Source organism: Nicotiana tomentosiformis, chromosome 7 (genome assembly GCF_000390325.3).
Source record: "Nicotiana tomentosiformis chromosome 7, ASM39032v3, whole genome shotgun sequence".
NCBI lineage: Eukaryota > Viridiplantae > Streptophyta > Magnoliopsida > Solanales > Solanaceae > Nicotiana > Nicotiana tomentosiformis.
Window position 1 is genome coordinate 123,935,450 of NC_090818.1, and position 64,506 is coordinate 123,999,955.

Genomic DNA, 64,506 nt, shown 5'->3' on the forward strand with positions numbered 1-64,506 from the left:
CTGCGAAAAGGGTGTCTAGGAAATCTGTTGAGAAAGAAAAGAGTGCTCGCACATCAGTAAAAAGGAAGGGTGATGCTAGCGAGGAACCTGGTTCCTCCAAAAAGATCAAGATTGATGATACCTAGGATGCTAGCAAGGAAAAATTAAAAAATCAAAAGGTGTTGTGGGACCTTACATTTGCCCCTAATATTCTGGATATGGATGGCATGCACCAATTGGTGAATATCTGCGACTTCCAACAGTAGACACACCTGTTAACAGGTGACTGTCCCAAAGTTATGAGGACGAAGTGCGTAGTCTTTATGCCGACGTCTTTACAATTGAGGATGATCATATTTGTGTGATGGTGAATGGTGTTGATCTTGTGATGGACTCTGCTGTTCTAGGAACTATCTTGGGAGCGCCTGCTAAGGGTTTGTCTTCTGTTCAGGGAACCTGCTCTTCGAACTTTCGAAATTCTATCTTGAAGGATAAGGCAGTCCAGCAAAGGGAATAGGTACACTAGAAGGTCCTCCTTCCAGTGTGCCAACTGTTGTTTGAATTGGTGAACAAGGTTTTACTCCCTCGTGCAGAATGAAGATCCATTACATCTCGGTCAGACTTGGTTCTCATGGAAGCACTAGATGGATACACAACTATCAACCTGCCTGGCATCATGATAGAACACATGCAGAAGGCGGCAGAGTTCAAGGATGGTAATCATGAACTGCCTTGCAGGTTCCTCCTCACTAAAGTTTTTGAGTTCTTCAAAGTCCCTTTGGGAAAAGCCAAAGTGGGTACTTATAAGCAAACCTTCTTCAAGACCACCCTCGAGGAATGTGAGTGCATTGATAAGGTTGGAGGGGTTGGCAGCACTTCTACTATCTCCCAGTTGATCAACGCCCAAAATAGTGCCACTGATGAGATAAGGAAGTAGAAGGCAAGGAATGCCATTCTTGAGGGTCAGCTAAGTCAGCTTCAGGAGGCACCTGGTTCCCACATCTCTCACAGTACAGAGGTTTCCCGTCAGACCAAAGAAAATGCCGACCTCAGGAAACAGGCTGAGGACCTAAAGGAGAAACTGCTCAATGAGCAGATGTCAGCTAATGCTCGTATGGACATACTTCTTAAAACCCTTGCCTCTTCATATAAGCCTTCCCCCTCCAGTGCTCCCTAAAATGTTATCCCTTTCCAATATCAAATCCTAGTGTCTGTCCTTTGTTTTAGTCCGGATGATGTTTATGGCTGGTACTTCTGTTTTTGCTGTTTTTATTTTATGGATGTGTTGGTAACAATGGAACTGCTCCCTACTTAATTTCCAAAAATTAATAGAAGTTTTATCCTTTTGTTGTGTATGTCTTGCTCTTTTGCTTTGTTTTTAGTCATGATTGTGTGCACACATGTGGCATGAGTTAACCAAGATAGATTTCTTTTTGCTTATTTCCCGCTACTGATCTTTTTATGATGCTGGGAGGGGGGGGGTAATTGAGGGGGAACAAGCTGGGGAACAGATTAAGGGGGAATACATGTTATGTGATTCAGGGGGAATACAGGTTATGTGTATGTCATTTTGGTTCTTAGGGGGAACTTCAATTATAAGTTTGTCATCATCAAAAAGGGAAAAATTGATAGGTTATATGTACCTTGTAATGTTTTGATGATCTAACAAACTTAATGACAAGAACCAGATAAGGAACCTGATACACACCCTCAAGTACGTGGGAATAACAAGTCTTAAGCTGGAGATGTACATCAACTCTTCAGACGACAGAGAAACAACGAGGGGAATAGATGAACATCAGCTCCCCTGGTGACCGTACCCAGTCAACTCCCTACAACTGTAAAGTTGCTGCCTTCACATGCAACAGTGCAAAAATAGTGCATCAGTCAACTTTATGGGGAATGCCCTTTACCTAACTTGCTTACATCATTCAAGTGATATCACAAATGAGTTATTTACATCAAGCAAAGGTAAATCAAAACACGTGCATATTCAAGAATCGATCAAGCATTTCTCTCAAGTCTGTGTCAATCTTGCAAGTGATTCTCAAGGGCATCAAGAACAAAGAACAACATAACAAAGGACCAGTTTCATGTATTGAGTCATTACATGTCCTTAGTTTTGTGTTGCACCTTTGTTAAAGCACTTTACTTGTAAATCCTACTTATCTTAGTTAGAAGCATTGTATAGGAAATCTTTGTAAAATCATAAGCATTGTGTTTGTATCTTGGTTAGAGTTAGTCGAGTTATAAATATTTGTAATAGAGTTATTACAAAGTTGCTTGTAATAGAGTTGTTACAAGTTAGTGAGTGATTAAGAGGTTAATTCCTAGGTTACAATAGGTTGTAATCTAAAGTTTGCTCAGTAGTGAAGTTGAAATCCTACAAGGGTAGGTCGTGGTTTTTAATCCCGTGAGATGGGAGTTTTCCACATAAAATTTCATTGTGTCATTTACTTACTGTTGTGTGCGTGCGTTCTGTAAGAACTTATAGAGAACCTGGTTCTTTACATAGTTTGGTGGACCCTTAGTTTCTATCACATAGATTCCTTTGAGATGCTCGCAGATTCTTTTATTAAGGCTCATGCCGGGGCCAGAAAAGTGCAGGCCTAAAAGGCCGACATATTCAGAATTTCACAAGGAGAATCCGAGTTGCTGGGAGAATTCGTTACCTGGTTCCAAAAGGAGAGAATGTTGCTTTCGGCTGTTCCGAATGAATGGCCTGCTGAAACATTCACCAAGGGTCTGAATCCGAGAAGTTCAGATGCTTCCCGTAAACTGAAGGAAAGCTTAGTTGAATTTCAAGCAACGACTTGGGTAGATGTCCGCAACCGGTACGAGTCAAAGATAAGGATCGAATATGAACAGGTTGGCTTCTCGTCGTTGGCAAAAGAACGGGAGAAGAACAGAGAAAAATTAAAAGACGATTTCGAACGGACCGAAGTCCGCGACAGCGACTTCCAGTTAGCAGACAGGTTCGCCACCGACAGAAGGACTGATCGCAGTCGGAACAATAGATCATTGTAGGACAAAGAAGCGTTAGGTACACGGGATCCTTCCTACCTCAGGCTGTTAGAATACAATTTCAACGTCAGTGTAGTAGAGTTGGTGTCAACCATAAGAAACATCAAAGAAGCAAGGTTCACGAAGCAGATGAGATCTGATCTTAGCCAGAGGGATCCCAACTTGTGGTGTGAATATCACGGGATGAATGGCCATCGGATTGGGGACTGCCGACATCTCCGGGAAGAAGAGGCGACATTGTTGAAGAATGGGCACCTCAGAAAATTCTTAAGTGACTGGGCCACGAACAACTATGGTCGCAACCGGGATAACGCAGAACCCTCGAAAGCAGGAGAAGATCCTGCACACCATACGATCAACATGATCTTCGGGGGAATGAAATCAACAGGGTCACCTTCTCTGTAGCAAAAACACGAAATTATCGATAACCCATAGCAAAAGACTCCAGAAAGTTGTTGAAGACGATATCACTTTCACGGAGAAAGACACAGACGGATTGTTTCTACCGCACAACGACATATTGGTAATTTCTTTAAATGTGCTAGACTTAAAAATTAAACTCCAGGAAGTTCGGCCAATATCATACAATGGAGAGTATTGGAGCAAGCTAAACTCACCGGAAGCATCATTCCGGCCACAAAACTCCTCGCCAGATTCAACTTTGCGAGCATGACAACCCGATGAGAGATTTTGTTGCCCACGAACGCTGAAGGGGTAATGAAAACAACTCTTTTTTAAGTGGTGGATGGTGACATGGGATATAATATTATTCTGGGAAGACCGTGGTTACACGAGATGAGAGCTGTACCGTCAACATATCATCAGCTACTGAAATTCCCAATGCCCGAAGGAATTAAATAGGTAAGGGGAGACCAACCGACGGCGAGGGAGATGAATGCGATTTTGATTTCCAGTAGCCAAGGGAAGGAACACGCGGCATAGCAACTACAAGATCTGGCGCCCGCTCCCGAATCGAATGAAGATAGCCCGGAGGTAGAGGTGTCAGAATCTTATCAGGTGCCAAGGTATTTCCAGGCACCAGAAGAGATGATTGCAAAACAACCACAGCGGAAGAGCTCAAGCAAGTTGCATTGTTTGGAGAGTTCTTAGAAAGGAAGTTCCACTTGGGGACATGACTGCACCCCGAGTTCAGGTCTGGCTTTACTGAATTTCTTAAATTTAATGCCGATTATTTTGCTTGATCGCATGCGGACATGACAAGTATCTCAACAGAGGTGACCGTGCACAAGCTAAGTCTGGATCCCAACATCCCCCCGGTAAGACAAAAGAAACGCCCAATAACAGAGGCCAGAAACAATTTCGTCAAAGAAGAGGTAACTCGCTTACTCGATATCGGTTCGATCCGAGAGGTAAAGTATCCATAAAACTCTATAAATTTAGGCCTTATATGAGAAGTGGCTACATTAAGTTGCAGTATATAGTGGTTTTGTATATATGAATATAAGACAATAGTATTCTAGAAAATTAAAGGACGGACTCTTTAAGGACATTGATTTTCATGTTTCAAAATCCTTTCTTTTTAATTACCTTCTTTATTCAATTTTCTAACATTTATAATTTTGTGACTATAAAATCCCATGCAACTATAATTAAGTGTCTAGTTGGCTATTCGGGAAGATTCCCTAAAAATATGGAATCTTGCTCTCCTTCTCGTGCAGCTTCAAGTGTCTTTTTCAGTATGAGTCTGATCCTTTGCTTTTTGTGTACACATCTTGTGGTGCTTCTATTATAAGATGACTATTCATAATGGCCTACCTTAAGGTATTTCCAGGCAAACAAAGAAGCAAACAATGAAGCGATGCTGGTCAACTTAGATTTACTTGATGAGCGCAGGGACTTGGCACATGTAAGGATGGCGGCACAAAGGCAGAGAATGGAAAGATATTACAGTTGAAGAGCCAACCCGCGTTACTTTAAAGTGGGAGATTTGGTTTTAAGGAAAGTAACCCAAAATACTCGGGAACTCAACGTAGGGAAGTTAGGCCCAACCTGGGAAGACCCCTACCGGGTCTCAGCTGTCATCAGGAAAGGTTCGTACACGTTAGAGAATCAAAATGGAGAAAAGTTGCTAAGTAATTGGAATATGGCACACCTCAAGAGATATTATTGCTGACAAACATCGTTTGCACTGGAAGCATATGTTGCACTCTTTTTTCCTTCGTCCAGTTTTTGTCCCAATTGGGCTTTTCTGGCAAGGTTTTTTGACGAGGCAACAATGGTAAGTATACTAGGAAGAAAGTTTCAACGACAGTAATAAGACCTTTAACAGCAAGGCACACAAGCAAAAAACCACTCTGGGGTGGTTAGATAATCTTTGGCTCTATAGCAAATTTTAACCGGGAATAAGTTTGCTATAAAGCAAAGGTTACCCGACCGCTCGCAAGCCCAAACCATTAAAGGATTGTTAGATAGTCCTTTGCTTGATAGCATAAATTCCTAAGGGGAAGCAAAGTTTGTTACCGAGTGGAGGATTGTCTAGCAATTCATTAGTGGGATCCTCGAAGTTGCTGATTCGAGTGTTCCAATTCGCATTTTTTGTATTTGAACACTAGGGAGGGGATGATATGAGAATGCAGCAACAATGACTGCCACGTCGACCGAAGCACGAAAACCGAGAACATAATTATGTCATCGGGACCAGGGACTGCACAGTCAAACCCGTAGAAACAACTTGTATAAATTAGCCATAAGAAATGACAATTTCTCTTTAACATAACAAATGCTTATGTATTTTTTGAAAACGAAAGGAATAAAGTAAAGTCCTTTTATTTTCCAACTTGTTTCTTGTCTAATCGATGAATTGATTTTACCATTTGAAAGTTAAACAAGTACTTCAAAGGCTAGTGTGGTAAAGAACAGTAGACATCCTCTTCAAGAGCACCGTAAACATAAGAGGGCCCTCTCTTATAAAAACCCTCATGTTAAAGGTTGATTTCGGTAGAACTTATGCCTGAAATCAAAATGCTTTTGGGGAAAAATACACCTAAGGCTTCACATAATAAGACGAAAACAGAACCAGTTTGGCCTTCAACATCTTCGCTTCCTGCTTCTTTTTCAGTTCCCGAAGTTTCAGAACCGGAACCGGAAGAACCGGAAGAATCAGGCTCTATCGGGAGACCACTTTTAGCAGCCAACTCAAGCTCACGGGCCTTAGCAATTTCAGCATCAAAATCAATGATACCAGCTTTGGCCTCTTCCAAGGTTTTTCTCCTCGTGATGTATACAACGTAAGTTTTCTCAATAATGAGGGAAGTCGCTCGACGCTTAAGTTCTTCTTTGAGTTGGGTTATCTCGGCAGAAAGATTTTCTTGGGCGGATATAACGGATCTGAAGCTAACATCAAAGTCACGGATAGTTGAACTAAAGAGCCTATTATGCTCGATAGTTTTCCTATACTTCTCCTCCAACTGGGCATGTTTCATCCCCGCAGCATCAAGTTCTTCAGTTTTGGAGTTCAAGACAATCTTTCAGCGGAGGCAGCCTCGCGGTCGGTTGCAGCAAGAATAGCACTATGGACTTCAGCTTATTTGGCCCTGGATTCTTCAAATTTAACCATCAGCATGCCAATCTCTTGGCTAAGGGTTACCACTTCTTTCTCGCTTTGTTGTAAATGAGCCTCCAATACAACGACCTCGGTAGCTTTGGCTTCCAATTCTGATAGGCGAGCGGTAGTTTGCTCCCGCTCGGCCAAAAGTTGATCCCGTGCGGAGGTAAGTTCTTCCTTTTCCCGAATCAACCTTTGGAGGCCCTCAGAAGCAAGAAAGTTGGCCTACAAAGAAACAAAGGCAAACTTAGGATATTTTCAGACAAAAGCAAAAGGAATAACAAAGGAAGTTAGAAACTTACCGTTACGGCATTGTGCATGGCATTGTTCAACAAGCACTCTCCCGAGAGAGCCTGTATCTTTTCCCAATATTTATCTGAAGCCAAATGCTTCAGAGAGTTAGCAAGTTCCATCGGCCGGGATAACAAATTGCATCCGGTAGAGACCGAAAGAGTAATGCTCCTCCTCCTTTGCGGATCTTCTGAGGGGGAGAATAGTTTTTCCCCAAATTCCCATGAACTTGGGACTAGGGGAGGAGGACACCCTCTTCTTGGGCAAATGCAGCCGGTGGAGATGATGTAGTAGTTGCTGGTGGAAGAGTTGATGAAGGTGGAAATGATGTAGCAATTGCTGGTGTTGGTGAAGATGGAGATGAAGCTGATGGAGTTGAAGAGTGAGAAGCAGTTGCAACAAATATAGTGCTGCTTGTTGGTTGCTCGTCAGCCGAGGACGAAAGGGGCCTGGTACTCAGCACCAAAATACCGGTTGCGGTGACTGGGACACGGAAGTGGGAGTTGGATTTTTCCACCATTTCATACTCCCCCCAGAGAGCCGAGATGTTTTCCTCAGCTGGTGTAACTAACTCAACAGATTGAGCGGTATGTTGAGTTGAGGAAGGTCGTCGTCTTTTATGTAGAAAAGCTTCTTCCTCGCTAGCTTCTCCATCATCGTCAATCATCAGGTATCAATGGTCGGCCCGGGTGGAGGGGTCGTTACCACGACTTCCGGAGATGACTTGGGGGCACCATTATTTGCCCTCTTATTTTCACCTCCGGTCGTAGAGGAACACCTTCTTTTTGGTTGCTTGTTCTTCGGCCGGGGACTCCGTGAAGAAACACTTGTGCCCGAAGCAGGCCTGGAGACACCTATTCGAGTAAGCGCCTCCTGAAGCAGCCTCGCCGCATCAGTAGGATCAGTCGAAATGTCCACATCGGGGACGAAAGCCGAGCCCACAGGTAGACCTCATTTCAGGAAAAATGGAGAAAGAGTCAATTAATTTCCTAGCGTGAAAAGCAAAAACGAAACGAGTTTGAGTTACCATGATTTTCGGCCTTCCACCCGTATTTAAGGGCCAGTTATTTCCATGTGCGGGTCTCGGGCATAGTCACGTCCAAGATTTTCTGAACCCACAGGACCAAGCCTTTAACCCTAGGTGGAACCCACCGAGTTGTTGAAACATGCGAAAGGTGGAGGATCAATACAAATATAAAGAAATTTCTAGTAAAAGGGGTATTAAACAAGGAGCTTACGAGTGCGGTTTCATGATTCCGGAAAGGATGAAGCCATTTTCGTAATGATATCATTGGTGGCAACAACAACGAACCATTTCATCTACCCACAGTCGTTGTCGTCATCCATGGTAGATAGCAAAGCATGGTGGGCACGTTGCTGAAGTTTATCATTCCCCCGTGGAAGATATTGGGGGAATAGAGATTCATCACATGAGCTAAGGATAGCTCCTCTCCCGTCTCTTGGCACAAACACCGAAGACAAGAATCATCCTCCACACATAAGGACTTACTTGTGCCAAACACACTTGGTAGCGGAGGCAGAACTCCGCAATAACGGAGTCAAGTTCTCCATTCAAGGAAAACGCACCTAAAGTAAAGGGATACGTGTAAAAGTATGTAAAACCCTCCTTGGGTAGGGTTACCAAATGGTTAGGTCCTGGCAACTACAATCTTCCTTCACAACAGGAATGCTAGAAGGACGGATGGAAAATGGATACCTACTAACGGCCCATGTACGAGAGATAGCAGAAGGAAATTTCTTTTCGAAGTCTTTTGTTGTAACAAGACTTCTAGGGATGATGGTGTCTACTATTGGAGGAGCTGAGTCCTCGGCTTTGTTCTTGTTCTTTAAAGAACTGGTGTTCTTTGAAGAAAAAGCCATTATATGGAAGGAGAAAAAGTTTTTTTGTTTGAAGAGAGTTGAAGAAAGGTTGAAGAACATGATGCAAGTCGAATAAAGAGAGTTTGAAGAGTTATGGAGTATGAATAAAAGAGGTTGATGCATATAAGTAAAGGTTTAGGCGGCTAAATTCGTGGCCATGATTGCCTCGATAACCGGCAAAGGTTATGCTGAATTGTGGAATGACGCGTGTTCGGAATATTAAATGCGGAGAGACGTGCGTCTAATCAACCGTCAGAAGCTTTTTAGAACGAGTCATTGTAATTCCCGCCAAAAAGAGTGCTTCTACCAATTTTCTGGTGACATAAAGTTATGTCACCGAAAAACAGGGGGACTATCTGTATAGGGTAAAATATGTTATTCTACGTGGGCGTCTAAAAGAGAGACATGTGGAACCTAAAATGGGGGATAGCTAAAACCAAAGGCAATTGTCCCGTCTGTCACCCGGAAAGAATAACACTCATAAAGATGCAATAAATATCTTTCGCCTGGTAGCATTTAACGGAGAATATTCTACAGCATTTAGTGAGCTGCCCGTTACAGAGAATTTATGCTCACCGTCACACCTTCTTCGATGGCCCTCATAATTGACATTAAAGAAGGGCATGATCCTATGACCTTATTCCCTAGGTGCAACTATAAATAGTGATCTTTGTGATCATTGTATATGACATGATTTTCCTGGCAAACTTACGCTATAATCAATAAAAAACTTTATACAATTTTACTTTCTTGTTTCTTGGTGTCATCATTGTTGTGCCCGGAAGCTCTGCTCCCAAATCATTGTTCTTCAGGATTTTATCATCATTTCAAGGTTAAGTATTGTGCATTTCTTTAATTACTTCATTATTTCAGGATCAAATTAATTTACTTGTCTAGAAACCACGTATAAATTCAACTGCACCGTTTTACGGGTAAACAGTTATATCTTCTGTTTCAATAGAAGCTATGACTGCCGAAAGAAAAGGGAGAATGAATTCACATCTGCAAGCTCTTTTGTAAGGGAGTAAATGCCAAGTTTAAAAAGTTATGTAACACCTCTTAACTGTTGTTTTGTATGAAACTTGGCTTCACATAATAGATTCAAATCCTGAATCCTTGTAATTTTCAGTCAAATACTTCCTTTGTTCTCAAAGGTTCTCTTTCTCCGGCGAATGATCTCATCTTTTCGAGACGACGTCTTCTAAATCAGCTGCTTTACGATTATGTCACGTAAAACAACATTAATGGACAAGGAAAGGGGGAAATCCCTGTTAGTAAACCAGATAACATAGTTAGTTTATTGTATAAGATATGAAGTGTTTGCACTAATTAATCCAAGAGATATCTCTTGTTACTCATCTTGATTTAGTTGATTCTCACCAGGTAACGTCCAACAAGTTTGGTATGCCTTCTGTTTGTACTGGGCACAAGAAGGAATCTCAAATATGTGTCACAAATTTTGTGAAACTACTAACAACATAACCAGAAAGTCTAGAGGGGCTTTAAGCACAAAATGCAATAAAGAAACAAACTGAAAAATACACATGTGATGTAAAAAGAATAACAATAACTATATCCGCATAAAATAATTTTATGGCCAAGGATTAAAATAACTACAAATTAAGTGAAATTTAATGGAGTACAAACTATGTGAACTAAGTTAAACCATCTTATAGTTTTTTATTCAAAAGAAAAATATGAAGTTCTAAGTTTCAAATTAATTGACTAGTTTAATTATACTAAATTTCTAACCTATTGATACAAATGACTAACAAATTCATCAACAACCATTCCTTAACATTGACACATCGTTTTGCCAACTGTATTTATGTCTAGTGCTATCCTCTTTAAACCAGAGCCCCTTGGCATTGAAGACAGTGGCGGACCCAGAATTTTGTGCAAGCGGGTTCAATTTTAGAAGTGCATAACTTTAATCGTAAAATAGTTGTCAAGTGGGTTCAAATAAAATATTTATACAAAATTTACGCAGCTTTAATCGTAATTTATACAAATACACAGTATTATTTTTTGACGAAGCGTTGTGCGTCCGCTGAGAGCATGCCTCAGTTCCTGCTAATGTAACACGGATGGAAACCACTCCCATGAATTCCTTTGACTAGTGTGTCCTCCAAATCTCATGCTGCACCTATATTAATGAATTCAGCGCGGGTGTCTACACACTAGATTTGGTCAATTCACCTAGGGTGCATCGACTAAAACTTTGAAATAGTATGGTTAGGTCCACACCCGCATCGAATAGCTGCACTTGAGTCCATGTAACATAGATGCATGCACAAATGCGCTGCCTAAGCAAAGGGGAAATGCCCGGCCTATTCTGCACCTAATTTTAGGGTGTAAACACTCTTCAAGTGGGTCTTTAACAAAATTGAACAAAAGCATAGGAAGTTGGCATGACAAGCAAAGATAAGTCAATTGCTTGAGTTGTAGTGCAGTATCAAATCCATATCTAGGGCAATGCCTAAACCAAATAAATGACCACAGAATAGTACTCTTGGAGTAATTTGACAATCAAGAGAAAGAAAATTTGTTGATGTTGCAAAGGTTAATGCTCAACTAAGTAATGAAGAAAATATGAGCTAGAGCACTGCATTTTATCTGCACTAACTGACATTTTGCAAGTGATTCATGAAAGTGCAGGGGCTGAATTGTGATTTTTCTTTTCTTTTTCGCAGGAGTCGACTAATTTGAGTTCTAGTCGACTGGCTTTTCAGGAATCGAATGAAAAAGATAAATTGCAGAACGTAAATGACACAGTATGTTTTTATACTGGTTCGGATTCAGAGTGAATCCTACGTTTAAACCCCTTGGGTTTCAAGGGTGATCTCTTTCAAGTATGAAGTGACTTAGTACAGATAAGTTGATGTTGTTATACACCAACAATTTTTGTCACTCATTGTTCTTTCTATAATTGATACCAGTGTTCTTTTCTCTCTCTCTTCTCTTCTTTGTTACACAAGAAATTTAGAGCAGACTACAATGTTTTGTTTGAAGTAGAACAAAGAGATTGAAGTTGGTTTGATCAAAGTATATTCACTTCAAGTCTGGAACATATGTATATATATACTTCGTGAGGCCTTCTTGACTTTTGAATGACGTGAATCTTGAGAGATTACAAATCCAAGGGAGTTGATCTTTGAACAGAATCATAGATTGATTCTTTCCAAGAATAAAGTCAAGTTTCCGTTGATCTTCCTTGATTTGTGGTCTTGACAAGCTTTTCATCCGCCAGGCATATCTTTTCGTTACTTGAGTGATTTGCGATAGATCCCTTGATTTCTGGCTTCAATAATCTCCAGTGCAGTCCTTTGCGATCTTGTTTGCCTTTGATTTGGGACCTTTCTGTATTAGCTTCCGTCAATCATTTATCGAATCATTGATTGATTCTTCTTCCGTATCTCCGCTGCTTCTCTAATTATTGATTATTCCCTTGCATTGCTCCGGTAATAGATTATTTCCTTAATCTATTCTTGAATGGTATTGCTTCTTGATTCCTTTGTTTTATTCCTTGTACTCCTGCACCACATGTGATATATTATTTTTTTATCATTGAAACTCATAATTAGCAATTCATATGCACTCTCTACAAATATGTTGCAATATCTCAATGCGGTTAAGAATTACAGTGGCTTCCCATAGGCAACGAAACTACATTTTCCTGATTCTTCAACCACGATAGATGTTCATATTAACTCTATTAGCACATATATTAAAGGGCAACCCGATGCACTAAGCTTCCGCTATGTGCGGGTTCGGGGAAGGGCCGGACCATAAAAGTCTATTGTACGCAACCTTACCCTGCATTGAAGCAAGAGATTATTTTCACTGCTCGAACCCGTAACCTACTGGTCACACGGCAGCAACCTTGACCCAGAATAGTCTGAAATATGAACATCGCAACTTGTCCGAGGAGGCAGGACCACTGCATCTGAAAAATTTCAGCTCAACAGTAAGATTCTTTTAGTTTACACCCAAAAAACCAGTTCAGAAAAAACAAATCATTTCTAGGAGTAATATTCTTCTATTACATAACGATTCCCCCTTAATTGTAGCCTGCAGTTTGTACGGAAACATATTTTGAGTCAACCTCAAAGCGGAAAATAATCTTGTCCACCACAGCAGGACCACATCTTAGAAAGTATTTATATATAAGCCATCATAATAACACACGGCCTTTGAATTATATGAATTATGAAATACAAAATGATAGGACTATAATAAAATCTAATCAGACAATCGATAAAATTCAATCAGACAATTCGTCACATGTAATGTGCACCACATAAATACAGCAATACCCCACATTCAGATGTATAGAAACAAATACAATATAGAGGGAAGCCAATCTTTCGATGTCATTACTGGAAACAAATATAATCTCACTAGTGGGGTGTGGGGAGAGTAGTGTGTATGCATACCTTACCCCTACCCCAGGGTAGAGAGGCTGTTTCCAATAGACCCTTGACTCTTTCCCTCCAAGAACTCTCCACCTTGCTTTTGGAGTGACTCGAGCTCACAACCTCTTGGTTGGAAGTGAATATTATTCTTGCAGATGTTGGTCAGGGTGGGTAAAACTTGCATCAGTCCAAGAACATACCTCTCTAAGCTTCTCCAAATGTTAGGACCACCTCTATTATATATGCTATTTAGTACATCCCAAATGATATGTTAAACTAGCATTTCAGCATCAGTAATGTCTCATGCCATTGGCTTCACCTGAAACAAATCTGCTGAAGACATAAACACAGGAAGCCACATGACAAGATAAGTGCATTGCCTGAGTGTAGTTGAGTAAACAAGTCATATTGATTAGAAAATGCCAAACACAACTACAGGACCACCGGCGCTAGTTCTACTCTTGAAGTAATCTGAACAATCAAGAGAAACAACATTTGGCATCATTGTTGAGATTAGTTCTCAAATAAGCATATGAAGAAAATATCAGCTGAAGAACTACAGTTTTATCTGCACTAAGATAAAAATTGCAAGTGATCGATATGCACTTGGCTCTAGATTACTTTTTTTTTAATATTGTAAACTCCACCCCTGCCCAGGATTCAAAAGGTTGCGATTGCCACTTTGCTTCCTTAATGACTCAAAGACCCGAGCTCATGGTTGGAGGTGGAGGGCCTATTTCCACTATGTTATCTTCCTTGTTGGCTCTACTTATAAATGTCTTATCGTGTTTCAATTCTGCAGTTAAGAATTAGGTTCCCTCCCATAAATAACGAATCTTGATTTTGGCGATTGTTCAAGATAACCAGATGATTTTCTCAACTCCAACAGCACAAGCATCATTTTCAAGATACACACCATCCCACAAAAGTTTTAAAGATGAACAATCCCAGCAACGTCCAAGGAGGCAGGACCACCGAGTTCATAATACTTCAACAGTAAGGTCCTATTAGTTTACATCCAAAACACCAGTGCAACAACAACAGCATACCCATATTATCCCAAATTGTTGGGTCTTGAGAGAGTAGTGTATACGCAAACCTTGTGAGGATAGAGAGACTATTTCCAATAAACCCTTGGCTCAGGACAAAACACCAGTGCAAGAAAAAACAAAATATTTTGAGCCTAGCATCCTCTTCTATTACACATTCCTTCCAGCTTAAGTCTAGCCTGCAGCTCGTACGGAAACATATTTTCAATCAACCACAAGACACAAGTCAATCTTGCAACCCCCCCCCCCCCCCCAACCTCACACCGTCACAATAATACATGATATTTGAATTTACTATAGAACTATAATAGTATTCAATCGAACAATCATTACATGACATGTGCACCACAAAAAACAACATATACCCTACGTTAAAACACACAATGAGACAATAAAAAAAACCTAGTGAAGCCGACATTTCACGCATATTACTGGAAGCTTATAATCCAGTCAATGCTTTCTCATATAGGTCAGCAAATCATAACCTTTGAACACATCATTTCAAAACTTCCACACGTATTGGGACCATACCATAGTGAACAGAGGATTTGAACTTAATGGATTCAAACTTTGAAAGTGCTCGACTCCAAGAGACAAGAAATACTTTATGATTTGTTTCCATCAACCTAACAGTTTGTTTGGATGGTTGTTATCCATTGTATCTTATTGTATTGTTATCTCAAAATAAATAATGTTTGTTTTGATTGTTTCCAACATCACCGTCATTAAAAAAAAAAAAATTGTATAGTGGGTTCAATTGAACCTTCCTAAAGCTATACGTCCGTTCCTGACTAGGACCACTTATTTTATATCTGCCATTTTATTTTTCATATTTTTGGGCCATCTAATACTTCCTCTTTTTATTATGATAGATAAACTATACCACACTAATAAGATAAATTTCACAAATGATCATATAACTATGATTGTTTTTTCACTGAAGTCATATAACTTTGTTTTCTCACACAAAAATTATATAACTATGACTTTTTTTCACCAAAGTCATATAACTATGTTTTCTCACACAAATATCATAAAAATTTTACTAACTCACACAAAAATCATAGTGATTGAAAAATATATTTTTTCAGTAATATTTTCTTATTTTGTGGTTATTTATTTTCTTATTTTCAGTCTAATAAATAATAATCCAATTAAAATGGGGATGAATAGTAAATCCTTCAAAACATGATACTTCTATATTTTATTTTTCTTTTCAAGATTTTTATTCAAATTGATAACATTTTTATTTCAAGTGCTCTCTAATTATACCTTTTATTTCCTTATACTTTTGTCGGAATGCCTTTGTCATTCCGAACTAAGTTTCTTATGGGGGAAGAATTCACTTTTAGTATTATATTAACTTACATATATGGATATTGAGTCGGGCTGGGTTGGATCATTCCTATTTTAAGAGAAAAATATAAAATTAATTGACCGGCCGAAACTAATTACATTTGCTATATATATATATATATATATATTTAATCGGCTATTATTTTTGGGAACGACTAAAAATATACTCATATTTCTCCTATTTTAATTGGATAATTATTTATTATATTGAAAAAAAATAAAAAAATGCAAAATAAGAAAATACTACCGAAAAATTTATTTTTCGACTACTATGATTTTTGTGTGAGTTAGTAAAAATTTTATGATTTTTGTGTGAGAAAACAAAGTTATACGACTTTGATGAAAAAAATTATAGTACTATGATTTTTGTGCGAGAAAATAAAGTTATATGATTTTGATAAAAAAAATCATAGTTAGTTATGTGAGCACCTAATTTTTGACTATATTTAAAATTTTATCAGCTTCTACTATATAAATATTTTCAGAATTTAATATATATGTTTTTAGCTTTCTTACACTTATACATATATATATAGAAAAATTATTAATAATTTAAAAGGTCAATTATTACTATTAGTATTATTTTTATTATTATTTTTATCTTTATTTTTAAATAAAATGAATTAAAAACCAAAAATAAATAAAAATTAATTATTATTTATTTTAAAAAATACAAATTTCGAATGGGAATTAAAAAATAGGAAAAGTAAAAATATAAAATTAAAAACTAAAAGTAAAAGTAGGTAGAAATTATTTAATAAAAAAAGTAAAAGAAAGTGAAAAATTAAAAAAAATAAAAGTAAAAGAATGTGCAAATTTAAAAAATGAAAAGTAAAATAAAGTTGGAATTAAAAAATAAAAGTAAGGGTATCTGATTGTTTTTTAAAAAAAAAAGTAAAAGTAAGTGAAAAATAAAAAAAGAAAAGTAAAATAAGTGGGAAATAAAAAAAAAGTAAAAAAAAGTGGGATTTTAAATATATTAAAAATAAAAAAAGTGAAAAATTAAAAAATAAAAGTAAAGGAAAGTGGGGAACTATTTCTTTTTAAAAAAATAAGAAAAATGGCTAGAAATAGTTTTGCAGCAACTACTGCAAAAGGGAAGTCTTCTCCAAACTCTTTCCCGCATTTTACTCATTATCTTAAAAAAATATATGAAATTAAAAAGAAAGAAAAAAAATCATAGTAGTATAGGGTCTCCAATCCCTACCTGCGTTTTCCAACATAAGGGTCTTCACTCCCTAGTTGATAAGTTTTAGACATAGGGTCTCCACTCCCTAGTCTCTTTTCCAACATAGGGTCTCCACTCCCTAGTTGATGGTTTTAGACATAGGGTCTCCATTCCCTAGTTTGCTTTTCCAACATAGGGTATCCACTCCCTAGTTGATGTTTTTAGATATAGAGTCTCCACTCCCTAGTCATTTTTCCAACATAGGATCTCCACTCCCTAGTTGATAATTTTTAGACATAGGGTCTCCACTCCCTAGTCACTTTTCCAACATAGGGTCTCCACTCCCTAGTTGATTTTATTTTAGACATAGGATCTCCACTCCCTACTCGCCTTTTCCAACATAGGGTCTTCACTCCCTAGTTGATTGATATTTTAGACATAGGGTCTCCACTCCCTAGTTGATGATTTTTCAACATAGGGTATCCACTCCCTAGTTGATGTTTTTAGACATAGGGTCTCCATTCCCTAGTCTGTTTTTCCAACATAGGGTCTCCACTCCCTAGTTGATGTTTTTAGACATAGAGTCTCCACTCCCTAGTCTGCTTTTCTAACATAGGGTCTCCACTCCCTAGTTGATATTTTTAGACATAGGGTTTTCACTCCCTAGTCACTTTTCCAACATAGGATCTCCACTCCCTAGTTGAAGTTATTTTGGACATAGGGTCTCCACTCCCTAGTCGCTTTTCCAACATAGGGTCTCCACTCCCTAGTTGATGATTTTTAGACATATGGTCTCCATTCCATAATCGCTTTTCCAACATAGGGTCTCCACTCCCTAGTTGATGATTTTTAGATATAGGGTCTCCACTCCCTAGTTGATTTTTATTTTAGACATATGGTCTCCACTCCCTAGTCGCTTTTCCAACATAGTGTATCTACTCCCTAGTTGATTGATATTTTAGACATAGGGTCTCCACTCCCTAGTTGATGATTTTTTAACATAGGGTATCCACTCCCTAGTTGATGATATTTTAGACATAGGGTCTCCACTCCCTAGTCTCTTTTCAAACATAGGGTCTCCACTCCCTAGTTGATGATTTTCCAATATAGGGTCCTCACTCCCTAGTTGATGATTTTTAGACATAGGGTCTCCACTCCCTAGTTTATTTTCCAACATAGGGTCTCCACTCCCTAGTTGATGTTTTTAGACATAGGGCCTCCACTCCCTAGTCGCTTTTGCAACATAGGGTCTCCACCCCCTAGTTGATGTTATTGTAGACATAGGGTCTCCACTCCCTAGTTAATTTTATTTTTGACATAGGGTCTCCACTACCTAGTCGTTTTTTTCAATATAGGGTCTTCACTCCCTAGTTGATTTGATCTTAAATGTAGGGTATACCATTCCCCCGATATCTTTGCCAATATAGGGTATCCCATTCCCTGGCCATATTTTTCCAACATAAGGTACACCAATCCTTAGTTGAGACATCCTTTTTATAATAAAAGAACACAATCCAAAAAAAAAAATGACATTTTCAGGATACACCACTCCCGACCTTTTATTGCTTTCAATAAAGAAGTAGTTTAGAATTTTGTTACAATAACTCACGAAATTTTTCTAGTGCAAACTGGGGCAAAAATAAATTCGTTCGATTGTTTGTTTTGGTGTCTGAGTAGGTTTTACCTCGAGGCACAAGGTTCGAGATGACCAAAATAAGAAGTCTCAATTCAGAATAAAAGAAAAGAAAAAAAATAAGTGAATCCAAAATGCAAAAGCAATTGAAAAGATGTGGAATGCTAAGACATGACTGAAACCACGAGCATTGGAGTCCCGTTTTGATTAGAAGAAGCTATAGAACAATGAACTAGAACCTACAACTAGCGAGCATCAAGGTTTAGATCATAGTCTGCATGAAGAACCATTCAAGACTCAAGATCAAGTTTCTCATGACTCATAGATAGGAATCTTATAACTCATAATTGATAGGCTTGTTTAGTTTCTTTTTTTATTTTATATAATAGCAGGACCGTGAACCGGAGCCTCGATGGAACCTCACTCGACTCCTCAACTTATCATTCCACCATTCTCCTTGAACTACACGCGACCTGATTCCCCTATAACCCAGGATATGTAGGCTGTCCAAAACCAGGACTCGGTTGCACCCTATCTTTTATTTCTTTTCCTTTTGAATAATGGTTTGGTCAAAAATTAGTCACGTGGCTCACCTAATCTTTGCCTAAAAACTCTTCATGTTTCCAAGCAAAGAGGGGCAGCTGTGAGCGCCTAATTTTTTACTATATTTAAAATTTTATCACCTTCTACTATGTAAATATTTTTAGAATTTAATATATATATTTTTAGCTTTGTTACACTTATATACACACACACACACACACACACACACACACACACATATATATATATATATATATATATATATATATATATATATAGAAAAATTATTAATAATTTAAAAGGTCAATTATTACTGTAATATATTTTTATTATTATTTTTATCTTTATTTTTAAATAAAATGAATTAAAAACCAAAAATAAATAAAAATTAATTATTATTTAAAAAAAATCGGATGGGAATTAAAAAATAGGAAAAGTAGAAATATAAAATTAAAAAGTAAAAGTAAAAGTAGGTAAAAATTATTTAATAAAAAAAGTAAAAGAAAGTGGAAAATTAAAAAAAATAAAAGTAAAAGAATGTGGAAATTTAAAAAATAAAAAGTAAAATAAAGTTGGAATTAAAAAATAAAAGTAAGGGTATCTGATTTTTTTTTTAAAAAGTAAAAGTAAAAGTAAGTGGAAAATAAAAAAAGAAAAGTAAAATAAGTGGAAAATAAAAAAAAAGTAAAAAAAGTGGGATTTTAAATATATTAAAAGTAAAAAAAGTGAAAAATTAAAAAATAAAAGTAAAGGAAAGTGGAAAATTATTTTTTTTAAAAAAATAAGAAAAATGGGATATGAAAATTATTTTTAATTAAAAATAAAAAAATAAAAAAATAATAAAAAATAAAAATCTGAAAATTCCGAATTTTTTTCTATAAATAAAAGAGAAATGTGATGGAAAAAACAGGGAGAGAGAAAGGAAAAAATGGGGAGGAAGGAATTGAGAAAAATTTATTTTTCTTCTTCTAGGATAAGAAAATTTCTACTCGTGTCATTCTTTCTTCGGTTTTCTTTCGAAAAATCCAGCAGCTTCACCACCCCGAAACCACCAGCCCTTGACCACTTTTGAGCCATCATTAACCCACCAATCCGAAGGGTCCAGTTGAGAGCTATCCGATCATTGAGTGGTTGTAATTTAAATCCACAATCATCAATACAAAGGTTCACTTCTCTTTCTATTTTTTTTTCTCATTAATATTTTGGGTCACTTTGTTTTAATTTAACTTTGAGTATGATATGATCGAGTTCGCATATGAGTATGCTAAGATTAATTTTTTCTCATGTTGAGTATTTGTTAAGATTAATTGATTGTTCTTTTTAGTAGTTCATATGGTTAATTTTATTGATGAATATGTATTAATTCGTTACTTTTCTTGTTTATTCAATGAAGTAATGACTTTCCATTTTAGCATGCTTTAGTTTCATTTTGATATCCTATCTTAGTGACTAAATTGATCCTGCCAGTATCTATCTTTTTCTGCCATAAATTTAGTCTAATTTCAAATATTGGTTAGCAGTAAAATTATAAGAGATTAGGTTGGGCCATGATTGATGTAAGACATTAATTGAACTTCCCTAGCGTATTTATGGGCTAATTATTGCACATGACCAAAAACAAATAAACATTCACAAGCTAGCCAACTTTTTTCATAATTAATTTACTTCATTTCCTCCATAACAATATACATACCTCATGACCTTACAATAATGTCAAAATTAGTAATTGAATAATATTTGAACACCATAGCTTGATTTAGGCGCGATTAATAATAAATTATCATGACTATGGGTACGGTTCATGTGGCATAGTCATGATATGTAAACCCCAATTCAAGTACGCGTTTCACGCGACTTGACCATAACTTCAAATAATAATAAAAATAAACATGTTGTAAATCGCGGGTGCGTTTCACGTGCCGCATTTTGCAATGTGTACCAAAACGACAAGTGTGCGACATCGCGACTTGTTCAAATAAATTTTATAAATATTAAAAAGCGGTAAAAGATAAAAATGCACAATGGTTTAAAACATGTAATAAATCAGATAATTACGCCAAGTATTAATTGGTAAGCGACCGTGCTAAAATCACAGAACTCGGGAGTGCCTCACACCTTCTCCCAGGTTAACAGAATTCCTTACCCGGTCTTCTGTATTCGCGGACCAAAAATAAGAGTCAAATTTTTTCGATTTGGGATTCTAAAATAAATCGGTGACTTGGGACACCATAAATTATTCCAATTGGCGACTCTGAATAAATAAATAATCTCATTTCGAATAATGTTAATTAAATTGAAAAAATTCCCTATCCCTTATCCCCTCGGGAAAAAGGAGGTGTGACAAGTTATATGACCATTTGTGAAATTTATCCCACAATAATACCGACAAATTCTGGATAATAATTATCAGGAGAGAAGATCCATAGTACCAATAATATATTAGAGTGTAATTTTCATTAGGTAGGCCATTAATAAATGAGAAAGCAACAAATTAAAACGATCACCCATTATCAATTTTGATTTCAAATTGTCCTTATGCTGTGGTAGTCGTCATGAAGACAGTTGCATCAGACGTCATTTGATTGAAAAACCAGCGAAATATTTCTAAAAATTTCACTCAATAGATGCATTATCTAATACACATAAAACATCAAAATTTCGGACTAAAAATTCGCAAATTCAGTCAACACATATAATGTATGGAAAAAATAAAGGAGAAAGTTAATGACCTTAGGGAGACAGCTAGCGCCACCTCAGAGGTGTCCGACGCTGCGGAATTTCAGCCACCGTAGATGGAGGTGAATCGCGAACATTACTGTTAGCAATTTTAGATTTTAAAATAAAGAAGTTAAACATATGAATGTTACGATAAAAAAGAAAATGAAAATGTAAAAGGGTAAGGACAAACGGGCTGCTTTTGGTGGGTCGGGTTTAGGCGGCAACAACCCGGACAAATGGTAAAATTTGAAAAACGAGCCTAAATAGTCGTTTATCCAACCGTTTAAACTAAAAATAATTACAGATATATAATATATGTATCATCTATGTATAATAATCATTATATAATTTATGTAAAATAAACAGTCAATACGACCAGTTATTATGTAAAATTTTTTATTTATTTCTTTTTGTCCAAATTCGAAAGAGTGGAGTATATTGTAAGATGGTATGCAATTCGATATTGGAATTTAAAACTCATGAAAGGGCATCTATGGTACAAATCAAAGGCCAATACAAATAATTAGGATGGAGGCATTGATGAAGTGCGAAGTTTTGAGTTTTTAATAAAATATTATAGAATTGATATAAACACCTTAATGATAAATAAATACTGTGCATAATTTCTTTAACAAATTAACTTGTCTTAATTTTTAATATTTTCTTAATTTGTTAAGTAAAAATATTATTTGATTTGTCATAAATCTTGCTGCAACAAATATAACTAGGTAAATATTTATCAAAAGATAATTTTGACAGTTTTCTTTAATAAAGATTTACATGAAATTCTTTTCCTCTTAAAAAGCGTAGGAAAATAAAATGGATATAAAGCGTAAATTTATAGTTTTGTTTTCTTTCCTACAACCAATGAACGAGTACACATCAAGCTCAGGGTCCCCCACCTTCTCCTGCCTTACCCCACTTAGTGGGGATATTTTTTCTAAAACTTATTCTTTTATATTTTAATTATTTAAAAAAAGCTTAAAATTTTTAAAAAATGAAAAAATGATAAACGAGTAGAAAAAAAATAAAATACAAAGGATAAACAAAAAAACAAAAAAGAGAAAAAAAAGAACAAGATCATGAACAATTATATTGTCATTTTTCCTGAACCCGGGTCAAACATATCACAATCTTTGAGAATATCATTTCTTTAATTTTCTATGATCATCCTTTTGGTGTATTATGCTCAATCCTATATATGCAATTTTTGTTTCATTGTGCACTGATTTTTTTAAATATATATTTCCTTTCTTTTGAGGAAATTGGTTAATCATTAGATTATAATTAGTATATTATAAGGTGACGATGATATCGTGGTCCAGGCTAATAAGTCCTCATCTCCTTCGTTGGGTACTTAAAAAAGAAAACAGCAATTTAGTTTGATTATGATCTATTAAACCTATATTTATATATATTATATTAAAAGTACGAATACTCTTAGCGAAATGTCGTTCGTCTTTTTTACCCTTTAAAAATATATTTCATGCTAGATACAATAGTCATTTTATTATTTTTCCTAATATAAGGAATAATCATTTAATTATTTTCCTTATATTTAGGAATTCAAAATTTAACTAAATTTTTTGTATTGAATTCTCCATTGTTTAAACTAGGTAAGACAATATAGTTGTAAAATAAAAGTAACACCCAAAAAAATTGAAGTAGGAAAGTTTCGTCCACTTGAACTCTTTTTAGATTTAGGAGTCATTATTCTTTGTATAGAATTATAACCAATTACTTATTAATAATTTTAGTAAAATAAAAGTTAATTAAAAGAGAATAAAAAACTACAAATGAAGTCTCGTGCACATGGAACTCCCTTATAGGTTTAGGAATTCTAATATTATAAAATAGTACTCTTTTAGCGTGAATATTTCAAAGGGTATTCACAATACACCTTACAACAAGTACCTTTAAAAAATAATTATAGGCTAAAAGTTTCTACTTTTCAATTTATGTAGTATACATTTGAAAAATATATCCGTAATTAATTACGAAAAACAATAATATCTACAAATAAGCTTACAAATGACAAGACTGCCTTTTGAACTATAATTCGTTATAGTGAATAATATAATGTACATCAATTTCTTTTGTAAACTTATACATGTTAGACCACAAAACCAATTAGATAAATGAAATAAAGATAAGATACTAAAATATATATATCGAAATTATTAGTAAATAATTGTACGTATTTCTTTAAGGTAATTATAAGTTTATTGACTTTTAGCACAAATAATATTATTTAGGTCTGTAATTTAGATACTAAAAATCAATATGTTATGCTATTTTAGATCAATATCATTACATAAAATATACAGGTTTGGTGGGTTCAGGGTCCAACGACCGGATCGATTACGAGTTATCTCCTACCCCGATTTTTCTTTGTCGATACATTTATTATTTTCTTTCAAGTACCTATACTTATTATTATTATTATATATTTATAGATCTTATTATATTATAATTATAAAAGCGGGAAACTCTAATACAAAATATTGATAATCTTTTCACCTTTAAAAACTAATTTCACATTAAGTAAAATTATCATTTAATTAGATTTTTAATATTTAAGACTTTAAAAGTAGCTGTTGTATTATGCTTTTATAATAGTAATTTATTCTTTTCTAATTTGTCGGAAGCAATTCATATAGAAAAACTTGCATGTTTTTCTTGGGAGAAAGAAAAAACCCGTCTTATGTCAGCTACCTGACCATGTTTGTATTTTCTAGAATGAACTTAAAAAAACAAAAATTAAAAAGAATGAACTTGAAAATGACTTTCCAGAAAAAAAAATCAAAAATATGTTTACATCTTCAAAGGCTATGTGTTTTTGCTCTTAATATTTACGTAAAATTTTAAAAACATTATCATCGAGATAGGTACAAGATTAGTACTTTAAAAAATGGGTATAAAAAATTTTGCCGAATTAATTACATAATGATATCTCAAACAAATTTATAATGAGGTAATCTATAGCAAAAGTAATTAACCAAAAGACACGATTGGCTACTTTGCATGCTAAAGTAAATTGTTGAAGTGATTAGCCATTGTGTGTAAGTCATCCGCAGCAAAGGCGGGCCTATGCTCGGAGAAGAGGGGTCACCGGGTGCGGTTAACTTCGACAAAAATTCTAAATATATAAGTGTATATATGTTGAAAACGGTCATATATTTTGCTTGGAACTCTTAAAATCAAAAGTTCAAGGGACCACTGGTTGAGCAGTTCGCTCATTTACTCTCGCCACCTTCAAATCCTGAGACCGCCTCTAAATTACATAGAGTTATTACTTAACTATATATGGTATTTCTTTTATAAAAAATTAGGTAAAAAATAAGTACATAAATTATAAAAGTAGATATTGAACTAAAGAATGAAGATGCCATGCTTGTCTTCATTACAATGGACAAACTTCATAGTTAATTGATTACTGGGATTGCAACTGTAGTTTAATTGTCTTTATAAATACTCCCATTGGCTAAACACAGAATTGCAGATCACTCAAATAGATTCCTCAATCTTTGCCCTTTAGGATCTCAAAAAATACGCCACATTTAATTACTATTTGAGAAAAACTCTCCACATCAGATTTCAGAATTAATTCTTCTTTCTTCACCTTTGTTTAATCAACAATCTTTTCTGGAAGTTCAAATTCATTCTGGAATTGCCAGGTAGTCAGCTCTTTGGAGGAAAGCTCAAGGTGGTTGGTTATTCAAGAAGAGGTATTAAAGCATAATTGAATTAGTATAGTAGGAATTAAAATTCTTTGATGTTCTTAATTTTCTATATGAATGGAAGCAACGGTAAAAGTTGCCGCCATGTGACCCGTGGCGGAGCCACCTTATAGGAAGGGATGTCATACTATGTATTGACTTCCCTTAATTTCTTGGTATGTTTACTTTTATATATTTTGACACCCCTTAATGAAAATTCTGGTTCCACCACTGCATGTGACCTATATGTCTCGGGTTCGGACCGTAAAATTAACCATTGATACTTGCATCAGGGTAGGCTGCATATATCATAATCGTCAAAGTGCGTTCTTTTCCCGAACCCTGCATGAACGCGGAATGCTTTGCCCTTTTAATTTTCTGTGTGAACTTTTATTTGTGTTTCTCGTAAATTACAAGATTTCCTCTTCTATTCATCTAGAAAAGGTAAAATCAAAATCACATCTTCTTGAAGAAGTTTGGTAATAGCACTACATGAAATTAGCGTCTATCATTCCATTTGAATTCAAGAAATTATTTTACTCACTTCACCTAAATTCGTGCAGTTTTTTGTTAGAAGAATTAATTAACGATTCTCCCATGCTATAGCTTCAAGATTTTTTAGTTTTTCGTTCTATGTTCGGTGCTCGTATATCTGGTGACTACTCCATATTCGCATTACGTAAGCCTTATTAGCAACCTACTACCAAGATCTTTTCAATTTTTAGTGAACTCAAAATGTATATTTCTTATTAAGGATAGAGGATATTACACATCCCGCCCTCTTTTATATGCAATTCTTGCACTCGTTTTCCTTTGCTTTCAAAGAAACTGACCTAGGTTTTGTCGTTTGTCACCAAGTGGCAGTATCCATTTTGCTTTCTCAATCACTTTATTCATTTAAATTTCACCAACTTGATTCTAAAAATCTTTAATTAACCGCCTGTTGACGAAACTAGATCTTGTGGATTCTTGCTTCCATTTACGTGTCAAAGTTGGAAACTTTTCTCCAAATAATTTTTTTTATATTAAATAGTGGCTATTTTTCTATTACATTTTAAATAGGGGCTAAATTTTAATAGTCAACATAAAAAGTGTTCATTCCAACTAATTTTTTATGTTAAAATAGCACGGACTAACCAGTTTTCGGATTGGTAATTGAAAAATAGCTAGCGTTTGCAAAGTCATTTAAAAATAGTCACTATTTTGCTGCAACACGGAAAGTCTCATCATAATATACTAGAGATTGGTGCACATGTGTATGAAATTCCAGCATATTATGTTGGAACTCCATCACACGGAAAGTTCCAGCATAATATACTAGAGATTGAAGCACCTGTGTATGAACTTCCAGCATATTATGCTGGACCAGTATATTATGCTGGAAGTCCAGTATATTATACTGGAACTCCAGTATATTGTGCTGGAATATTTTTCGAATTTTGAATAGTGTTTTCGTTCAAATTTATCTTTACATGAAAAGTAGCTAAATTTCGATTATTTTTAAAACTGTGACTATTTTTCAATTATCACTTGTAAATCTCGATATTTTTGAATTTCACCCATTTTTTCTCCCTTCATCCCACAAGCCCAAAAACCAAGTCCCCAATCCAAACCAACAAAAAAAAAGGAAGAAAGAAAGGAAAAGAAAAGACTTTATTTTTTACTGTATCATTTTATGTGACACTCTTTAAAAAATATATATTTTTTCATATTAAACAAAAAATTTAACTATAAATATCATATTTTATCCTTCATGTTATGATTTTATAGCCATAAGATTTCATTACTTATTTAAAATCACAAGTTCCAAACTATTTCTTCTTTCCTTTAATGAGGGAGTATTCTTTTTTTCTTTAACCGTGATCTTACTTCCTTTGATATGCAGGTTGTTGAAAAAAAGTTAAGGAGACCTTTTTTGTGCTAAACAACCATTTTGATTCTTGTCAAAACAAACAAAAGCAATGGAGTGTGAAATTTTAGGGTTGATCCTACTCTTACTTGTATGGATTGCATGGGCAATGGTGACTGAGAGAAGACAACGGCGGTTGGAAGAATTAGGGCAGTTGCCACCAGGACCAAGGTGGTGGCAGCTAGTGACAAACATTTTTCAATCAGGTTTTGCACCTCATGTCTCATTTGCAAAATTAGCCACCAAATATGGTCCTATAATGACACTTTGGTTAGGTTCAATGAGCACAGTCGTAATTTCTTCCAATGATGTTGCACGTGAAATGTTCAAGAACCATGACATGGTGCTTGCAGGTAGGAATTTATTTTTTAAGTGCCAGCATATTTTATATACTTAGACACTCGAATTAAGGGTCTATTCTAACTCAGCACAACACATGATGAGGTATTCCTATTAGATATTTGATTTCTTTTTTTGAGGACATTTTGGAAAAATAGCTCTTGATCTTTTTCCGAATGGAGCAAGTCTTTTGTTTAACGGAGCGGGTCTTGTTTTTAATTAATTGGGTTCTTTTTCAGAGTCTTACTTTTGTTTGTTATAACAAGTCAAAATGCATAGTTTACCCATCAATCTTGAAGCGAAATCCCTGTTACATACCTCTCTTTCACGGGAACATTTTACACTCAACCTTTCAAAAGTGTGTCTAAGACACTACTTTTGACCAGATAGCACTTGCGTGTTTACACACAAAAAAAGTACGTGAAGTCCGTAAAAAATCTCATTTTTTGTCTTCTCTCCCCACAGGAACCCCTCCCCTTCCCCCTGGCCTTCTTCCTCAGACCACCCTCCCCCTTATCTTCTTCCCCAAATAGAATTTTTGAAAGAACATAAATTTTTAGATCTAAAATTGAGCGATTTTGGTTGGTTTATTGTCCAAATTTTGTGAAAATTATTTATTTATGATAGATTTAAAAGTTTTAACAGTAGTATTGATGGTTTGGTGAAAACATCTAAAATCCACCATTGTTGGGGGTCGAAAAAAGCTTGAAAATTCAATTGAGTCTTGTTGATTATTGGGTTGTTGTATTCAATTTGTTGCTCGATTATTTTCGACTAGTTATTTAGATAGTATGGTTGAATTTTGGTGTTGTTGAAAACTTTCTTACAAACACCTATGGTAGAAGCAACAATGGTGCTTAAGATAGAAAATGGGAAGATGAAGAAGATGGGTTTTAATTGTAATTTCTAATTTTTTTTTTTCCTTTTTAAAGTCATTGACACGTGTCACGACCCTATTAGGGTGTGACTTTTATGTTATCTGAAAAATTGGTCAAGCACAAAAGTGGTGTGTCTTAAACACACTTTTGAAAGGTTGAATGTATAAAAGGTTTTTCGGGAACATGAGGTGTGTAACAGGAATTTTGATGCAGATGGGTAAATTATGTATTTAGAGTTATAACAAAGGCTTATGTATGATGTATATATAAAGGAGGTGACATATTTTAAACGGTTAATTTATTTACGTAATAGGCGCTTGAGAACACGCGCAGAAGCTTTTCAAAGGTTTGATCCCTGAAAATGTTTAACAGGGACAGATTGTCATGTATTCAAGTGCTCAACTTGAACAAGCTTAGGTTCAAGTGTCTAAATAAATATACTAACAAGTTTAAGAAGTAGTTGTTCATGTATTCGCCTTTTTAAAATAACGGTGATGACAACTTGTACATCTCTTTTTTTGCTTAAATTTGAACACTAGTCTCCTATATATTGTCTCCACCCGCTTCATTAACCGCTACACCATACTCTTCGGTACTGCAGGTAGGAAAATTTATGAAGCCATGAAAGGAGATTTTGGCAATGAGGGTTCACTCATCACTAATCAATACGGACCACATTGGCGTATGTTAAGAAGATTAAGCACGAAAGAGTTCTTTGTTACGAGTCGTCTCGACGTAATGAGAGGTACACGTACAAAATGCATTGATCAAATGGTGAAATTCATTGGAGATGCAGGAAACTCTGGTACTACTTCCATTGATGTGGGGAGGTTTTTCTTTTTAATGGCTTTTAACCTAATTGGAAACCTCATGTTTTCAAAAGATTTATTGGATCCAAAATCAAATAGAGGTGCAAAGTTCTTTTACCATGCAGGGAAAGTTATGGAATTTGCAGGAAAACCTAATATGGCTGATTTTTTCCCTATTTTGAGATCCATTGATCCACAAGGTATTAGGAGAAAGACACAGTTTCATGTGAAAATGGCATTTGATATAGCTGGTGGATTTCTTAAAGAAAGAATGGAAGATATGAAAAATGATGAAGAAATGAAGAAGGATTATTTAGACGTGCTTCTTCAATATCGTGGTGATGGTGTGGAGGGTCCTTCGAAGTTTTCCTCTCGAACAATAAATGTCATTCTTTTCGTAAGTGTTCTCTATCCCTCTATATGCTTAATATTTGTTGAATTTAAAGTATATATACTGATAATGCAAAGATTTTTACTTTATTAGCCAGGGTTAGATATATCTTACGGCAAGTGGTATCATGCACGTCACATCGTTTCGTCAATTTATTTTTATTAAATATGTATATATAAATATTATACAAAAGGTATAAATATAGAAAATGACATCGCTTGTTATTATAGTGGTTTATTCATTAGTCTATTTCTTCAAATTGATACATACCACTAACCAAAAAATTTGCGCACGCTACTGCTATCAGTGTATTTAGTGGGCGTTTGGAAATAAGAAATGTAAAATTCCAAAAAAAAGTGAAAAACAAATTTCAAGTAAAAATGGTATTTGAAAATTAGAATTGTGTTTGGACATGAATATAATTTTGGGTTGCTTTTGAAATTTTGTGAGTGATATGAGTGAAAATTTTGAAAACAGCTTTTTGGAGTTTTTCATTTTCGAAAAATTCCAAAATTCATCTTCAAGTAAAATTTGAAAATTTTATGGCCAAAACATTGATTTCGAAAATAAGTGAAAAGTTTTTGGAAAAAAGTGAATTTTTTTTATGTCCAAACGGGCTCTTAATATGTTATAACAAGAAGTCCTTTTTTCAAGTTACCGTTCCTACTTATTTATGAACGGGTAGCTCTAGTCATGTTTTAAATGACTTGATAGTGTAAAATATTCTACGGTATCAAAGTATTTAAGTTAAACTCAATTTTTTTATGAAGCTCTTTACTTTTATTTCTTTGAATAATTAGAGTAACCTAACCAGCAATATGGTAGTTTGGTCGTTAATTACAAAATGGAGTTCTTTTTCATGATCAATGATTTAAATATAGTTGACAATATACCGCAATTGATCTTTTCAAAGATTTGGTGAAAAGCACATTTTGCCTACGGTTTGGTTGTTTTAGATTTCTACAGATCACACCAAAATGGTTGTTTGAAATATTTCCTTGATCTTTATATTGTTGGTGTCCAACCACCAAATCGTACGGCAAATCAATATTGTTCATTAAACTATACTTCCTATGGTGATTCTATTAAAGTTGGATTGAAAAACAAACGGTTCCAATCAACTAATTGACTAAATTGGAATGGAACTCACAGACAAAATAAAATTGAATTTAAACCTATCTTGGACTAAGTAATGATAACCTCAGCGGATAATTCTTGGTTCATGACCAAAAAAAAAAAAGAAAAGAAAAGAAAAAGTTTGATGTAATCTAACTTTGTACAAAAAGTATAATACATTATAGGTGTACGTAACAACAACAACAACAACAACCCAGTATAATCGCACTAGTGGAGTCTGGAGAGATAGTTTGTACGCAGACCTTACCCCTACCCTGGGGTAGAGAGGCTGTTTTCGATAGACTCTCGCTTCCCTCCCTCCAAGAACTCCCCACCTTACTCTTGGGGTGACTCGAACTCACAACCTCTTGGTTGGAAGCGGAGGGTGCTCACCACTAGAGTAACTCACTCTTGTCTATGGGTACAGAAATTAAAGTAAAATAGAAAATAATGCTTGAAAAAACTCAAGAAACTTAAAACGGCAAAGAGCCAAATATACCCCTCTACTTTCGAAAATGGTCTAAGAATACCCCTCGTTATACTATTGGGTTATCTATACCCCTACAGTCATACTTTGGGTTCAAATATACCCCTCATTTAAACGAAGGGACACGTGTCATCATCCTGTTGGTCAATTCTAAATATCTCCTAATTAATTAAAAAGACCCATTACTCATACCCGAAAAGCAATTTTTTAAAGCAATTATTTTTTGTAAAAACTGGAAAAAAACTGAAATTATTTTTACTAAAAACTGAAAAAAAACGAAAATTTTTTTTTCCAGTTTTTACAAAAAAACTGCTTTAGAAAAAATTGAAAAATATTTTCTAAAATAATATTTTTGTAAAAACTGAAAAAGAAAAACTGAAAATCAATTTTCTAAAGCAATTGTTTTTGTAAAAACTGAAAAAAACTGAAATATTTTTTACTAAAAACTGAAAAAAATGAAAATATTTTTTTTCTAGTTTTTACACAAAACTGCTTTAAAAAAAGCTGAAAATATTTTCTAAAACAATATTTTTATAAAAACTGAAAAAAACTAAAAAGCAATTTTCTAAAGCAATATTTTTTCAGTTTTTAGTTAAAAATATTTCAGTTTTTTCCAGTTTTTAATTGCTTTGGAAAATTGCTTTTCAGTTTTTTTTTCAAGTTTTTACAAAATTATTGTTTTAGAAAATATTTTTCAGTTTTTTAAAGCATTTATTTTTTGTAAAAACTGGAAAAAAATATATTTCGTTGTTATCAGTTTTTAGTAAAAAATATAATTTAGTTTTTTCCAGTTTTTACAAAAAAAATTATTTTTCGGGTATGAGTAATGAGTCTTTTTAATTAATTAGGAGATATTTAGAATTGACCAACAGGATGATGACACGTGTCCCTCCGTTTAAATAAGGGGTATATTTGAACCCAAAATATGAATGCAGGGGTATAAATAACCTAATAGTATAACAAGGGGTATTCTTAGACCATTTCTGAAAGTAGAGGGGTATATTTGGCCCTTTGCCGATCTTAAAATAGTTGGCTTACTGGTCTATTTAAAGGAGATGTTCACAAATAAACTTATTTTTTATGCTTTATTTACTGGTGTTCCCTAAGAAGTTCCAAATTCTCTTAATTGGCGGTATAAAATTTTTCGTAAATATTACACGCTCTTCATGTTGAAAACATAATTGAATAAATAAAAACGTGTTCTCTCTAACTCTTACTGGTCTATCGTTATCAGGAGATGTTCACAGCAGGGACAGATACAACAACAAGCACGTTAGAATGGGCAATGGCGGAGCTTCTCCACAACCCTAACACTCTCCAAAAAGTCCAAGTTGAGCTAAGAAGAGTCATCAATCCCACAAGGAAGTTAGAAGAAGAAGACTTGGACAAACTCCCATACTTAAAAGCAGTGATCAAAGAAACCCTAAGGTTACACCCTCCACTTCCATTCTTAGTTCCACACATGGCAATGGATTCTTGTACCATGTTAGGGTATTACATACCAAAAGAAACCCAAGTTCTTGTTAATGTTTGGGCTATTGGTAGGGATCCAACGACTTGGAAAAACCCTTTAAAGTTCAAGCCAGAGAGATTTTTGAAACCTAACATGGTTGATTATAAGGGTCAGCATTTTGAGTTTATACCATTTGGTTCTGGTCGAAGAATGTGCCCTGCAATTCCACTCGCTTCTCGTGTGTTGCCATTGGCTTTAGGGTCAGTTTTGCAAAAGTTTGATTGGGTTTTAGCTGATGGAGTTAAGCCAGAAGATTTGGACATGAATGAAAGAATGGGAATTACTTTAAAGAAAGCTATTCCATTGAAGGCTATACCTATTGCATACAAAGGGTAACAAGGAATACTCACTTGAATTAAAGAAAACACTTCAATGTGTAGATAAGGCTAATGCTAAGATACTATATTGTGATGAGAAAAAAGCCTGTGTAAAAAGAACCCACCCCCCCCCGCCCCCACCCCAAAAAAAATAAAATAAAGAGAAGTTGCAGCGTAAATTGTAAATGTCTTTCTTTGAGCACGAAATGCAGTGTTTTTGGCTTAATTTTGGGATGTCGTTATATACATTTATATGCATATACCAGATGCCCATGTTGTCAAACAAAGAGAGTTATGTATAAGGGTAGCCCGATGTACAAGGTATTTTGTGTTCTTGCGGTTCGGGGAAAGGCCGTACCCCAGGGATATGATGTAGACATTCTACTCTAATGCAAGCATTAGTAGTTGCATTTACGGCGAACTCGTGAGTTATAGGTCACACGGAAACAATTTTACCATTGCTCCAAGCCTCCCCTCAAAGAGAGCTATGTATATGTATTGTAAATATCTAATTTTTGCTCTTTTCATTTCTCCTACATTATATTATTTTTAGGTTTATTGTGTGTGTTTATAGAATTTAGCATTAGATTATTAATTAATTTATTAAGGGGTTTAAAGGTTTGGATTAATGCCATTTTTAGTTGAGTTATACACAAATCAGGCCTAATTCTTTTAGCCCAATTCGACCGATCCAGTCCAATTGTTGGCTTGCCATGACCCGGATCAAAACAACGTAGTTTCATAATAAAATTACGTTGTATTGTTTAATGAATAGGCAAATTTTAGGGATTTGAAAGGCAATTTGAGGTCGGATTTGAGTAATTCTTGTATGATTGAACTCGTCATCAAATGGGTGTTCAGATTATGTTATTTTGGTTGGGTTCCGAGATGTGAGCCTGAGGTTGACTTTTTGAGTTGACTTTTTATTTCTCTTTAAAGATCGTAACTTTATTGTTCAGAATAGCTTCCTATAGTTTATATTTATGGTATGAAGTTGTTTTGGCTAGATTCGAGCCGTTCGGAATTGGATAATCGAGGAAAAGGCCGACTAGTGGATTGAGTTAGCGTGTTTTGAGGTAAGTATCTTGGCTAACTTTGTGTGGAGGAAATACCCCTTAGGATTGGTGTTGGTTTGTGTTAATTGTGATATGTAAAAGACGTGTACATGAGGTGACGAGTGTGTACATGGGCTAAATGTGAAAATTGATTGATTTTAGCTATGTAGATTCCTTTCATGCCTTAATTGAGTTACCTTAACATGTTATATTCATCATCATTAGTCTATATTCACATGCTCTACTTGTCTTATGTCTTACTTGTTAATTGTCTTTACATGTTTAGTTGAAGTATTGTTTCCTCTATTCTTTATTCATTATTTAACCGTTGAGTTCTTCAATTGAAGTTGTTATTCTTGGAATATCTTTTTGTTGAAATTGGTATAGAGTTATGAAGGACATGATTTACATTGAGGCAAAGTTGTAAAGTTGTGAAATACTATTTTGTTGAGTTATTCACATTCGGTTGTTATTGTTGAGACTTTTTGCATATTGTGGTTGAGCCATGGGCTATTTATTGTGAAAACACTATTGTTGTTGGTTTCTTAGCAAGTTGTGATATTGGGCACTTGAGGTGCGATTTGTGATACATTGTGATATTAATACGCATATTATAACGACCCATTCGGTCGTTTCGATCATATGCATTATGTTCAGCTATTTAAAGTCTTGAGCAGCATTGTACGATGTATTATGACTTATGTGAATCGTCGGTTTTGGTTTTCAGGTTATTCAGAATTTATTTGGAAGAATGAATTTCATGATTGAAACTTTAGAGTTGGAAGAGTTGACCAAGTTTGACTTTTTAGTATTTGACCTCATATTGGAGTTTTGATGGTTCCGTTAGGTGCGGATGGTAATTTTGGACTCGGGCGTATGCCTGGATTTGCATTTGAATATTTCTAGAAGGTTTCAACGCTAATTGGCGAAAGTTAAAAATTTAAAGATTTGGAAAGTGCATAAATTTGACCGAGAGTTGACTTTGAGGATATCGGATTCGTATTTTAGTTCTAGGAATTGGAATCGATTCATTATTTGATTTGGGACTTGTGTGCAAAATTTGAGTTCATTCCGAGTTGATTTGATATGTTTCGGCGCGAGTTTTGGAAGTTGAAAGTTCAAAAGTTCATTAAGTTTAATTTGAGGTGTGATTCGTCATTTCGATGTTGTTATGCCTAATTCGAGGACTCGAGTAGGTCCATGTTATGATATTGGGCTTATTGGAATGTTCGTACGTGGTCCCGAGTTGCTCGGATGAGTTTCGTACGAGGTTCAGATCATTTATCCTCTAGTTGCATTTCTGAAGATTTCTGGTGTTGGTGTAGCCGCTTCTATAGAGTATTGGTCGCAGAAGCAAAATCTTGCGCAGGAGCGAAGAGGAGCTCGCACCTGCGATGTCGCAGAAGTGGAAAAATGTTCCACAGGTGCGAGGGGTCGGCTGGTTAGTTGTGGTCACAGAAGAGTAAATGTTGTCTCAGAAGCGACGCCGCAAAAGAGGCTATTTTCTTCGTAGATGCGAACAGTGCTGGGCAGAACCTTTAATATCGAGGGTTGGTCGTTTTATTCACATTCTTGAAACTTGGAGCTCGGTTCTGGGCAATTTTGGAGAGGAAATTCTCCACACAGATTGGGGTAAGCATTCTTGGCTTGCTTGTGATTATATTTCATGAATTAATCTTCATTTTTGGCGTATGATTATTGATTTTAAAGAGAAAATTGGTGTTTATTTTTGTAAAGTTTCATAGAGTGAAGTTTTGAGTTTTGAACATCGATTCAGAGTCGGATTTGAGTGAAACTAGTATGGTTGGGCTCGTAATTGGATGGATTGTCAGATTTTGTGAGCTTCATCGGGTTTCAAGGTGCGGGATCGGATTTGACTTTTGGTTGACTTTGCGATTTTGATTAAAGATTCGACCTTTATTATTTGGAATTGTTTCCTTAGGCATTATTTGATGAATTTGAGTTACTTTTGGATAGTTTCGAGCGGTTCGGAAGTCGGTACACGCGGGATGGCATTTTGGAGTATCATTTGGCTTGCTTGGTATTAGATTTGGCTTGTTCAAGGTAAGTAACACTTATAAACTTGGTGCTGAGGGTATGAATCCATGAATTTACATGATATGTGTTTGGTGTTGAGGTGACGCACATGTTAGGTGACGGGCGTGTGGGAGTGCACTGTGTGAATTATGACTTGATTGATTCTGTGGTACTGTGTAGTGACCTAATCTTGTTTCTATTCATGAAATCTCTACGTGCTAGAGTAATTGAGCTGTGATTTATGTTAGAAACCATGCCTAGGCTATATGCTTATCCTGTTGAGACCCACTGAGGTCATTCCTGCTGTTGAGTTATTTTCTTACATTGCAATTACATACTCAATCATACTCATTCATTTGCATATCATATCTCATTCTGTGTTGCCATTTATTGATATATGATATCATCACTGCACGCCGCAACATGATTTATTGATTCATGCCATGATTGGCTTGTTATAGCGGTTGGGTTGGATCTACCCCTCCGGAGTCTGCACACCCATAGTAAGCGCAGTTGCTATTGATTCATTTGGGTTGGATCTTCCATGTACAGCGCTGAGTGACTAAGAATGTTGAGGGTTGGATTTGCCATGTTCACTGTTGAGTGACTGAGTATGTCTAGTGATTGAGCGTGATGAGTGGAAAGTGTGAGACAATGAGATTGAGTACTCTAAGAGTGTGAGTACATGAGTTCACCATTGTGATGCATTGCATTTGATATGCATACTTGATATACATGCATAGAGATGCATTTCCCCATGCTACGCGATTTTGGTGACATTCATGATTTCACGTGCACACTGATATGTAGGCATAGAGAAGTAATTTCCTCATGCTATATGATAATGAAACATCTTATTTATTGTTGAAAGGTTTCGGGAAAATCACAGTTTTTCTGACTCACTCATATTTTGGTGATTTCGGTGAAGGATTTAGGTTTTACTGTTATACCTGAAAAGCAGGACTATTTTTTCGTAACTATTAACGAGCTGAGCTGAGAATCTCTTAGTTATTTCTTTTATCACTTTTATTATATTGTTATGAACTATTGTTGGCTATTGGTGTTGGAATCCGGCCTTTGTCCCAGCTCATTACTACTTTCAACCTAAGGTTAGGTTTGTTACTTATTGAGTATATAGAGTCGGTTATACTCATACTACACTTCTGCACCTTGCGTGCAGATTTTTGATGTTGATGTTGATGTGCATGGTGGGACATGGCATTGAAGACGTACCTGCATTCTGGTCATAGCTACCTCTTGATCTTGGTAGCTTTAGAATTTTAATTTGTTCATGTATATTTCAGACAGATGATGTATTTATTTCATATCAGCTTTGTAAACTCTAAATCTTAGAAGCTCATGATTTGTACTACCAGTTCTTGGAATTTTGTACAAAAGCTTAGTTATTTCATCATTATTGTCTCATCAAATTTCATTGGAATTGGTTTATTGTTAATTCGCTTACCTAGTGGGTTGGGTTAGGTGCCATCACAGCTAGTTGGATTTTTGGGTTGTGACACATGCAGTGGTATAAGGATTTGGGGTTGAAACACATGCAATGAGATAAGGTGGGCTTGATATGCATGTTTCTAGTAGGGGAACTACTTGAAGCTAGGTGATGTGATAAGGTGGGCTAAAATGCGGGAAGTTATTTCGGAAAAAATGATTTTCAAAACTAAATGCAAGGCTCCCACGGTGATATAAGGAAAGATTGTGAATTGTTTTATGATTTAAGACCACGAGGCGGTACCTCGGTAGTGACTCTTGTTGGTACTTTTCTATTACTTCACTTGTGTTTTGGTTGCTTTGTTTCCTTGGCATAACATTTCTTGTTTTCTTCTGTGATGCATTATTTGCCTTAGCTCAGTGTAGCCAATCTTGGTATATTTCTTACTTAATTCATTTCCATTGTTATTATTATTACATTGTTAATTACTCATTCAGTTTCTTACTTATTCCAGTAGGGCCTTGACCTGACCTCGTCACTACTCTACCGAGGTTAGGCTTGGCACTTACTGGGTACCGTTGTGGTGTACTCTTTCTACAGTTTTATACATCGTTTTGTGCAGATCCAGGTACCTCCTACCAGTATAGGAACCAATGAGACGAGCCCGGTTCAACGACTTAAAAGTATATCTGCCAGCGTCCGTAGGCCACGGAGTCACCCTCTATCTAGTCTATTTTCTTTTTTTATCCCTTTATAGACACTGATGTATAGGGATATTCAGTACCATCTTATAGATTTTATGACTTGTATTTGCCGGATTTTGGGAAGTTGTGTTCTGTCAAGTTACGGGGTTTTTATATGATAGTGGTTGAGTTATTTGAAGGTTCTTTATAAATTCTCAGTTTATATTGCATGTATGTTAGGCTTACCCAGTCTTAGAGACTAGCTGCGATCACGGCATCCTAGAGAGGGAAATTGGGGTCGTGACAAGTTGGTATCAGAGCTCTAGGTTCATAAGTGTTATGAATCACAAACAGGTTTAGTTGCGTCTTGCAGATCGGTACGGAGACGTCTGTACTTATCTTCGGGAGGCTATGGAACTATTTGGAAAAGCTTCACTTCTTTGATTCCTTTTCGTGCGAATTTGTTGACTTCGAAATTCTAAATCTCTGTCTTTCTATTCTCTCACAAATGGTGAGGACACGCACAATTGGATCTAATGATTAGACACTCACTCCCCCTGTTAGAGTCGTGAGAGGCCGAGGACAGGCACATGGTGCAGCCAGAACACCTGCCCGAGCTACTACAGAGGAGCTAGCGGTAGCTCTAATTGGGAGGCACGCACCTGAGACACCTATTGCTACCCCGCACTTCAGGAGACCTTCACCCAGTTTTTGAGCATGTTTGGGACTCTAGCTCAGGAAGCGTTGATTCCACTTGCTCCGGCCACATCTTAGGCTGGGGGAGGAGCACAGACTCTCGCCGCATGTACCCCAGAGCAGCAGGTCCATGTTGACCAGGTCTCGGAGGTCATATCAGTGCAGCCTGTTGTCCTAGTTCAGCCCGAGGTTAGGGCAGCAGCATCTTAGGGGGAGCAGCTCAGGCTTGAAAGGTACAAGTAGCACCGCCCTCCTACTTTCAGCGATTTAGCTTCAGAGGATGCACAGGGTTTTCTTGAGGAATTCCACTGTATCCTCCATGCTATGGGTATTGTGGAGTCGAGTGGGGTAGCTTAAGGGAGCGGCTTATCAGTGGTGGCGAGCGTACGAGTTGGGTAACTCGGCCGAGGCAGCTTCACTCACCTGAGCTCGGTTCAAAGAGGTTCCTGAGATAGTTTGTTCCCTAGAGCCTTCAGGATACATGGAGCGCGGAGTTTGAGCAGTTGCGCCAGGGTGCTATGACCACATTCAGAGTATGCTGCCAGTTTCATCGAGTTGTCCAGACATGCACCAGCCTTAGTCTCCACAGTTAGGGAGCGAGTGTGTCGATTTATCGAGGGGCTCAACCACGACATTAGATTCAGCATGGCTTGAGAGTTGGAGACTGATACCTCATACTAGCAATTGGTGGATATCACTCGGAGATGCCGGGAGAGAGAGGAGAGGGAGGTCAAGAGGCCTCGAGATTCTGACACATATAGTGGTGCCTGTGCCCCAGTTGCAGCCTGTCATGGTAGAAGCTATGTGAGTCGTCCTGTTCATTCAGCACTCCCAGCTTCCATCGGTATTCCGGCCACTCCCAGATCTCAGGTTGCCTATTATGCACCGCCATTGTCTAATGCACCTCCTAATCGGGGTGATTTTAGTGGTCAGTCTAGCCAACCAGGCCCGAGCCAGTTTGTCACGCCCCTAAACTAGGGTGGGACGTGATTGGCACTCAACCCTTACCACTCCTTGAGTGAACCCTATACTATTTGTATCAAACTTCAAGTTCAATAGCAACAAAACTATCATGCTTAAATATTAATTCTAATCAAATTGCAGTTCTTATGATGACTGATAAAATATAATAAATAAAGGATAAATCCCAAAATATTTTAATACTGACCCACTAACAAGTCATGACCCTCTAGAATCTGAAAAACAACATTTAAAATACATAGCCTATGGGGGTATCCCCCGGAAATAACATAAACGTTAAAACAAAGTTATAAATAATAGTCTGAAAAGGGTCCACTACCGCTGAGATGAATCAACAGAGTCTGTAAACTAAATCTAGAATATCTCCTCTAGCCATGTGCCTCGTTACCTGTGTCCCCAATACCTGCCATACGACGTAGCAGGCCTAAACGGGCTAAGTACCACCAAAGGATACCCAGTAAGTCTCATAGGCTACCTCCTAAAAAGGCAGAGCGAGACCTTCTGGAAAATATAAGAAAGAAAAGGGATATACAGAAAATCATATAAATCATATAAAATTTTACAAACAAATAATAATATGGAAACTGAAACTGTAAGCTAAATTGTAAGCTAAAACTGAAACTTAACGTACAAATTGAGCCCATAACTGATATCTGAAATAGAAACTGAGTTATATATATTTTAAGATATAACTTTGCAAAGTTAATTGTTACGCATAACGACCCTGTGTATGTGAGCATCTGGGAACACGTATGAGGGAGTGTCGGCCTATCTCCCCAACAAATAATTGGCACCTGCGAGCTTGGGGTAGGTAACCCTAACATCATGGCACTTACGCTGGGGGAGGTTGGCCACTTCTCCCTACTGCATTTGAATATCACAATTAATGGCACATAACAATTGGTAATACACATAAGCATGTATTCATGTCACATATAATGTCGTACTGAATAAGAGTAAGTGAACTGAGCATTGGATCACGAGAAGACATGACTTAGCTTTATCTAACATATGGAGCACAAGAGTTATAATGGAATTTCCTACTAGGAAAGTAAACCTCAACTCACCTTAAAACTTTAGCTGCAATTCGTCTCTTCAAGTTTTTCGAGTATTTGACAACGCGAAATCTACAATAATAGGCTTAACCATGTCAATTCATAAACTATTTAAGTCTTACTTGTTGTTACTTAGCTATAAATTTAGAAACTCTCACCTCACTGATTCAAGTAAAGTTTTTAACTAAATATTTTCATTCTTCCACAAAGGTATATAGATGACGAGGCCATGAATTCAAGTAAACTGATTTTACAAAAAGATAAAGTGACCTCATTATAAATCCTTGGTTCTAGACCCATAACATCAATTATGTTTTCTACAATTAAATACTAGATATGGAAGAATCTCTCGCTTAACTTTGGCACTAACTAAAAGATAAAATTTTATCATAAGGGAATTCAAAGAAAACTTCTCTGCCGTGACTAGAAAATATGAACCTCAAAAGCTCTATCAATTTATTTCAATGAATACTTAAACTTACGTATAAAAATAATTTCATAGAATGAGAACTTAAGAGTTTTTACTAAATTTTCACCTAGCGATAATAACCATAGGAAATTTGGAAGAATTGAATACCTGGGTTTCGAGAATGGCAAATTGCAAAACCTTGAAATGTTTATATGGCTTTCTACGTTCTCTGTGTTGCCTAACTCCTAAAGCAATTAAATTTCTTTGGTTTTCTTGCTAAAACCTCATTTTTTCCTCTTTATTTTTTCAGACAAAGACCTTTACCAACCCTTCTCACCGAAAAAAACTTTTACCCCTCTAATTCCCTTAGGCTTCGGTCCTACTAAGCCTCTTTTTCTTTTTTTTTTCTTTTTAATCATTGTAGTTGCTACTTGCTATTATTAAGCAATATGTATTTAAAAGCTAGCGAAATGAGGCATTATTGTAACGTCCCGGCCGGTCATTTTGAGTATTACAACCCCGTTCCCCCATTTACTACTCAATTTGTGCCTTACAGTTGTTATGTGTCTTGCCGAGATAATTGGTGTGGGTCCGGTGAAGTTTTGGAATGAATTGGAACACTTAGTTCCAAGGTTTAAAGCTTAGGTTAAGATAGTGACCGGATGTCGACTAATATGAAAACGATCCCGGAATAGAGTTTTGATGATTCCAATCGCTCCGTATGGTGATTTTGGATTTAGGAGGGTGTCCATAAAATTATTTGGAAGCCCGTAGCTAAATTAAGCTTGAAATGGAGAAAATAGAAATTTAAGTTTGGAAGTTTGACCGGGGAGTTGAATTTTTGATTTCAGGACCGAAATCTGATTTTGAAAATTTGAATAGGTCCGTTATGTCATTTATGACTTGTGTGCAAAATTTGAGGTTAATCGGATTTGATTTGATAGGTTTCGGTATTGAATGTAGAAGTTGAAAATTCTTAGTTTCATTATACTTAAATTGAGGTAGGATTTGTGGTTTTAGCGTCGTTTGATGTGATTTGAGGTTTCGACCAAGTTCGTATAATGTTTTAGGACTTGTTTGTATATTTGGTTGAGGTCCCGGTGGCCTCGGGTGAGTTTCGGAGAGTTAACGGATCAATTCTTGGATTTTGAATTTTGCTAGAATTTTCTGATGCCTGTATCTGGTTTCCTTATACGCGATTGCATGAACATGCCCGCGATCGCATAGGCTTAGCTGGATAGTAGAGGTTTTGTTCTATGCGATCACGTGGGTATATCCGCGATCACGTAGGGTTAATTGGGGGTTGCTGAGTTTTGTTCTATGCGATCGCGTGAAGAGGGATGCGAGCGCGTATCTCTGGGATTATGTGATTCGTGAACGCGTGGCTAAGGTCGCGTTTGCGTAGAGGAAATGGAGCAGAAGTGAAGGTCACGCTTTTGTGCTTCATGATCGCGTGGGCGAGTCCGCGATCGCGTAGGTCTGTGAAGTTGTGCATCGCGATCGTGTGGACAGGTTCGCGATCGAATAAGGTTAAAACTGGTCAGGGGAAAACTTTGCTTCGCAATCGCATAGAGCAAATGACAAGGCAGAGAGTTTAAGTTCTAAAAATGGGACTTTGTCCCATTTTCCATTTTTGACGAATTGGAGTTCGGAAAGAGGCGATTGTTGGGAGATTTTCAAGAAAAACAACTGGGTAAGTGTTCTTAACTCAATATTGGTCAAATTACCCGAATCCATGGTTGTTTTTAACATTTAATGGGTGAAATAAGTTGGAAAATTTAGAAAATTCTCTTGGTTTAATTTGAAGATTTGAGGGCCGAGTTGATGTCGGAATTTGGTAAAATTTGTATGGTTAGACTCGTGGTTGAATGGGCTTTTGGATTTTGTAACTTTTGTCGGGTTCTGAGATATGGGCCCCACGGGCGATTTTTGAGTGCAGTTTCGAATTTTGTTGGAAATTTAGTATTTTCATATGGAATTAATTTCCATAATTTATATTGACTGAATCGAATTATTTATGACTAGATTCGAGGCATTTGGAGGCCGATTCACGAGGCAAAGGCATTGCAAAATAAAGAATTACACGATTTGAGGTAAGTAACAGTTCTAAATTTGGTCCTGAGGGTATGAAACCCCGGATTATGTGTTATGTGATTTATTAATTTATGCCATGATTGGCTTGTTATAGCGCTTGGGCTGTACACACCCTAGTGAGCACAGGTATCTACTGAGTATGAGTGCCGAGTGTTGAGTGATTGAGAGGAATGAGTGACTGTGAAGAAAGAGTGATTGTGAGGTTGGAGTGAATGGGCGGACTGAGTGACTGTTGCTCTAAGAGGATGCATGGATTTCATTATTGTTGCACTTCGACTGTCATATATCACTATTTTTGAAAATTCCGAAAGACATTATCTTCTATTCCAGTCAAATTTGATATGAAATTACTATTTGAGTTTTAAGTGTTGAACTTGAAAGCATGCCTACCTTATTATATTGGAAATTACTATAATTAGACTTAGCCGTGAAGCTCGTCACTATCTTCAACTCTTTATTTAGTATTGTTACTTGCTTAGTTGGTTGTACTCATACTACACCCCACACCTCGTGTGCAGATCCAGGTGCTTCCGTATACGGCGACTGTTAGATCTTAGAGTGTTATCAATTGGAGACTATCAAGGTAGCTGCTTGGCGTCCGCTGACCTTGACTTTTTTCCTTTCAGTTATTGTATTATTTTATATTTTTTATACAGTGTTGTTATCAGTCAGACTTTGTTATTATTTAGATGCTCATGCACTCAGTGACACCATGTTTTGGGAATGTATTTTATGCCAGTAGTTTGTGAGATTTTCTATGGAATTCAAATATTATGTTTTCAAACATAAAGGAAAGTGTTATTTATTGAGGTTGATGGCTTGCCTAGTTTTAAGATAGGCGCCATCACGACATGTTAGGATTTTGGGTCGTGACAAGTTTGTATCAGAGCCTAGGTTACATAGGTCTCATGAGTCATGAGCAAGTTTAGTAGAGTCTTGCAGATCGGTATAGAGACGTCTGTACTTAACTTCGAGAGTCTGTCAAACCCTTAGGAAAAATTTACTTGTATTCTGTCGTGCGAATTTATTGATTCCGGAAACTAAATTTCTATTATTTTATTCTCTCACAGATGGTGAGGACACGTACTACCAGATCAGACAATCAGCCTCCAGTTCCACCAGTTAGGGCCGCAAGAGGCCGGTGCCATGGTAGAGGTCGAGGTGTAGCTCGCACAGCAGTTGGAGAAGCACCTGTAGCACCACCAGTTGCTCCAGCTCAGGAGCAGATTCCAGAGATAGTTGAGCCGGCGGGGTCAGCTCAGGCACCAGCTGTGCCTTTTGTGATTCCAGGTCTTCAGAAGGCTTTAGCACAGATATTGACTGTTTGCACAAGCCTTGCTTAGGTGGTTTCGGCTCAGGCCGTACCAACCACTTCTCAGGATGGGGGAGGTACTCATACCTCTATTTCCCGTACTCCAGAGCAGGTAGTGCAGGGACTTCAAATACCGAGGGAACTACCAACCCAGTCGGCTGTAGCTGCTTAGGCCCCGGTAGTCCCCGTTATGGCTGATGATGAGCAGAGGAGACTTGAGAGATTTGTGAGGCTTTGACCTCCATCATTTAGCAGTGCTGAGTTAGAGGATGCTCAGGGTTTCCTGTATAAGTGCCAGCGGATGCTTCGGACAGTGGGTATTCTGGAGACCAGCGGGGTTTCATTCACTACTTTTCAGTTTTTTGGGGATGCCTTTATATGGTGGGAGGCTTATGAGAGGCGCAGGCCGGTTGGTGCAGTGCCACTTACATGGTAGGAGTTCTCTATTCTCTTTTTGGAGACGTTTGCACCGCAGTCTTGTAGGGAGGAGCTGCACAGATAGTTTGAGCAGCTTCGGTAGAATGGCATGTCTGTGACCCAGTACAAGATGAGGTTTTCTGAGTTGGATCGTCACGCAGTTTGGTTGGTTCCCACTGATAGGGAGAAAATTAGGAGGTTCATTTATGGCCTTACATATCAGCTGCGGTTACTTATGACTCGGGAGAGGGTATCTAGTGCTACTTTTGATGAGGTAGTTGACATTTCTCGACAAATACAGATGGTCCGTAGCCAGGAGCGTAGTGAGAGGAAGGCCAAGAGGCCTCGTGGATCGAGCAGTTTTAGCGGTGTTCCTTCATGGGGTCAGTTCTACCACGACAGGAGTCGTCCTTACAGACACGCTCAGACGGGTCATCCAGTTCACCGTGGTGCATCATCCAGCCATGGTTCATACAGTTCTCATCAGGTTCAGTCATCTCCCAATGCCTTTCCAGCCCAGAGTTCTTCCCGTTCTCCTTCAGTTCAGGGTTTATTTGCACCGGGTGCTTCTAGCGGTTATTCTGGTTCTCGGTGCCCGATTCAGTCCTCACCACCACCAGTACTAGGGAGTTTCTTTGAGTGCGGGGAGTTTGGGCATATGTGGAGGTGGTGTCCTCGTCGCCCAGGAGGTCCAATGCAATAGAGGAGTCAGACTACGACTTCAGCACCAGTTACTTCGCCACCCACCCAGCCAGCTTGGGGTGGGGCTCAATCAACTAGGGATCGCCCAAGAGGGGGAGGCCGATCAGATGGCAGTCAGGCCAGATTCTATGTTTTTCCTGCCAGACGAGATATTGTTGCTTCAGATGCAGTGATCACATGTATTGTCTCAGTGTGCCACAGGGAAGCTTCTATATTATTTGACCCTGGTTCCACTTATTCGTATGTATCATCGTACTTTACTCATTATCTGGATATGTCCCGTGAGTCCTTAGTTTCACCTGTTCATGTATCTACGCCGATGGGCGATACTATTATTATGGATCGTGTGTATCGGTCGTGTGTGGTAACTATTGGGGGGCTGAAGACTAGAGTTGATCTCTTATTGCTCAGTATGGTTGATTTCGATGTAATATTGGGTATGGAGTGGTTGTCTCTATGTCATGCTATTCTGGACCGTCACGTAAAAACCGTGACGTTGGCGATGCTAGGGTTGCCGAAGGTCGAATGGAGGGGTTCTCTAGATTATGTTCCCAGTAGGGTAATTTCTTATTTGAAGGCCCAACGTATGGTTTGGAAGGGGTGTTTGTCATATTTAGCCTTTGTGAGAGATGTTGATGCACATACTCCTACTATTGATTTAGTACCGGTAGTGCGAGACGTTTTGGATGTATTTCTTGCAGACCTGTCGGGTATGCCACCTGACAGGGATATTGATTTCGCTATTGACTTGGTGCCGGGCACGCAACTCATTTCTATCCCTCCATATTGTATGGCACTATCTGAGTTGAAAGAATTAAAAGAGCAACTTCAGGAACTTCTTGATAAGGAGTTTATTCGGCCTAGTGTGTCGCCTTGGGGTGCATCGGTTCTGTTTGTGAAAAAGAAAGATGGTACTATATGTATGTGCATTGACTATAGGCAATTGAACAAAGTTACGATCAAGAATAAGTATCCTTTGCCGCGTATTGATGATTTATTTGACCAGCTTAAGGGAGCAAGGGTATTCTCCAAAATTAATTTGAGATCCGGGTATCACCAGTTAAAAATTCGGGATTTGGATATTCTAAAGACGACATTCAGGACTCGTTATGGTCACTATGAATTTCTCGTGATGTCGTTTGGGCTGACCAACGCCCCAACAACATTTATGCACTTGATGAATAGTGTATTCCAGCCATATCTTGATTCATTTGTCATAATATTTACTGATGATATCCTGGTGCACTCACGTAGCCAGAAGGAGCATGCACAACACTTGGGTATTGTATTACAGAGGCAGAGAGAGGAGAGACTTTATGCCAAATTCTCCAATTGTGAGTTCTGGTTTAGTTCGGTGGCATTCTTGGGACACATAGTGTCCAGTGAAGGAATTAAGGTGGATTCGAAGAAGATAAAGGCGGTTCAGAGTTGGCCCAAGCCATCTTCAGCTACTGAGATTCAGAGTTTTCTTGGCTTGGACAGTTATTATCGTCGCTTTGTGGAGGGTTTCTCGTCTATTGCATCGCCTTTGACTACATTGACCCAGAAAGGTGCTCTATTCAGGTGGTCAAATGAGTGTGAAGAGAGCTTTCAGAACCTCAAGACTGCCTTGACCACATCTCCAGTTCTAGTTTTGCCTTCAGCTTCAGGCTCTTATACAATGTATTGTGATGCTTCTCGGATTGGTATGGGGTGTGTCTTAATGCAGGAGGGTAGAGTGATTGCTTATGCTTCGCTCCAGTTGAAGCCATATGAAAAGAACTACCCTGTTCATGATTTACAATTGGCATCCATTGTTCATGCATTGAAGATTTGGAGACACTATCTCTATGGTGTATCTTGTGAGGTATTTACAGATCACCAGAGCCTTCAACACCTATTCAAATAGAAGGATCTAAATTTGAGGCAGCGGAGATGGTTGGAGCTGCTAAAGGACAATGATATCACTATTCTGTATCATCCCGGGAAGGCCAATGCATTGGTCGATGCCTTGAGTAGAAAGGTGGTGAGCATGGGTAGCCTTGCATTCATTCATGTCGGTGAAAGTCCTTTTGCAGTTGATGTTCATACCCTGGCCAATCAGTTCGTGAGATTAGATGTTTCGGAGCCCAGTCGGGTTCTAGCTTGTGTGGTTTCTAGGTCTTCTTTATATGATCGCATCAGACAACGCTAGTATAATGATCACCATTTGCTTGTCCTTAAGGACACGGTTCAGCACAGCGATGCCAGAGAAGTTACTATTGGGGATGATGGGGGTATTGAGGATGCAAGGTCGGATTTGTGTGCCAAATGTATATGGGCTGCGTGAACTAATTCTTGAAGAAGCCCACAGTTCGCAGTATTTTATTCATCCGGGTACCGCAAAGATGTATCAGGACTTGAGACAACACTATTGGTGAAGAAAAATGAAGAAAGATATAATGGGTTTTGTAACTTGGTGTTTAAATTGTCAGCAGGTGAAGTACGAGCATCAAATATTGGGCAGGTTGGTTCAAAGACTTGAAATTCCATAATGGAAATAGGAGCGTATTACCATGGACTTCGTAGTTGGACTCCTACGTACTTTGAGAAAGTTTGATGTTGTTTGAGTGATTGTAGATCGGTTTACCAAGTCCACAGATTTTATTCCAGTCGGTACTACTTATTCTTCGGAGAGGTTGGCTGAGATTTATATCCGTGAGATTGTTCGCCTTCACGGTGTGCCAGTGTCCATCATTTCAGATCGGGGCACGCAATTTACCTTACAGTTTTGGAGTGCAGTACAACGCGAATTAGGTACACACGTTTAGCTGAGTACAACATTTCACCCTCAGACGGACGGACAATCCGAACGCACTATTCAGATATTAAAGGATATCCTACGCGCTCCTGTCATTGATTTTGGGGGTTCTTAGGATCAATTTCTGCCACTGGTAGAGTTTGCTTACAATAGCAGCTACCAATCGAGCATTCAAATGGCTCCGTATGAGGCTTTACATGGGAGACGGTGTCGGTCTTTGGTGGGTTGGTTTGAGCCGGGTGAGACTAGGCTATTGGGTACTGATTTGGTTCAGGATGCTTTGGAGAAGGTTAAATTGATTTAGGAATGGCTTTGCACGGCGCAGTCTAGACAGAAGAGTTATGCCAACCGGAAGGTCCGTGATGTTGCTTACATGGTTGGGGAGAAGGTTCTGCTCAATATTTCACCCATGAAAGGTGTGTTGAGGTTCGGGAAGAAGGGCAAGTTAAGCCCTCGGTATATTGGGTCGTTTGAGGTGCTTAAGAAGATTGGAGAGGTGGCTTATGAACTTGCATTGCCGCCTAGTCTATCGAGTGTTCATCCAGTATTTCATGTATCTATGCTCCGGAAGTATGTCGGGGATCCGTCTTATGTTTTGGATTTCAGCACAGTGTAGTTGGACGGTAATTTGACTTATGATGTGGAGCCGGTGGACATTTTAGACCGGCAGATTTGAAAGTTGAGGTCAAAGAACATAGCTTCAGTGAAAGTGCAATGGAGAGGCCAGCTAGTCAGAGAAGCTACTTGGGAGATTGAGCGGGAGATGCGGAGCAAATATCCACACCTATTTGAGGCTACAGATATGATTCTAAACTCGTTCGAGGACGAACGTTTATTTAAGAAGGGGAGAATATAACTACCCGGCCGGTCGTTTGGGGTATTACAATCCCGTTCCCACATTTACTGCTCAAATATATGCCTTACACTTGTTATGTAACTTGCCGGGGTAATTGGTGCGGGTCCGGTGAGGTTTTGAAATGAATTGGAATACTTAGTTCCAAGGTTTAAAGCTTAAGTTAAAATAGTGACCGGATGTCGACTTATGTGTAAACGACCCCGGAATAGAGTTTTGATAAATCCAATAGCTCCGTATGGTGATTTTGGACTTAGGAGCGTGTCCGAAAAATTATTTGAAAGCTCATAGCTAAATTAGGCTTGAAAATAGAAATTTAAGTTTGAAAGTTTGACCGGGGAGTTGACTTTTTTATATCGAGACCAGAATCTGATTCTGAAAAATTGAATAAGTATGTTATGTCATTTATGACTTGTGTGTAAAATTTGAGGTCAATCGGACTTGATTTGATAGGTTTCGGCGTTGAATGTAGAAGTTGAAAATTCTTAGTTTCATTAGGCTTGAATTGGGGTATGATTCGTGGTTTTAGCGTTGTTTGATGTGATTTGAGGTTACGACCAAATTCATATAATGTTTTAGGACTTGTTGGTGTATTTGGTTAAGGTCCCGTGGGCCTTGGGTGAGTTTCAGAGGGTTAACGGATCAATTCTTGAACTTGGAATTTTGCTGAAATTGTCTGATGTCTGTATCTGGTTTCCTTATACGCGATCGTATGAACTTGTCCGTGATCGCGTAGGCTTAGTTGGACAGTGGAGGTTTTGTTCTATGCGATCATGTGGGTATATCCGCGATCGCGTAAGGTTAATTGGGGGTTGCTGAGTTTTGTTCTATGCGATCGTGTGAAGAGGGATGCGATCGCGGATCTCTGGGATTTTGTGATTCGCGAATGCGTGGCTAAGGCCGCATTCGCGTAGAGGAAATGGAGCATAAGTGGAGGTCACGCATTCGTGCTTCGTGATCGCATGGGCGAGTCCGCGATAGCGTAGGTCTGTGAAGTTGTGACTCGCGATCGCGTCGATAGGTCCGCGATCGAATAAGGTTAAAACTGGTCAATGGAAAACTGTGCTTCGCGATCGCGTGAGATTGTCTACGATCGCATAGAGCAAATGACTGCGCAGAGAGTTTAAGTTCTGAAAATGGGACTTCGTCCCATTTTCCATTTTTGACGAATTAGAGCTCGGGAAGAGGCGATGTTTGGGAGATTTTGAAGGAAAACAACGGGGTAAGTATTCTTAACTCAATATTGGTCAAATTACCCGAATCAATAGTTTTTTTTAATATTTAATGGGTGAATTAAGTTGGAAAATCTAGAAAACCCTCTTGGTTTAGTTTGAAGATTTGAGGGTCGAGTTGATGTTGGAATTTGGTAAAATTTGTATGTTTAGACTCGTGGTTGAATGGGCTTTCGAATTTTGTAACTTTTGTTAGGTTCCGAGACGTGGGCCCCACGGGCGATTTTGGAGTGCAATTTTTAATTTTGTTAGAAATTTAGTATTTTCATATGAAATTAATTTCCATAATTTGTATTGACTGAATCAAATTATTTATGACTAGATTCGAGGCGTTTGGAGGCCGATTCGCGAGGCAAAGGCATTGCAGAATAAAGAATTGCACGGTTTGAGGTAAGCAACGGTTCTAAATTTGGTCCTGAGGGTATGAAACCCCGGATTATGTGTTATGTGATTGGTTTTGAGGTGATGCACATGCTAGGTGACGGGCGTGTGGGCGTGCACCGTAGGAATTGTGACTTGGTCAATTCCATGGATCCGTGTAGTTGAATAATCTGTTGTTACCGTACATTTTTTCACGTATTAGAGAAATTGAGCTATAAATCATGTTTAAACCATGTGTTGACACTGTTGGGACCCACATAGGTCGTGTACATGTTGAATTATCATATTACATCTCAGTCTCTCTTGTTCATTATTGATGCATCATATGATTACTATTGGGCTGCTTATCATGATTTCTGAGAGCCCGAGAGACTGGAGAGGTTGATGACTGAGTGAGGTCGGGGGCCTAATTGTGAGGATATTTATAGGATCGGGCTGCACGCCGCAGCATGTTTTATTGATTTATGCCATGATTGGCTTGTTATAGCGCTTGGGCTGAAGGAGCCCCCCCGGAGTCTGTACACACCCCCAGTGAGCGCAGGTACCTATTGAGTGCCGAGTACCGAGTGTGGAGTGCTGAGTGATTGAGCGGAATGAGTGGCTGTGAGGTTGGAGTGAATGGGAGGACTGAGTGACTGTTGCTCTGAGAGGATGCATTGATTTCATTATTGTTGCACTTCGGCTGTCATATATCACTATTTTGGAAAATTCCGAAAGACATTATCTTTTATTTTAGTCGAATTTGATTTGAAATTACTGTTTGAGTTTTAAATGTTGAACTTGAAAACATACCTACCTTCTTATGTTGGAAATTACTGTAATTGGACTTAGTTGTGAAGCTCGTCACTATCTTCAGCTCTTTATTTAGTATTGTTACTTGCTTAGTTGGTTGTACTCATACTACACCCCACACCTCGTGTGCAGATCCAGGTGCTTCCGTATACGGCGACTGTTAGATCTTAGAGTGTTATCAGTTGGAGACTATCAAGGTAGTTGCTTGGCATCCGCTGACCTTGACTCTCTTCCTTTCAGTTATTGTACTGTTCTATTTTTTTAGATAATGTTTTTATCAGTCAAACTTTGTTATCATTTAGATGCTCATGTACTTAGTGACACCGTATTTTGGGAATGTATTTTATGCTAGTAGTTTGTGATATTTTCTATGGAATTCAAATATTATGTTTTCAAACTTAAAGGAAAGTGTGATTTATTGAGGTTGACGACTTGCCTAGTGTTGAGATAGGCGCCATCATGACATGTTAGAATTTTGGGTCATGACAATTACATTCTCCCCCTAGAAATATTTGTCCTCGAATGTCATATCATAGTTATTCTTGAGTATAAAGAAAGATCTTAGGCCTTATGTCACTCTCACTATCTCTTAGGACCTCAAAATTTTGCTAACTCCTAAAATTTTCAAAAATTTCGGCAGAGTTTCCTTTGTAACTGAAGTTATCCCAAAATTTTCAACCTGTCAAAACCAATCGAATAATAACACTTTGCACCTCCAGCTACTTAATCCAATAATATACAACATCTAGGCATACCCGTATACCCGCCAAAGCCATTTTACATCGTTATAAGTAAAAATATCACATAACTTGACAATCTAAAAATTTTAATGCTTAAATTGAATTATGTACCTGAAATTGTCACGACCCAAAATCCTAACCTGTCGTGAAGACGCCTAACGTGGTACTAGGAAAGCCGATTTCTCCCAAATATTTCCAACACTTTTAGCAAGAATGAATTTAAAGAAATTTTAGTAGTAAAAGTTCGCATAACCTGGATAAAAAAACCAAAATATAATGCAGAATTCCCAACTATCGGGGTGTCACAGAGTACATGAGCATATTTACATCACAAGTCTGGAAAACACAGTCCATAATAGTTTAAGACCAAATACAGTAATCAAGAAGATAAGGAAAGAGAGACATGGTCTGTGAAACACCGACAACTATCTCGAAATCTCCAGATAATCAACTGTGCGAAGAAATCAACACCCACTGTGTCCGGGAATACCTGGATCTGCACACGAATTACAGGGTATAGTATGAGTACAACCAACTCAGTAAGTAACGATACTAAATAAAGAACTGAAAGTAGTGACGAGCTTCACAGCTAAGTCCAATTACAGTAATTTCCAACATAACTAGGTAGGCATGCTTTCAAGTTCAAGATTTAATGCCAAAACAGTAATTTCATGTCAAGTTCAACTAAAACATAAGATAACGTCTCTCAAAAATTTTCAAAATAGTGGTATAAGACAACTGAAGTGCAACAATAATGAAGATCAAATGCATCCTCTCAGGACCACAGTCACTCAGCCATTCCATTCACTCAACACTCAACACTCGCACTCAGTAGGTACCTGCGCTCACTGGGGGTGTGTACAGACTTCAGAGGGGCTCCTTCAGCCCAAGCGCTATAATCCCCATGGATAACTCACGTGCTATAGTATCAATATCTAGATCTACATGGACAACTCACGTGTTGCACATACAACTCACATACTATAGTATCAATATCTGGATCCGCACGGACAACTCACGTGCTGCACGGACAATTCACGTGCTATAGTATAATATATGGATCCGCACGGACAACTCACGTGCTGCACGGACAACTCACGTGCTATAGTATAATATATGGATCCGCAAAGACAACTCACGTGCTATAGTATAATATTTCACAATCAGGCCCTCGGCCTCACTCAGTCATAAATCTCTCCAATCTCTCGGGCTCTCAATAATTATGAAAATCAGCCCAAACAACAATGATATGGTGCATCAATAATGAACAATAAAGACTGAGATAAAATAAATATGTAAATTGTGACTGAGTACAAAACAATAATTTAGTAGATAATTCAACATGTACATGACCGTTGTGGGTCCCTGCAATGCCAATACATAATCTAAACATGATTTATGGTTCAATTTCTCTAATATATGGAGAATATACAGGTAGCAACAGATTATTCAACTACAAAGTTCCATGGAATTTGACCAAGTCACAATTTCTACGATGCACGCCCACACGCCCATCACTAGCATGTGCGTCACCTCAAAACCGATCACATAACACATAACACATAATCCAGTATTTCATACCCTCAGTGCCAAATTTAAAACTTTTACTTACCTCAAACCGTGTAATTCTTTATTCTGCTATGCCTTTGCCTCGTGAATCGGTCTCCAAATGTCTCGAATCTAGTCATAAATAATTTGATTCAGTCAATACAAATTATAGAAATTAATTCCAAATAAAAATACTAATTTTCCAACAAAATACAAAATTGCACTCAACAATCACCCGTGGGGACCACGTCTCGGAACCCGACAAAAGTTATAAAATATGAACGCTCATTCAACCATGAGTTCAACCATACCAATTTTACCAAATTCCGACATCAACTCGACCTCCAAATCTTAATTTCTTATTTTGAAATACCTAGGCCCAATTCCTCTAATTTCATCTTGAAAACACGTAATCTAGTCGAAATACTCAAGGATAATCCAATATTATTGACTAACAATGATCACAAGTGACTTACCTCAAGTTGCCCGTAAATTCCCTCTGAAAATCTCCCCAAAATCGTGCTTGAAAGTCCAAAAATGAGAAAAACTCTCAGACCCTTCGTTTATATTCTGCCCAGGCATTTTTCGCATCTGCGATGCACTTAGCCTCATCTGTGGTCTCACAAATAGGAGGGCATTCACGCTTCTATGGTCTGGGGTGCTTCTGTGGATAGCAGTCCGCTTCTACGGACTCGTTTCTGCGAAGAAGCTGTCCGCTTCTGCGATGAGGCTTGGCCCTTCCCTTTACCTCTTCTGCGATCGCGAAGCTGCAGGTGCGACTCTGCTTCTGCGGTAAGGAGTGCACATCTACGGCCACTACCCTTCCTAGTCCAAGCCGCACCTACGACCATTTTTTTGCTTTTGTGGTCGCGCACCTGCGACCATTTCCATCGCAGGTGCGATTGCATCAGAACTGGAAAAATTCCAGAATTGCTCCAAGTCCAAATTTGGCCCGTTTAACCATTTGAAACTCACCCGAGGCCCCCAGGGCCTCAACCAAATACACCAATCAGTCCTAAAACATCATACGAACTTAGTTAAAGCCTCAAATCACATCAAACAATGCTAAAACCAAGAATCATACCTCAATTCAAACTTAATGAAACTAAGAACTTTCAACTTCTACATTCAACGCAGAAACCTATCAAATCAAGTCCGATTGACCTCAAATTTTGCACACAAGTCATAAATGACATAACAGACCTATTTCAATTTTTAGAATTGGATTCCCGCCCCGATATCAAAAAGTCAACTCCCCAGTCAAACTTCCAACTTAAATTTCTATTTTCGCCATTTCAAGCCTAATTTAGCTACGGGCTACCAAATAATTTTCTGAATACTCTCCTAAGTCTAAAATCACCATACGGAGCTATTAGAATCATCACAATGCTATTTCGGGGTCGTTTACACATAAGTCGATATCCAGTCACTATTTTAACTTAAGCTTTAAACCTTGGAACTAAGTGTTCCAATTCATTCCAAAAACTCATCGGATCCAAACCAATCACCCCCGCAAGTCACATAGCAACTTTAAAGCATAAATTGAGCAGTAAACAAGGGAACGGGGTTGTAATACTCAAAACGACTGGCCAGGTCGTTACAAAAATCTCGAGCAAATAAGGATACTTTTTCTTCATGACTTTCTCGGGCTCCCACGTAGCTTCTTCAGCTGAGTGGTTGATCCATGTTACTTTCCCCAAGCAACGTCTTTGGTTCTAAGTCTACAAACCTGCCTGTCTACTATAGCTACAGGGACCTCCTCATATGTCAGAGTATCATCTACCTCTATCTCCTGTCTATCAAGTACATGACTCGGGTCGTGAAAGTACTATCTCAGCATGGACACATCAAAAACTGGATGCACAGAAGATAACTTTGGAGGTAAAGCTAGTCGATATGCCACTAGCCCAATCCTTTCACAAATTGGATAAGGCCATATATATCTTCGGCTAAGCTTCCATTTTCTACCAAACCTCATGATACCCTTCATTAGAGACACCTTTAAAAAAACATAGTCACCTTCTTTGAACTGAAGATCATGACGTCTTATATCAGGGAATGACTTTTGTTGGCTTTGAGCTGTTTTAAGTCATTCTTGAATATGTTTCGCCTTTTTCAAGGCATCCTATACTATGTTTGGCCCAATAGGCTTCGTTTCACCTATCTCAAACCTCCCTACAGGCAAATGACATCGCCTCCCATATAGGGCCTCGAATGGGGCCATCTGAATGCTTGCTTGATAACGGTTATTATATGCAAACTCAATCAAAAGTAGATGATCATCCCAGTTTCCTTTAAAATCAAGAACACAGGCTCGTAACATATGTTCCAAAGTCAGAATTGTCTTCTCGTCTTGTCCCTCCGTTTGAGGGTGAAAAGCTGTATTCAGATTAACTTGGGTACCAAGACCTTTGATCTCGCCCAAATCACACCTCAGTTTGGGGTTGTGAAGCAGTAGATTGCAATAATAATTACCTAACTAGGAGTCGAGATCGAATCCATAGGGAGCGTAGATGGGATTAGGTATATATTCAGACTAAGCATGTAAAGTGTCTAAGATGCACTTCCACAAATAGTGTTTCGATTCTACTTCTAAAGTATGCTACGGTTTGCAAATGTAAAGCTAGAGAATAATATTTTTGTTGTTGTTTTTCAAGTATGTAAAATATTCAGGGCTATGATTTCCACTTAGGTGTTTGCCTAACGGGTTGTGGGCTTTAGAGCGGGTTTTGTGGGTCATGGTGTATTATAGCAATCAACACACAATTACCCACTCAATACCTCTAGGTAATAGGGTGGTTTTGCCTAATTTGGCCTTTTCAAGTCGAAAAAGGTAATGCACAAAATAGTTGATAGATGCTTAAGTCGGGTTTTACTATCTCTAGATTCAACCCTTTAATTGAGACTATCAATTTTTCGAGTTCAACCCAATTTCTTGTTAGCCAAGTTTTTCTAGCCTAAGTCTCTCTTTCTCAAGTAGAGACAAAGTCGAATAGGCTTGAATCAATATTTGCAATCATTAATTCTACAATTATAGCAAGAACTAGGCTAAATATTACACACCCAACCATAAACAAGCCCTAAATCAATCATCCATTAGGTACCCACACTAGGGTTGGGTGACAACCCTAGCTAGAAGTTTAGCTACTCATAGTGGGTGATGAAGAAAATAAAGAAGAAAAGATGATTAAACTCATATTTAATGATAAATAGATGAAAATCCAATGTAAAATTGACAATCTATGATAAAGTTTCCTGAAACAGTAAAGAAAAACGACTGCCAACTTGAAGATATTCCAAACTTGACCTAATTTTGTGAAAGTAGTCTATTTATACAAAGCTGAAATTTTCGGACAAAATTACCCTTTAGGAGGTTTTGCGGCTGCACAATTCTGTATGCAGTTTGCACTTTGCTGCAGCTCTTGACAGGAGTGGTTTCTGCAGCCGCACAATTCTGAACTGCGACGGCACTTCTTGAGTTCTGTGGACCGCACAATTCTTAGTGCGGCCGCACATTTGATTTCTACGGCCGCACAATTATAGTGCGGTCTGTAGATCTTGATTGTCTTGAATTCCCAACTATCTGATCCTTGACTTCTGCGGCCGCACAATTATTGTGCGGTCCGCACTTTGCATTCCACTTTAGCCCTTTTTGCTTGATTTTTGTCCTTGTTCAAAATCACTCCTTCTTGAGTTGAATTTCATCACTTTGGCTCATTTTCCAATACTCTTGCAAGTAAGCATATTTTATCATTTTTCAGGAATACCTTTAAGCATTTTTGAACTAAAACGAAAGTAAAAAAGGCGCAAATAAGTAGGCATAATCCCCACTTATCAACTCCCCCAAAATTAAGCTTTTGCTTGTCCTAAAGCAAATAAGTAATTCCCACCTCCACAAGAAAAGAGCTATTCCAGCTAAGCTAAGGTGAATCAAACATACATCAATTGGGACCAACAGTTACCCACGCACTAATGAATCATCAACAAGGTAATGTTTTGAAGGTTAAAGCACAAATAGCTCTAATGTGACACTTGAGAATCAAGAGTTGACTTTACTCATCAAGGAAGTTTGCACTTTCATGTAGGTCAATGTGGATCCCAAACTCCTCCTCCTATACTCTCCGTTAGCTCATCTTACTTAAGAATGTAGCACAATATTCAATGATTTGTGAAAAGTTCGCTCATCACTCTCAAAAGAATGTCATAAGTACGGATCTAAGTACCATATGCTTGCCCCTCATGTAAATCACCACTAATGTAAGCTCACTCGGCTTGAAATCACTTAGGGCTTTTTCGGCATGTAATGAAGGCTTTTGAACTAAGGTAAGAAATGTTGTAATAGAACGGGCTCATCTTTTCTTAAGCACTCCATTTTCTCTTTTTGGCTCATGCCTTGCCGACTCTTTGAGTCATTTTCTTTTTCCTTAGGGGAACTAGAGAGACTTGACATCACTCTTTCTAGGTCATGATATTCATTTTCTCCTTCTTTGTTTTCTCCATGCTTTGCACTTTTGCTTTTCTTTAAATCCCTTCAACTCTTCAATTTATTCACTTTCTTTTTGTGTTTTTCTTTTGTTCTTTATTTTTCTTCATTTCTTTTCTCTTTTGTTTTTGTACCTTGATACTCCTTTCAAACTCCTCGTCTCTCCCCAAAACTTATGCTTTCGCCAATTTGCTTCTCATGAGTGTTAAGGAAAGCTCGGGTACCAAGAGAGGGTCACTACAAAACGAGTAAAGGCTTGTAACATCGTTATCAAATAAGAAAGGCTTTAGGCTCAAAAGGATTAACTAGGGATAACATCATTGGTGGGTCATGAAAAATTTCAAAATGGGTCAGGAAGAGCCTATAATCACTTCTCAAGCCAAGAAAAACTTAGAATTTCGCCTAGAAACACATTCTGGGCAAGTTCTAGACCATTCGTACGGGTACTTGGACTTGTAACAAAATATCTCACCTCTCACACAGCTGGATTGTTAAAGAGGATAGAGGAGAGGGCCCACAACAACCGTATTCAAGTTTGAAAATCGCTAATGGTTCAACTAAACCACTCGATGATTGCCTAAGTCAACACAAGAGTCACAAGGTCACTAACTAGAGCCATTTCTTTCCAAGAAATTGTTTTTAACCATAAGCGTATAGTTAAGTGTGTTGGTACCAAGTGAAGCATGCTTGACCCTTTTATTCATTATTACAACTGCTTTTTACCTAATCATCAAAAACGGACTCAATCCCTTAAGAAGGTTGTCACGCCATCCATTATTGGGAAGAGCCACCCGGTTCACACAAAAACCACCTTTGGAAAGAACCATGGCATTAAGAAACCCAAAGGCTTATTGATCACTTAGACATAAAAAGAAGCTATCAAATCAACAAAAAGCTATTAAAGTAAATAAGAAGCTAAACTACTAAGAAACAAAATAAAGAAGCTATGAAGTAACTACTGGAAAAAAAAATGAATATACAAGCCGAGAATGGGATAGAGAATATATACATAAATAGAGAGGGAGGAATATATACATAATGAAAAAGAAAAAAAAGATAAAAAAGAGAGTATTATAGTTATTACAGGCCAATGTCATATCAAATCAAAATGGACCACCCCCCTGAATAAGAATAAACATTGTCCTCAATGATTAACAAAAATTAAAATAAGGGAGGGAAGAAAGTAAAGAGAACTCCCTATGTGGTCTCAATGTGCATGGCAGCATCACCACCCTCAGGCTCCTCCAACTGGATCTCATCATCCTCTGCTCGGGGAAACGGGGTTGGTGAACATATGAAGCACCTCATTAGCAGTATGGGCAGCAAGGTCTAGCTCGTCAGACTGGCCAGATGGTGCCACTGGTGCTGATGGTGTTGCTGGGTCAAATGGAAGATCCCCAGTGGTTGTTATCTTGGTCACTTCTTGTCTCAACTTGTCCACTATTTTTCTTGAGGCCTATGATTTCCTCATCTTCTTCACCTATTTACCCAACTCCTCAATAGCTCCCCCATGTGCCACCAATGTATCCATGATGGTTTCTGATTGTCCAAAATCTTTTTCAATGTTTCCTCTACTGACGGAGGAATCTGGGGTGCTGAGGTATAGGTCTAAGCTGCAACAACACTGGATAGGTCAGACAACTTTGTAGTAGCTGTCTGCATCCAATTGTTGAGACTCGCCAGTGTTTGGGAGACTCGTAGCGCAGAGAGTGGATAATTTGAGGAGGAAGGCACTGATACCGATACTGATGGCCCTGAAGATGGAGGTGGTGGCATGAAAGTTGTCTCGGTGGAAGTCTCGACTGTTGTGGAAGGCATAGTAGCAGAATCTGCAACTACCACCGATGGCTCATCAGACTGGCCTACGGTAGTAGTCGACTTACCCTTATTTTTCGGGTTACTTGGGTCCTTCAGAGAGTACCAGGAGAAGGGCTGCTTAACCTTTACCTTCGTATCAAAGCTCTTGGGCTCCACCCCTGCATTCGTGAGATACTCCGTGATAGTGTTGGGATACGGATATGAGCTTTCACCCTGCCTGACAACCAGAGACATGTTGGCCGACATGATGGCACCCACATTAATTGGGTACCCGGCCATGATATATGCAACTAAGACTAACTGGGGGATTGGAAGGTTGTTTTCATTCCGGCTTGGGTCTGTGCAGCTGCATACAAATGTTTGCCACCCTTTTATTTCAAAGTTGAGGGTGTTCCGCAGAATAGGAACCCCTGCTGTGATCCATAGTAGTGGTAGTCCTGGAGCTGTCAGTATCTCAGCTAGCCAAGGGCGAGCTGCGTCACCAAGTGTGAACTTCTGTAAATACTACACCGACTCCATATCTTCGAACCCTAATTAAGTGTTTAGGGTGCCCTGATAAAATCGTACTTTCAAGTTCTGAACCTTAGTCACCTTAGTCCCCTTCTTGATGTGCACCATATTGGCGTAGAACTCCCGTACTAAGTGCTCATTGGCATCCAATATGCTTATCGTGAACCATTTCCACCCTTTTCTTTCCCGAAATTGTCTTAACACATTCGGGTTGTATCTATCCAGATATTTCAACATAAATTGCCACTCAAGAGTGAGCGATCTCTATGGCTACCACTCTCAGAACCTATTGAATGCACTCAGGCTCACAAACCTATCTTCCCAAACTTCCTTCTTCTTTGACCTCTCCTGGACAGCCACTCTAGTATCACTCCCCCCTCCCCCCCCGACCGTCATCCAGAATATCATCATCATCATCAACGTACGGCGGGGACATGAGTAGATGAGGGCTCCGTAGCCTGACTGTTCCCTTCCGATCCCTCAGAATTACTCTCAGAAGAGGTAGGCTCGTCTCTCAATTGGTATCTGTCCTGGGGCATCTGTGGTTGTGCCTTTGCACTGAGTCACCCTCCGATACTTCCCTAGACGGGGCATATGAACTTGATTCGGAGGGCTCTGGCTGTCTACCTCGGCCTGCTGCTGCCTTCTTACTAATCACTTTTTGTATGGAGAGTGGTAGGGTACCTCTGCCTCGGCCTCGGCCTCGGGAGGGTTCACCCCTCCCTTTGGAAGTTTCACCACATCCTCTTGATCTAACCAGTTTCTGCGATACATAGCAACATGAGTCAGTTTAAGTTCAAACAGAGACTATAAAACAGTTGCAGATAAAACAGTGGGCAAAGGGGGAAGTGCGATCCACACAATTCTGAGTGCAGCCGCAGACTGCCTTGTGCAGACTGCACAATTGTGAGTGCTGCCGCACAATTCCAGGACCAGTAATACCAGTTTTCTGAAGTTTGGATCTGTGGTCGCACAAATTTTTCTGCGGCCGTAGATCATTTTCTGCGGACCGCACAATTTTGGGTGCGGTTCGCACATTGAATGAACAGACTTGCCCTAAAACTAAGGATCTGCGGACCGCACAATTTCATGTGCGGTTGCACAATTCAAATTTAGACGTCACTGAACTTAGGTTTTTCCATTTTTGCACAGTTTAGACATGGTATTGGCAAATTAGACATGATACATGATTTACCTAACCCCCAATGAGCATATATGAAATTACCCATACAATTTTAAGCACACATCATGAATCATCTGACATTTAGGCCTAAAAATAAATATACTAATTAAGGACAAAAACTAAGAATTTTTGAAAAATCTAAACACGACTTGAACATACCAGTGATGAGGGATGCAGGGGAGAATCTAGGACGATGAAATGAGTGTGATGTTTGAAACAATTTTTGTGCACTGTGCTTGCTTAAGTGCTAAGAGTTCAAAGTGCTAAAGTTTGGAACAGTGAGAGGAGGGCCTGTTTGTAGGTTGACCATCTTAGGTCAAAATGTGCAGCTGAGTGCGGCTGCACAATTTTGTGTGCGGTCCGTAATCTGTACCTGGTCCCTCTGAAGATCTATGGTCCGCAAAAAATTAGGTGCGGCCGCAGATATTTGTGCGGTCCGCACAATTCCAAGTGCGGCCACAGATTGGCCATTTCTCTGCAATTGCGAACTTCAGAGAGTTTGCATTTTTGGGTCTCCAGTTTTGCGGCCGCCAAAAGAATTGTGCGGCCGCAGACTCTTTTCTGCTGTGGCATGCAAGATTATGCGGTCCGCACAATAAATGTACGGTCTGCACTTTTTCAACACTTAGCCATTTTTTCGAGCACAGTTCCTGCAAAGCACACTCATTCCTGCAATTCACTTCAAAACCAGTTAGCACAAAACAAAACCTATCTAAAAAGAAGAAAAAGAAGAATAAAAAGAAACATGGGTTGCCTCCCAAGAAGTTCCTGATTTAACGTCGCAGCACGATGCAGATTACCATCAATCACTTGAAATGAATTAATGCCACGATGTGGCCATCATCAACTTTTCCAAGATAATGCTTCACCCGATGACCATTGACTCTAAACACTTCATCATTTTTATTCTTTAAGTCTAATGCACCAAAGGGTGTCACCTTTACAACCTCAAACGGACCACTCAACTTAGACTTCAACTTTCCCAGACGTAACCGAGAATTGAACAATAATACAAGATCTCCTTCTTTGACCTCCTTGTTCTGGATGTACTTGTCATGGAGGTACTTCATCTTCTCCTTGTATAAGGAAGAACTTGTATATGCATGATACCGGAATTCATCAATCTCATTCAATTGTGCTACCCTCAGGTTAGCGGCGACATCCCACTCAAGATTAAGCTTCTTCAATGCCCACATAGCCTTGTGCTCAAGTTCCACCGGAAGGTGACAAGCTTTCCCGAACACCAACTGGTATGGATACATCCTAATTGGTGTTTTGTAAGCCGTCCTATAAGCCCATAAAGCATCATCAAGTTTCTTTGACCAATCCGTCCGGTTGGCATTCACGGTCTTTGACAAAATACTCTTGATCTCCCAGTTGGAGACTTCTACTTGTCTGCTTGCTTGAGGATGATATGGGGTCGAGACTTTGTGAGTGACATCATACTTGGTGAGTAAGGTATCAAAAGCTTTGTTGCAAAAATATTATCCCCCATCACTTATAATGGCCCTTGGAGTGCCAAATCTTGTAAAGATATTCTTTTTCAAAAATGCCACCACACTTCGAGCTTCATTGTTGGGTAGAGCAACGGCCTCAACCCACTTTTACACATAGTCCACAGCTACCAAAATGTATGTGTTCCCACAAGACATTACAAACGGTCCCATGAAATCAATGCCCCACACATCAAAAATGTCAATTTCCAAGATGGTGGTGAGTGGAATATCATTTTTCTTAGAAATCCCATCGGCCCTTTGACATTCATCACAACGCTTGACTAGATCACTAACGTCCTTGTAGAGGGTAGGCCAATAGAATCCACAACTCAACACTTTTGCCGTCGTTCTTGCTCCACCGTGGTGACCACCATATGGTGAAGAGTGGCAAGCCTCAAGAATTTCCATTTGTTCTTCCTCCGGCACATATCGTCGAATCAAACCATCAGTACAAATCCGAAAGAGATACGGTTCGTCCCAATAATAGTCAAGGCAATCCCGTTTGAGCTTCTTCCTTTGGTTTGAAGAGAACTCATTCGGTACAATACCGCTCACAAGATAATTTGCTAAGTCAGCAAACCATGGCATCTCGGTCATTGAAATGGCTAGAGGTTGCTCGTCGAGGAAAGAATCATTAATCTTAAGGCCGTCATGTGGCCTCCCCTCCTACTCCAATAGAGACAAGTGGTCCGCCAATTGGTTC

General features: G+C 38.1%; 1 protein-coding gene and 2 long non-coding RNA genes across 4 annotated transcripts; 2 read left to right on the forward strand and 1 right to left on the reverse strand.

Annotated features, from left to right (window-relative positions):
- Positions 1 to 11,519: 11,519 nt before the first annotated feature.
- On the reverse strand, positions 11,520 to 21,755 carry LOC117280343 (uncharacterized). Of its 2 annotated transcripts, XR_011409241.1 has the most exons (4): positions 21,634 to 21,755; positions 13,177 to 13,485; positions 12,556 to 12,686; positions 11,520 to 12,274 (listed from the first exon to the last, which is right to left on the reverse strand). It is a non-coding gene; the product is annotated as an uncharacterized lncRNA (long non-coding RNA). The 2 variants fall into 2 exon arrangements; XR_004510871.2 differs by lacking the exons at positions 13,177 to 13,485; positions 21,634 to 21,755 and having other exon boundaries at positions 12,556 to 13,103.
- A 3,349-nt stretch (positions 21,756 to 25,104) lies between these two features.
- LOC104116813 (iridoid oxidase) lies at positions 25,105 to 33,636 on the forward strand. The gene is made up of 4 exons (XM_009627751.4): positions 25,105 to 25,350; positions 27,227 to 27,603; positions 29,069 to 29,673; positions 32,505 to 33,636. The coding sequence occupies exons 2-4, from the start codon at positions 27,303 to 27,305 to the stop codon at positions 33,117 to 33,119; spliced, it is 1,521 nt and encodes a 506-aa protein (XP_009626046.1). The 5' UTR covers positions 25,105 to 25,350; positions 27,227 to 27,302; the 3' UTR covers positions 33,120 to 33,636.
- Positions 33,637 to 34,107: 471 nt separating this feature from the next.
- Positions 34,108 to 37,572, forward strand: LOC138895038 (uncharacterized). The gene is made up of 4 exons (XR_011409242.1): positions 34,108 to 34,176; positions 34,883 to 36,014; positions 36,133 to 36,219; positions 37,373 to 37,572. It is a non-coding gene; the product is annotated as an uncharacterized lncRNA (long non-coding RNA).
- The last annotated feature ends 26,934 nt before the right edge of the window (positions 37,573 to 64,506 follow it).

Excerpts from the sequence above, each read along its gene's own strand:
- LOC104116813 (XM_009627751.4), top strand. The coding sequence starts at position 27,303 with ATGGAGTGTGAAATTTTAGGGTTGATCCTACTCTTACTTGTATGGATT. Across the intron at positions 27,604-29,068 it reads CCATGACATGGTGCTTGCAG|GTAGGAAAATTTATGAAGCC; the intron begins GTAGGAATTTAT and ends TCGGTACTGCAG. Across the intron at positions 29,674-32,504 it reads CAATAAATGTCATTCTTTTC|GAGATGTTCACAGCAGGGAC; the intron begins GTAAGTGTTCTC and ends TATCGTTATCAG.